Source organism: Diadema setosum, chromosome 22 (genome assembly GCF_964275005.1).
Source record: "Diadema setosum chromosome 22, eeDiaSeto1, whole genome shotgun sequence".
Lineage (NCBI taxonomy): Eukaryota > Metazoa > Echinodermata > Echinoidea > Diadematoida > Diadematidae > Diadema > Diadema setosum.
In genome coordinates, this window is record NC_092706.1 from 25827294 (window position 1) to 25899382 (window position 72089).

The 72089-nt window shown below is 36.0% G+C and overlaps 2 protein-coding genes across 2 annotated transcripts; both read right to left on the bottom strand.

The window, feature by feature from the left end:
* Positions 1-2557: 2557 nt before the first annotated feature.
* On the bottom strand, positions 2558-15862 carry LOC140245253 (uncharacterized). Its single transcript, XM_072324836.1, has 7 exons — positions 15808-15862; positions 14450-14554; positions 9234-9461; positions 7808-8146; positions 6391-6505; positions 3457-3880; positions 2558-2572 (listed from the first exon to the last, which is right to left on the bottom strand). The coding sequence occupies exons 1-7, from the start codon at positions 15860-15862 to the stop codon at positions 2558-2560; spliced, it is 1281 nt and encodes a 426-aa protein (XP_072180937.1).
* Positions 15863-24126: 8264 nt separating this feature from the next.
* Positions 24127-54785, bottom strand: LOC140245254 (uncharacterized). Its single transcript, XM_072324837.1, has 8 exons — positions 54683-54785; positions 43236-43475; positions 31827-31913; positions 30922-31212; positions 29310-29498; positions 27570-27638; positions 25603-25699; positions 24127-24652 (listed from the first exon to the last, which is right to left on the bottom strand). Exons 1-8 carry the CDS (start codon positions 54783-54785, stop codon positions 24127-24129), a joined length of 1602 nt encoding a protein of 533 aa, XP_072180938.1.
* Between the last annotated feature and the right edge of the window lie 17304 nt (positions 54786-72089).

Sequence of the window (72089 nt, forward strand, 5' to 3'; positions counted from 1 at the left end):
CCGATGATCCTACGATTGCAAAAGAAATTGCAATATTCTCAACACAAGAAGAACAAAAAACAAACAAACAAACAAACAAAACGGACTCAGGCAATCTGCCTGTCGCATAATAAGCTATCTCATTTACTTATAGAATGATTTCATGAACGAACCAGCTTTAATCTGTATGTTGGTATGAATTCGTTAAAGAGCCCTATATACTTGCAGATGAAGGCCTTACTTCCGCGTTGGTATATGTAGCCTAAGAATGTAATTATTTTGGCTTTTTTTTTTCCAATCTTTCAAGCATGCGTCTTGCGTCGTACAATAAATCACGTCTTGCCACTCCTTCTGATGATAATTCTATACCGATAGTCCTTGTGTTGGCTTGAATAACATTCTCCGATATTGCTTCACTGGGTTATTTGTCAGCTGAGTTGAGATGGAATCTATTTCAAGATTGGAACCGAGAACAACCTACCACCATGAATATTGTCATGACTATATGCATATATATATATATATATATATATATATATATATACATGTATATATATTATTATGTTGATTAGGATTTCCACGTGTTGGCAAGATAAAAAGATAAGTAACAAAACTGGAACAAAGTTCATGCTGTATTCACCAACGGTTTATTTCTGCACACAAATTTTCGAGCGTCTCGCCGCCCTTTCTCAAGTGTTGATACTGAGAGAACAATAACAAAATTAAGCCATAACAATATATTGCAACCGTAACACGGTTGCAATATACACGGTTGCAATATATTGTTATGGCTTAATTTTGTAATTGTTCTCTCGGTATCAACACTTGAGAAAGGGCGGCGAGACGCTCGAAAATTTGTGTGCAGAAATAAACCGTTGGTGAATACAGCATGAACTTTGTTCCAGTTTTGTTACTTATAAATATGCATATAGTCATGACAATGTCCAGTATCAGAGAAATGACGCGTGGACGGTTGTTCATCGCCATTTTCCCCTCAAAGCTGTAGCAACATCATGTCCAGAAAGGCAATTCTTAAACGGCTTCTCATTTTTCGCACAGCGTTAAATGGGGGAAACCAGTTTCGCCACGACATGTACCCTATCAATTTTCTTTTTGTTTCTGCCTTTGTCTTAAAAAGAGCACAATAGGTAGTACAAGCATGGTACTTAAGCATAATACGTTTTAGACAAAGAGAAAGGTAAGAAGGGGGAGAGCTACAGAGAGGACAATTTCGATGGCTAGATACAAATAGGAGTAAGCATGGACGGTTCTACACGCAGCCTTTTTGAGTATAGTCTCACTCTCCAAGGTCGTCATTGTGCGCAGCTATCTGCGCATCTAAACAATCTCAGAGACGTTTATAGTCGATATCCCGTACCATGGCATGTCTGTTCTACCATCAAGATGTTTGAGCACTTCATGCGAGGGTGTTTAAAATATGATTTGTATAGTAGTGCTTGACACTTAAGAGACAAAGTACACCTTCATAGACATGTGGGTTGAGTGAATGCAGCAATATTGGTAGAACACATCAATGAGAGTTTGAGGAAAATCAGACAATCCGTTCAAAAATTAGGAATTTGTAAAGTTTCTGCTCAGTCACTGCTGGATGAGAAGACTTCTATAGCTTGTGACGTCACATGTGTACAACGATGCAAAGAAAATATAAAGAAAATTCAACATATTTTCTCTTTTCTCACATAAAAAATGAACATGTTGTTGTTGTTTTATAGAAAGAAAGAAGAGAGAGACAAGAAGAAAGAAGAAAAGAAGAGAAAACATGTGACTTCCTCTTTCAGAAGGTAGGGGGAATAATATCACCTTTGCCATAATATTATGTCAAGGACAAGTCAAAGAAACGTGCAAAAATCTCTTTATATTTTCCTTGTATCGTTCTACGCATGTAACTTCATACACTTAAAGTAGTCTTTTCATCCAGCGGGGACTGCGCAAATACTTTAAAATTGATAACTTTTGAAATGATTGTGCGATTTTTCCCAAACTTTCACTGATCACATGTGATCTACTGATATTGCTGCATTCACTCAATTCAAACGTGCACGAAGGCGAACTTGTCCTTTAAGTTTGTACTCTTGCTTTCGATCCAGTACACGCGTAAGAGTCTGCACGCAGACTTTATGAGTAATTGAGGTCGTCATTATTTTCTGCGCAGCTGTCTGCGCATTGAAGGGAATCTTAATGACGTTTCCTGGATATCCCCAAACAATGTGTAGGTTCTACCAAAACTTTTTAACGCTTTATGCGAGGCTCTTTAAAATTTGATATGTACAGTGCTTGATACTCAAGTTTATACTCTCGCTTCCGATATATTTCTGTGTTTATCTTGTAGTAGTTTCCCATGTAAGGCTCGGTTCTATGTACGTATATGTTCGGTTGACTAAACAACAAAAAGAAAATGTAAAGAAATTACACAGCATAATAAAACAATACAATGTGACTGATAAAACGTAGATCTAAATTGATACGAGAATTTGGAATGCAAGGAAGCCTTTTTTATACCAAACCAGGGAAAAGTAAACTCAGAGTTGCTATTTGTTGGCCCCACATAATACCGTCATTATCCTTCTAATACCTAAAAGTAAGAATTCACACATATCAGCAAATACGCACTATGTTTCGTGTTGTTTTTTCTTTCAAGCTTTTATAGGTACAAAAGTCCAAATTTGCCGGTGTAGGTTAAAAAAAAAGAAGGAAATCTGTCTCCAAGAGGATACTATAGTACTTAGAGGAAATAAAAATTTAGGCATTTCTTGCACCTTAATTGTGAGTTACACTGTTCAATTTGTCATAAGCGAGTATTCATAGAGGCAAGGGTTTATTATAGCCTAAAAGCATAATGTGCTGCACTTACTAAATACTTGTATAACAACTTCATTTTACACTCAGTTACAGTGGGCACAAAAAAGAATTTGAATCTTAATATTATAATTCATCGACAGGCAAAAAAAAAAAGGAGTAGTGTAATGTCCATTCATTTTCTTTTCTTTTTTCTTCTTCAAAAATACAAGCAAAATTGAAAGTTATAGGAGAAGTAATGGAAGGGAGGGGACACCAGCCAAAATGAATTCATGTTTTCGGACTTCACACTCATATTCCTTGAAATATCCCTCAATGACTATACACGCACGGCAAAGTTCCTTAGCTGGTTTCGAATCAGTCAAAATATCCAATGTGGTCATTCTTTTTAATGTGTGTAAAGAATATGACGCCTTGATTAGAGCTTATTTCAATTCAAAAAAGGAGGCAATAATGACTCACTAGGCTCTTGTATTTAAATCACCTGGGGGGGCATTTCATGAAGCATTTTGTCGGATTTTTTTTTTCTGATGAACTGAAATCCTTTCATCTGATTGGCTGAGAGCAAATTTGTTCGACAAGTTTGTCAGACAAAAGGCTTCATGAGTAATGTCCCCCTGATTTGACCCCCCCCCCCCCCCCCCCCAATGTTGTCCATACCTGCATACTCATATAGTCAGTTTCGTGTTCAACATCTATGACAGAACATGATTCGGCTCGACAATTCGGGCCGGGTCGTTCGGCCGCCGCGGCTGCAGTCAGGTCATCCGAACTCTCGTACCGCCGCCGGTCCTCAGCACCCATTCTTTCCTGAGCGTCCGTGGGCTCGCCTTCTTGCGCCTTGCCCCGCTTCGTCGCGCAACGCGGACAGTGTAGACGGCGCCGGCAACACGGCCAGCTGAGAAACCAATCGGTAGGCAGCAGCTGAGCTTCTCGTCGATTTGGCGGGCAGCAGGAATCCGTCATCCGCCGACAGAGCTGATTCAGAAGCACGCCTGTGACTACCATGGCCCATAGAACTCCCACAACTTTCATCAAGTCCTGGGCGGAAAGAGCCTGTTGATCCTCGGTATCAGGTTTAGGACTGTCAACAAATGATTGTCATAGCTGTATTAGCTTTACATCCGGCAAACATTAAAAGAAAATCCACAACTGACCACCACATTCCATACCGGATTTAAAATACGAATTGATATCAATTATTATGACAGGATGCCTCAGAAAACAATAACGATGAAAATCGTAAAATACAACGAACAAAAATAGCAACAAACCCCGATACTTGAACTCCCAGACGGCCCTATGCTCTTAGCATTATGATAGTAATAGTCGATACAACGTTGTCAGTCATTATTTCTCTGTATAATGTGTAATAGGGTGTGTGTGCTGTTGTTGGTGGTGGTGGTGGTGTTGTTGTTGTTGTTTTTCAAATTGTTGATTAACCCTTCTGTGCAGGTTTGGACTTAGGACTGAGTTTGCAATTTGGATGTTTCGGCACTCTTAAAGGACAAGTCCACCTTCATATACATTAGGATTGAGAGAATGCAGCAATATTAGTAGAACACATCAGTGAAAGTTTGAGGAAAATCGGACAATCCGTTCAAAAGTTATGAATATTTTAAGTATTTGCGAAGTCACTGCTGGATGAGAAGACTACTACAGTGTATGATGTCACATGCGTACAACTATATAAGGAAAATAAAAAGAGAATTTCACAAAACTTTACTTTTTGAATAAAGTGCACATTTCTTCGACTTGCTACTGACGTATGTTAAGGGTAGTATTATTCCCCCTGCCTTCTGAAAGAGAGAAGTCGAGTGTTGTTTTGTTATGCGAGAAAAATGGAAATATGTTGAATTTTCTATATTATTTCTTTATATCGTTGTACTCATGTGACATCACAAGCTTACTTAGTCTTTTCATCCAGCCGTGACTGAGCAGAAACTTCAAAAATTCATAACTTTTGAACGGATTGTCCGATTTTCCTCAAACTCTCACTGATGTGTTCTACTAATATTGCTGCATTCAACCCACAATGTCTATGAAGGTGAACTTGTCCTTTAAGCATAATGAGGGTTAAACGAAACTAATCGCGTGGCTATGTCGCACTCAGCCAGTCTAAATAGCACAAAGCATAATAGACTGAAGCTTGCCTCTACCCCCGCATGCAAATAAGAAAATATATGAAGAGTTTGTTTGCAAAAACCGATAAGTCCATATTTGCCAAATGGAGATATTTGCGATTAAAGGTCAAGAAAAATAAAGAGAATAATAAGAAAATTTTTGCTTCTTTTGACCATAACTTCAAAAATATACCATTATATGTAGTGACCAATATATCATTTAAAAGGTATTATTTTGTACTTTATGACAAAGATCGTACTTCAAAATCTTCAAAAATGGACTTATCGGTTTTTGCAAACAAACCCTTCATATGATCTTGTATAAAGCAACATACTAGGTATAATACGAAAAAAAAAAGGAACATGGCAACTCTGGAAATCGACTGGTATCAAAGGATCTATAATGCAATGTAAATGCAAGTTGATTCACTCATACCCATGACACCACTTATGTGACCAAACAAGTACCAACATCTGTTATGAAATAGGTTTTTTCTACTAGTTTTCTTCAGGTTGCTTGGATTGGCGAATATGTGTTTCGTGTTATACCTTTTATAAACTCCTCAAAACAAGTTCTGCAATTAAAGTTTAATATATCATATTTCTCTTATACCCGCATTATCTTCATTGAGTATGACATCACAAAAATGCCTGATTAATTACCTTTAAAGTGGCACCTCACTTCCTATGATTGAGTGTTCTTTGAATGTGCAAAACAGCTGAGTACGGGGACAGATCAAAAAAGAAAAGTCGCAACAATTCTGCTATTGATAATGTACAGTTTTGATGAGAAAAAGGACACTGGAATATGCAATGCCGAAATGAGAGCACTTTCAAAAACTCTCATTTCCTAGACATTAGATGACTGTTTGGTCAATCTTTTATGTTTGATTTTTATCTGCAGATACTACTGCAGTTTTTAATTCATGGATGAAGCCTGGAATCTAATGATAATCTCACAATGCATTCTTTTCAAACACATTCCTTCCCTGAAACGACAAAGCAAATGGGAATTATACTGTTTGACATAACACGTTTGCTCTATTTTGCAACATTTCACATTTGACCTTTCCTCATACTGTGCATTCCAGGAATGCATAATGTAAACTGCAAGTGAGTTGTCATTGTAAAGAAAATTAATCAGGCTTTCTTATGATGTCACATTTGATTTGAATGAAATGATGTAGTTTGAAGAGAAATATAATACATCAAATCGGAATTGCAGGACTTTTTTGAGGAGTTCAGTTCTCCTTTATGATCAACCAGAGTGAAATATTGCATTAACCCTTTCTGTGCCACGTTTGTTTCCTACCCATAGAGTTGTGTGTGAAGTTTGTACACATTTGACTCATTGGCATAGGAATTAACACCAATCTGAGAAGAGGAGTCATTGAATGCGAAAATGCGGATCACTCAACAAGCTCAAATGCAATCCGCGGCAAAGGATTTTCTCTAAGAACAAGTGACTTACGTCGTCGCAAACGTTGCGCCATCCTCTCTGGGATGTCTCGGGTGCTTCCCATCAGAGATTGGGAAACTGGGCATGCTGGATGAGGCGTATCTGGTGGAGGTGCAGGGAGAATCGTCTGCGTAGTGGAGATAAGGAAATCAAGCTGCGATGAATGAAATCGCAACCCGGAGCAGGTACAAAAGGTGACACAGAGTGTTTGCCGGAAGGCAGACCGTAAACTATAACGGCATCCATCATACTTAAAGGCATAATTTACCATTTGCAGATGAAGCAAAAACCCAGCATTAGTGCTTTAAAATAGTTCTAAAATGTGAGTTAGGGATAGAAACAACCACTGTAAAAATTTGAATCAGTATAATCGATGTTAAGTATTGTTAAATATACAAAATGTGAACAATAGTTATAATAAAAATGTTTCCAGACTAAACCATCTACAGCAGGGGCGGATCCAGGGAGGACCGCAACCGGCGCACGCCCCCCCCCCCTTTATTTTTTGTTGAAACAAAAGAAATAAAAAGAAAAAATGGGGGGAGGGGTACGTGCGCCCCCCTTTAATTTTGTAAACACGCCCCCTCTTTACGGAATTCCTGGATCCGCCTCTGTACAGTTATGGTTTATTGAGAAAAATACAGATATCTCCTTATATTTTAGGCTATATCGCGAAAATGTTATATGATGGGATGTTTTGTGGTACAACAGACCTACACATATGCATTAAAATAATGTCACATCCTGAAAATTTTTTAAATCACTGCTCCCAAAGGTAAACGGGACCTTAAACACCTCTTTTGGAAATCGATACACTAAGGTGATAATCTGTATTTGCGCTGTGCATGGTTACTCTACTTGGCATCTATGACATGAGCTAGATCCTTGTATATAAATCTGCTATTTATCATATGGTTTGCTCCATCACTTTGGTTGGTTATTAACATGATTAAGGATTATAGTGGACAGAATTGTGGGGGTTGTTTCAGTATGCGCTAAAAGGATTCGTAAGTTCAGTTCAACTGATCTTATAGGGATAATTTTAGGATCAATCGGTCCTCAAAAGTTAGGAACTGTTTCACTTTACCGTCTGGGAACAATGAACACCTTGCACGTTATGGAATACATCGTGAATGTGTATGTATCCATCCCCATTAGATCCCATCTGAATCTGTACAAAATTTGGATTCATTGTTTAGTTCGATAGTGCCCATATGTGACACCATTCATATATCAAAACTTTATATCAGCAACGTGAGGCTAAACCACACCACTGCCATATTTTATGAAGAGTTGATGTATATAATTGATTTCTATGATAAGTCTATGGCAGCCTGTGTGTTAAGGAAAAATATAATCGATCTTTTGATAAAACGGGCTCCAGAGTTCTTTTCGATTAAAGAGAAGCAGACTTCTGCGATAGTCTTACCATCTGCACTGACCGACGTGATCTTCACGCTAAAACTCCCCAATCCTTTGGAGTCAAACCACAGGTAGGCTTTTGATCCGGAGCTCGTGGCGTTGGTTCCCACTCCGCGCTCGGGCTCAAGCAAACACTGGTGCCGGTCGAAAGCGACAATGTGCCTTTCTGTCACGCAGACAGTATCTCCTTCACCGACATCGATGACGATGAACTCGAAGCGAACTCGACATCCGAGTGGTGCTTCGATGACGTAGAAGGCGAAGGAGAACTTCGGGTAGTGGTTTGGGTAGTTGGGAGACGATACATTCGTATGAGAATCACCAGGTGGGACCATTATGTTGTATTCTGCAATGAGAAACGCCCTATTTGTAGTTATGTTGTCACGCTCATGATCTGCATGTTGTGATGTATGATATAAAGATATACATAGAACGAGGTATGATATATATATATATATATATATATATATATATATATATATATAAGAGAGAGAGAGGGAGAGAGAGAGAATGACAACAAGAAAGCGACACAGAATTAGGAGGGAAATAATAGTAAATAAATAGATATTAAACAGTCATAAAAAACTTTCGTCTTGTAATATAAGGAGGTGTTTCAAGAGTGGGATCGCACATAAAAGACATATACACAAACACACGCACAAACATACATAATTATACATACATTAGTATGAAGACACACGAATGTTGCCTTTGATAGCACATTCTCCGTTGTGCGTATATGCATATAACATGTGCACGATTACATAATTGTATTTTGGGTATTTCTCGATATTTCTTAAAATTTCTTCCTAAAGGATTGCTGCGTGTATGCAGACATCACGATTTTATGCATTTGAGGGTTTTTATTATTATCATTATTTTTATTATTATCATTATCATTATTATTATTATTGTCCATGAATTGGAAGTATGACTATCATTGAGATATTTGAAAAATTGAATTCAATCCAAACTTCAATTGAAAATATCTGACGCTCAACAACACGCATACTACACACATGGACACACAAAATAATATCCATCATGCTGGTATGTAATCATAATTATCTAACGGGGCATAGTACATGCATGTATGTACATGTCTATATTACATAATCTGACATACTCTTTATTCTATTTTATGCATACGACAAGTGTAATATTATAAGTTCCGATACAGAAATTGCATTAAGACTATCTATGCTCAAGTTTATATAGGGCACAGTATAGAACTGTGGATTACGAAGCACATACCTCTATGTGTAGATACCTCATGTAGTTCTTCCAGTTACTCACCACTCAAGAATTCATCATGGTTATATTGCATGACCGGGCAACCGCAGGTAATGTGGAACCCAGCTCGACACATATAACATAATTATCATGCTATGAATGCACGTCGTGTATAAATATGATATTATACAATTATTTACCGTCTCCTTCCGTTGCGCAGGCCATTAAACTGAAAGAATTTTCTCTTGCCAGATCTCTCCTCAAATAGATTTTAAGTTTCTGGTCGGGAGACACCAAGTCTGGTGGTATAAGCCGTCCTCGCACCGTCATCAGACGGACAGGGGTTGAAGGGGTGTAAGATGTGTCTTGGTGGTAAAGCTCCAGGTATTCGCTGCCCTCCAATATGACGTTTTCAAAATGTAATAACACTGAAGGTAGATCAAAGAAACAAAGAAGAGAAATATAAGAGGAAAGGAGATAAAGGGAGGTGGATAAGCTAAATATCCAGTGGAAAAAAAAATGTATTTTATGTTAGAAGATAATTATGTTTTCATTTGACGTTTGTATTACCTATGTATATTGATTGGAAAATAAAAGCATGAATGAATGAATGAATGAATGAATGAATGAATGAATGAATGAATGAATGAATGAATGAAAATACAATGATGATGGTATTGATAATAAGTGTACTAATAATACAGATGACATAATTCACAATCATCAACATACACATGGAACAGTGTGGAAAAACTGAATATATCCACCAACAAATATAGCAGTATAAGTATCATAAGAAGATATTTCAATTGTTAAGTACGTGTATAGATAAGTATTGATTGCATCATTATCTCTTTATTCTATTAAGATAAGAGTATAAAGATACAAGATAACATACATTAAAGATGTAACATATTTGATTTTTATATACGCATACTAGGGTGTCTTTGTATTTGATGTTCGCTGTATTATTATTATTATTATTAGTAGTAGTAGTAGTAGTAGTAGTAGTAGTAGTAGTAGTAGTAGTATCATTATTGTTACCATAATCATGTATAATATATGTACTACACCTCATATTTTAAGACAAATCACAGTAGCTGGCACAATACAAAAGTCCAGATTTTCGGCACAAGTTACTTCCTATGAATGATATATGGGTATATGTGCGCAATACATTTGAACACATAGACCTATACAATACGTCATTAAATCATCATTTGTTAATAGTCAAATCATGTTCGCTGACAGGTCTACATAGCGTAATGTGACAAAATAAAACATTGCTATATTGAAAAACACAATGCCCAGTGAGAAAAGTATTTATCATAAGTCCGGTGACGTCTTATTCACGGTGTACTGCACTACTCTCATGACGTCCTGTTATGTTCATCAAATCGGCATTGGTACCAGCCTCTTAAACTATGTTGTGCATATTATCACGTCCACTGCATGGATGGTGAGTGCTGCAATGCATAAGCAATCATTAAAACAGGAGTAACTTTTTTGTTGTTGTTGTTGTTTTGTTTTGTTTTTGATCAGTGAAAACGTCCTGTAATACTTGTAAAATACTCACTGAAGATTATAAAACAAATGTATATTGTACTATATCGAGCCTGTAGTAAACTCGGTGCTATGCCAGAAAGTGCACTATTTTTTTTTTTCGGGACTGCTCCACTATCTAACAGAAAATAGCGCTATTCCTGCTACCTTGGAATCCATAACTTCAACTAGAGGCTCTCAGTACTATTTGTTTGATATTTACTTTACACTTTCATATTATTACATGACTGGAAAAAGTGAGGGAAGGTGAGATCATAGATTGACAGGACAATGACATTTAATCAGCGCGACAATTGCTCCGAAAATTGCAGCAAATGCTTCGCGACAGTGTTCCGCGACTTTTTGTTCGCCTGACATTTGCTCCGGTCGACGGACCGCCGACAATCGCTCCATCGACTTGTTGTTCCGCAGAAATTTTCTTCGAAGATACATTTGTCTCCCTTGCAAGTGCTCCGCTGACTCTGCCGAAGATTAATTTCTAAATTGAATTCTCAAGCGCATTTTGATATTTGATAATGTTCGCTTTTTATGTATGAAATTACGAAATCTGACGACAATGAAATGTTATTCAGAAACTAGTTTGTGCAATTTTTGTTTTCTTTCCAAATCAATACTTTGAAATAGATGAAATCGATGTACAACAAATCGGTAATCATCAATTCACTCAAATGTTTTATACGTTATAGTATTCGAAATGATATGAATGTTTGGTATAGTTAGTCGTTCCATTGTCAAGCCAATGTAAACGACACTGGCGTGAATGATCCCGAGTTTAAAAAGGGGGAGGGGTCAAACGTGTCATATCGTCCCCCAATCATTTTGATAGTAAACAATGATTATTATTGTTTTTGGCATTATCTTTGTTTTCGTAATTACATTATGTGTCTCACTACCACTGAAGTCTTAGTATTTTGTGATTTGTGGGCTGCTTGATTAGCTCGTACGATGATGACAGATAGAGATTATGCATAGGAATGTTTCGCAAAGGATAATTTCAATGATTTAATATGCGATAGTAATGATAATCAATAATGTTGGTGTCAAAGACGGTTTGCTTAGCACACGTTTCCTTCTTTCATTTCTCCTCTCGCCTGCCACTCTATCTTTTTTCCTGGTGAATAACGAACATCAACAACAACAGCAAAACCGCCCTCATACTGTCACAAACCATGGACTACGCAGGGGCTGATCCAGGAATTCCGTAAAAGGGGCACAATTACGAAATTAAGGGGGTGGAAGAATCCCCATTTTTCTTTTTATTTCTTTTGTTTTAACAAAAAATTAAGAGGGCGAGCGCCCGATGATATCCCCCGATTGGATCCCCCCCCCCCTGCTACGTGCTATAGTAAGCAATAAATATGTACGTCACTTGAGGAAACGTGTTAATTGTGATTAATAAGAAGGAAATAAATTCGTTTTTCTTTTTCACTAATTCTCAGTGAACACAAACTTGGCAATAATTTTCACGAGACACGAAGTGCCAGACTTGGCACGAGAAATATGGAGTAAATGATAAACAGAAGGATGCACCTAATGCGGATGAGCATCCCTCAAGTTTAAAAGAGAATATAAACAAGAAGCGTGACTCCTTCAGGAACTCTCTTTGTGTGGAGTAGCGATGACATTTAAAATGCGAACTATATCTTGGGAATTTCATTAACTTTGTGAATATGAGTTGTTGTAGCAAATGCTGAAAGTCATGCGGAACAATTCCCGGTGAACCAAGGAGATGAATATAACTTTTAAAAAAAAAGTCTTAGTAGATCTTATTATAGTGGCCATCTTATGATGCTATTGCAATTAAGCATTGAAGGAGTACTATACAAATATAATATGTATGTATATGTATATATATATATATATATATATATATATATATATATATACATGTATGTTATAAACAATAAAGGGGAACACTTGAGGATTTCTTTCTTGACCCGGCCGGGATCAATGTTAGCACTGTCGTGCCCCTGGCTTAGTAATTTTATCATAGGAGGAAATTATTTCAACTTTTTGATAGACAAACTGGAACACTTGAGGATTATTTTCTTAACTGGGAATCATGTTAACACTGTCGTACCTTTGACTTTATAATTACTTGAACTAACAACTATGATTATTAAATATTTATTATTTTCTAATGATATAACCAGTAAAATATTGGTTTTCAATGAATCGATAGTTAATGACTAGACCCATTTTCATCTCTTTCAAAGAATTGATAAAGGAGAAAAAATGAATATTTGCACAAAATAACTCATGAACAATATCTACATGTCGCAAGACTATCACAGCTTCACACAGAGTTCATGAAAAACTAACATTGTTATATCAAAAGAATTTTAGAATTCAATCTTCTGCAGAGCACTATGGATCGCGGGAGGAGCAAGCGCAGTATATTCACAATATATACTGTCTGAGCAATTGACGTTGGAATAATTTTCGGCAAAGCAAATGTTGTATCTTTGGAGCAAATTTCGGAGGAGGAATAATTGTCGGCGGAATTATTAAATGTCGCGGATCATTTATTGAAATTTGAGGAGCAATTGTCAGCTGATCATGTTTCCAATCATCGGATCGACAGCCTGCAAACAACTTGGCAAAGATTGTGCTATATGAATACAACAAGATATCTTAGGCATCTAATTCCAGACTTAAGTGGCGTGAATCTATTTTTCCGAAGTCTCGATGATCAGAAAATGAAAGAAGGTTCGTTATTATTAAGGCTCGTCAAGCCAATAATGTAAAGACGGTATACGTACTAACGAAACCACAGAATAGCAAACCTCATTTTATTTATTTATTTTTATCTACTTTTTTTCCTTCAGTAGGGCAGCTCTGCTATAGGCTACAAACGATGATGTAATTCTCAGAAGCCCCATACACATACATAGACCCAAAGAGACAAAAGAAAAAGTATCATAATACATGATACAGTAAAATATACGATAAACTAACAGCATGGCTATGATTTCGTTTTCGGATCAACGAACCATCCAAATAACAAACTGTAACCCATAGGTTGATCTTAATTCCACTTCCTACCTCTGAACTCTCTAGAAAGGAATCGTTGAACTGATAATGCGATGAACTCCGTTCAAAATAGTATATTCGCCGAAAGCGTTTAACACTGCAAAAAGAATAACACCATTTATATCGTTTACTTTTCTTGCAAGATTTCCTAGACGTTATTTCAAACCTCTGCGCTGTGATGAGAAAACAATTCTGTGTGACGCCAATACGTTTATTTATCAATGATTAATCACAAAAGTATGAAATAATTTTTTGATCACGTTTTATCAGTATCAGGCATTTTCATAAATATGACACTTACATAGATCTTCAAAATCAGTTGTTATGAGTACAATCGTTTCTTTTTTTGGCATAAATGAAAAAAAAAAAAACACAAATGCATGTGTTTCTTTCTAACACTTATGTGCATGCAAAAAGGAAGAATCAACACGCTGTGTAAAAACAATATTGTTTATGTTCATTTAAAAATGTGAAAAATTATAGACAGTGGGGGCATCGGAAAACAAAGTATGCTGTATTTCTGATAGATGACGGAAGCCAAGTTCTTGGAAACGGTACTCCCTGTTCATTATTTATGTTAATGTCGACGGACAAAAATCAGGAAGAATCGGTGATAGGAAGCAACTAAAAAAAGAAACTACAGGCAGTGACAGGTTTCGTAGACACAAGCCCACTATCAAATCTAGACTGAAATACTGTGCAAAGTGCATGAGGCAAAGTTGTTGTTTTTTTTACTTTTTCCTAAATTATTCGAACATTTCTCTAACTCGTATTCCTAGGCTTCTTCCATTTTTAGCAGAACGTCTTGTTTCTTTATTACCTCGGCGATTTCCTGGAGCGATAAGCAACACAGGTTTACCAGTAGAGAAAGTTGAACGAGTGATCTCAACCTGGCTTGGGCAATCCTGCAGAAAGACGTCTTTACCTGCAAAAATGCGATCATCGCAAAATGTACACTCTAAAAATTGAAATGGTAAATCAACATTTCAGATGATTTTACTGCTCCAATTTAACCTCTCGTTAAATATTAAATTTAACATTCAAAATATTAACCTTTACACTTTACAGAAGAAGAGTGAAAACATTCACTCTTGAAGGAGTGAATAACAGGAAAGAGTGAGTTTCGAGTGAAATTGACGTGAATTTGGAGTGAAATTTTTCATTTTATTCTCGAAGATTTTTTAGTGATCTTTGAAGTCACTCAAAAATGAGTAAAAATGAACATTTTCACTCAAAATTCACTCCAATTTTACTCAAATCTCACTCTTCTGTTATTCACTCCTTCAAGAGTGAACATATTCACTCTTCATTTTTAGAGAGTACACTCAAAATATGGTACTCTCATTTAGAAGAGGTTAATGATAAATCTAACATTTTTAATATCAAATTTAATAATATACAAAATGTTGGAGGAGTGACAATATTCAAAATGCTTATTTACTATTTCAGTTTTTACAATGTACGTGGTATGATGCCTGTTTTGGGCAAGCGTTATCAATGTGGTTATAGGCAACAGGCATTCACATATTTCCTTTTTCGTGTGTGTGTGTGTGTGTGTGTGTGTGTGTGTGTGTTTGTGTTTTAATTAAGAACTTTATGGAATTGATTTCTCATATCTTCACAACGAAACACAATTCATGTCACTAGACAGAAACATAAAATACAATGTTTGAAAATGTTTATGAGCTGGACAAAATACCGACGATACGGCCTATGAATCATATAGTTATAGAATTGACATAATATTATGTGTTTATATTTAACGTATAAGCAATGTATTCTTGTTTCTGAGAGTATGCATGGTAATAGCTTCAGGCTCATAGATTATAGGCGTCATGAAGACAAGAAGAAATCCAACATTTTCAAGAAAAGGATAATCGTTTCATTCTTCTTTTCATTTTTTTTTTCTGTTTCAGCGCTGGAAGATCCATTCAGTATGAGCAGTTTTTCAAAGGGTCGGGCAGAAAATCCATACTAATTTATAATTTAACAGGACGATGGAAGACAACAAATCACAGAAAGGTCAAAAAAGAAATACAAATTATACAAAAAAATATATATATATATAAAAATCCAAGCAGAAAATATATGCATACAAGATAAGATAATAAAATAATGCTGATGACTTCAATTTTCAGTAAAGGATGACATCCAAGGACCGGATGTAGGCCTACTTACCGAAGATCGAAGGTAGAGTTAAGTAAAGAAAGAAGACGGTCACCAGCGAAGCCATATTCGTAGTCCAGCGTGATAACAAGCAAACAAACAAACGGTAACACAAACATACACCATCCGTCAGGAATCTGTCCTCTTTTCAAGAGGGAAAAATCTGCTTGTCTTCAAGCGCCAACAGTCTTGATAGCCTCTGGCTGAAGGAAAAGATGGGAAAGTTTTATCAACCTTTGCGATACTTGCAAGACCTCACCACTTTCAATACCGAGGTACTTCGAAAGAGAAAGTAGAAAAGTGAATGAGTGCATGTTAAAGTGAACCATCACCCTTTATAGACTACTTTGATGAGTGGGAAAGGAAGTAAACACTACAATGGAATGACAGAAATCTGAAGAAGATAGCACATAGCATAAGAAAGTAATGCTTCACAGTTGATTTTTTTTCCCACGGTGCTATCGGTCATGATATTAGGTGTAATTTATCATGCAAAATTGTGGCAGCAATGACGTCATCACTGTATCGAATGAATTATGCATAAGTCACATTTTGAGTCTATGATTGAGCTACTACAATAATTTCTCGATGTTCAAACAAAGCAAGTGCAACAAAACAACTCTCATTGAAACTTTTATATTTGTTTTGCTTTTATTTGTCTGATTTTACTCTGTTTACCGATGTTGAATGTCGAGTGCCTTGAATTTTTATAAGCCTATCATTTTGAGTACTTTACGCCTTTTGTTTGTTTTTCTTATTTATTATTTCTTGTTTGATTCTGTATTGCAGTACATCAAAAGACCACCTATCACGAGATGAATAATTGGAAGAACCTTAGCACATCCAGGGAGGTTTCGCCTCCCCTCCCTGGCAGATCCAAGAAACTGCATTCAATACAAGCCGATCAAATTTCGAATTTGTAGGTCATCACACAACAATGATAAAAAGATCCTCTTCCTTGTTTATTGGTTTTGTTTGTTCGTTTGTTTTGTGTGTGTTTTGCTTTTGTTTTTGTTTTTTGTTGTTGTTGTTTTGTTGTCGGAGTGCATGTGATAGAGAGGAAAAAGATCATTCTGCTTATTGGTAATGTGGTTATTTGTTGTACCATATTCTTGTCATAGGGACAAGACAATGTACGTCATTAGCCTTTTATTGATTTCGAAAGTGAACATTCCCTCGCCCGCACGATAAATCATTATAGATGGACGTGTATCGAAAGAGAACTTCGGTGATGCACTATAAAGGTTAACAATGAGATGGCTAGCAGTTCTTGCAGTACCCACATAAAATGAACATTTCTAATCACTATAGGAAGGAGAACGAGAGAGAGAGAAAGGTTGAAGAAATGGAAGAAGTAAGAGATAATAATTCATTTTCAGTTCCTAGGGGAAATGTTGTATAAAGCTGTAGCACAACCCTTCATCCTGGGACGAAAATCCCTAACATCATCGTGATTTCTGACTTCCATGATGCTCAAACAGAAATAGGGTGTCCTTTTCCTGTAATGTATGTGTGTGTGTGTGTGCGCGCGCGCGCGGGCGCCCGTGTGTGTGTGATAAAAACCTAAATCGCATAGAAACGCTTCAACCTCATATATACATATATATATATATATATATATATATATATATATATATATATATATATATATATGTATATATGAATATATATATATATATATATATATATATATATATATATATATATATATATATATATATGTGTGTGTGTGTGTGTGTGTGTGTGTCCTCCTTTCAAAGACTTAGCATGCAATCATATTAAAATATCATAGGCATGTCGACTTATTTCTCCTCCACTCTTCCACATGCTTTGTATTTGTTATGTGTTTAAAAAAAAAAAAGTTCTGTTCAAAATACGTTCATGCAAATCATGCTCATTCCATTATTCATAAATACCCAAGGTTATGATTTCATATTATGTGACATTTGATTGAACTATAGAATGAACCTGATGAAAACATAAGTATTCAGAGATTCTGAAAATTCGTGTAATGGGAAGTAGATGAGAACTTGAAAGAGAAATTAGACAGCGAAGATGTCTATAGAATGTACTATAGAATGAAGCTGATGAGGACATATTATTTAGAGATTCTAAAAATACGTGTAACGGGAAGTAGATATGAGGACTTCAAAGAGAAATAAGACATCAAACACTTGAGTTCATGACTACTCAGTCAGAGTACTTTCTACTTCTTTCATGTAACACTAAGCAAGTTCTTGAGATGGTTTAGGGCCGCATAAAGTGATCAAGACGAGATGAATAAGCTAAATAAAAATGAGAAACGAATCTTGATTTATGAGACACAATGACAGCATTCCACAATATTCTTTCATCTATTGTCATATCGATAGTCTGGCACAAGGAAATAGCTTGTAATTCTGACATTACGCAAGACTCACGAAATGCTTTCGCTTATAATATTGCCACGAGGGTGAAGTGGCGTGCGAGAATAAGTTGTTTTGCGCACTCGTGAATAGGATGTCATTTTTATTGCTTTGAACGTAACTGAACCAACAGAGGTTTGATGTTCGTTACTAACCTATCAAATTGGCCAGCTGATGAAGGTACTACATGAGAGAAATTACCTTCATTTGAAACTTAATGCATTTTCCTCATGTAATTGAATAAAAGCAGTGAACATACATACATATCTGTAAACATGGTAAAGCTTTTGATAAATACATGCATATATGTATACGTAAATTATATGTAAATATTATATCACAAAATGTTGATCTGTACCATATTAGCAATTTGTATAAAGAGAAAAAGCAGTCATTCATTTTTGACAATAAGTTGTTTTTAAACAATTTAGATAATAAGTTATTTCTCAATAATGTATCAGAAACAACTTATTCTCATGGTCGGACATCCGGGTATTTATGTTACACGTAGTCATGGAGAGGGACCGCTTTTAATAAGTGAAAATAAAACCCACAGTAGCCTAGGAGTTGATCGAACTTTCATTACTTTTTTTTAAACGAAATTATCTACTTTTCTTCCTTAATTAGCTTTTATGTGTATATATCTCATATAGGGGCAGGAGGGGGCATTAACTCATAAACACGGCCGGGAGGTGTATTGACTCTATGTATCCAACAACAAGAGGACACCAGTACACGTAGCTATGTAGCAATATGCCTTTAATAAGCTATCGGGCTTCGCCCTTCGACATTTAACAATAAACATAATTTACAACGACACCATTATGGCTATTCAACAGTATCAAGAAAGGATAAGTAAAATACGTATGGGTATATATCCTCAATCATTTGGAATCGGAGGCTGTCTTCATCTTGTTGTGATAGCCATTATATATGTGGTCTATTTAAACATTTCTGACAACCAAAAGAATATTTATTGATAAGTTAGGGGATGGTAGATCGCTGGTTCTGCAGACGGTACTATGTTGTCTGTATCACCACGTAGATTCGTACACTGCTAGTAGTGTGCACTGCGTTCGCGCTGAAGAGCCGCACATTATGGTTTGTATAAGCAGGGAGGTGAAAGAAAGTCTCACCTCCCTGGTATAAGCTACCGGAAGTGACATGTACCGGACCGCAAGATTTGGCAAAAATTAATTCACTGTTTTCTCTTTACTATCAATATCTTTATCTTATGATATTATGTTTATATATACATATATATGAAGAGTTTGTTCGCAAAAACCGATAAGTCCATATTTGCCAAATGGAGATGTTTGCGATTAAAGATCAAGAAAAATAAAGAGAATAATAAGAAAATTTTTGCTTCTTTTGACCATAACTTCAAAAGTGAACCTTTATATGTAGTGACCAATATATCATTTAAAAGGTATTATTTTGTACTTTATGACAGAGACCGTACTTCAAAATATTCAAAAATGGACTTATCGGTTTTTGCAAACAAACACTTCATATATATATATATATATATATATATATATATATATATATATATATATATACATTTATATATACATATTTAAATCACACAAAATAAAACATTTTCATATACATATATATATAATAATTATATGAAAATATTATATTCTATGTGATTATTATCATCATGCTAGTTGTGGGAGCATTTTAGATTTTAGGTTTAGTAATCTTAAATTGCCTATCAAAGTTGTTAATAATCAAGGAAATTCTTGCAAACAATAAAGAGTCTCAAGTTTTATTTTTGAAAAATATCTGAATTGCAATGACTGGAGAAATGAAGAGACACAGTAACTCTGAATAATTTCGTGTACAACGAACAAAGTAATGTGACATTTTCTTTAATAGGGTCAAATTTCTGTACAGCAATATGTTTATGTAACACGTGAGCTATTATCATAGCATATAGAATGGCAGAGTATCATCAATTACAGTTTCTTTAATAGCGACATTTCAAAACTATAGTAAAATACACGAGTGTTTTAATGCAAACAACTTCGACAAGCCTCAAAACAAGCCTCAATGACAATTGAAATATGATGACTTTTTTGTCACACACACAATGTGTATTACTTACATTGGTTCATATACGTCAAACAAGCGCACCAATCAGACATGAAATGCGATATTTAGAAGAGTATAGTCTACCCACAGAAGGAAATAAGGTGTACCCATACTCTAGAGCGATGCTACTTTAGAGACACTCGGATACAGAAAGACCAAAACAGAAAACAACAAACTCATATCAAATTTCTTATGGTGTTGGCGCAGATCTAAAGTGATAAATGCATGCAGTAGCACCACATGCAAACACGCATGGCTGAAATACCGAACACTTAGAGCACTAACGACACATACATACACGCACACGCACACACACACACATACGCAGGTTGTTTCGTATGGAAACGCATGATTCTTCCAGTTTCACAAGCTGAATCATCTTTACCAAGAGAGAGTATTTACACCATTGCGATGAAATAAGTGTTCCATCATGTCCATTGAGCACAACTCCAGAGACTTTATGAGGACTCACAGTAAGAAGAATAACAACAACAACAAACAAAACATGGTAATGTGCAACTATATGCGCCGAAAATCTCATAATTTCAGAACAACTTCTAACTTCTACCTTTAATATCATTCCAATGAAATGGAGAGAAGAGGAGAAAGAGAGAGAGGGTGAGAGAGAGAGAGAGAGGGAGTGTGACGAAAGGAAACTACATTATCTTATGTTCTTCCACACCTCTTGACAAGGGCATTAATAATTTTGCTGCGAGAGCTTAGTTTTGATCACGGGACCCCTTTGAGATAAACTGCAAACAATGCTCACCACTGCATTTTATTGTGGTGTCGAAGAATGAATGACCTTCTCTTTCAACTCACCGAGAGTTGAAACAAAGAATCTACGAATTTTGTAGCAAATACCAGAAAGCGGAAATTCATTGTAGGACCTCAATAAGAGGCTCCACACTTTACCTCAACGATTTGTTAACATTAAAATTACGGCAACCACGATTAAGAAAACAATAGAGAAAACAACAGAGAATCAATCTTTTCTATCTCCCTCTCCCTCTTTTTCTATCACTCTCTGTCTACTATTATATATAGAGTATATTATATATATATGTATATATATATATATATATGTATATATATATAATATATATATACATATATATATGCATAAAATATATATATATATATATATATATATATATATATATATATATATATATATATATATATATAATATACATATATATATATATATATATATATATAACTGTATAATATATATATTTACATAATATAGATAGATAATATGTTCTGCTTTCAATGCCCTTACAACACAACGTGGTATCCACAACTAGATTTTGAAATCAGCTGTTAAACAAAAAAGTTTAGATAAAAGAACAGGGAGGATCCTGAACATTGGTATAAAAAGCATATCAGTTTGCTCCTCGTTCTCAGGAATGATACTGTAAACTGGGGGTGATATGTAGGGGGTACAGGGTTAATACGTATACAGGGGGGACACCTTGTTCAAGCACATGTCCGGGATTCAAAGAGTAAAGAGTCACAACAATCCTATCAAGTGTTTACCAGCCAATGGCAAACGGCAGTTTGCCAATACAGTACAGTTATTTTTCTCATCCTCTTAACTCACCCTCTCCCTCCCCCAACAAAAAAAAGTATACACGCATTGTACAAGGGTATACACATTGCTTCATACATGTATAATATAATAACATATCATATCATATTGCATACCCACTATATGTAACACAAGAGACAATAAAACAATGAATGCTTTCAAACAAGCAGTCACGCCACCGCGAACATTAAGTAGGCTCTTCCGGAGAACTGCAGGCAATTAGCCTGATTACAGAGTACCTTGCTTTATAAAGAGACAACCATCGATACCGTGTGATGAGAACGTGGAATCGCACGTGTATTCCCCTTTACTCTCATTCGCATTATATCTTTTTGCGTGTGTTTTTGCTTGTATGTGTATGTGTGTGTCTGTTTCTGTCTGTCTGTCTGTCTGTTTGTTTGTTTTTGTTTGTCTGTCTGTGTTTGTGCATATATTTTCCACTTTCTCCATTTATATTATTCATCCGTCTTTCCATGCGTAGGTGCCTAGGCATTTCTTTCTCGAGAGATAGATCTATAAGCGATAAAAGCCAGCAGGCCTGTTTTATACCATTGGTTCCTTACAAACGAAATAGCAAACCTTGTGTAACAATAATTGAAACATTTTTTGTTTCTCTCCCGTTCATGTTTCTCGAACAGCATAGCTTTCCAAGCTTTACCAACTATCCTGTACAAATCATGCTTCTTATACTTAATCATAATCTTTAAAGGGAAGGTAAACCCAAAGAGCAATGTGGATTGAGTGAAAGCAGCAACATTAGTAGAACACATCAGTGAAAGTTTGAGAAAAATCGGACAATCGATGCAAAAGTTATGAATTTTTAAAGTTTTGGTGTTGGAACCGCTGGATGAGGAGACTACTAGAGGATATGACGTATGAGTGGACAACAATACAAAGAAAATATAAAGGATATTCAACAAAAATTCACTTTTCTAGAATTATGAAAGAGCAGTGGACCAACCGCTTTCAGAAAGCAGGGGGAATAATTGCTACCTTTAACATTATGTCAATATCAAGTTGATGGAATATGTAATTTTCATGAAAAATGGATTTTTGTAGTATTTTCTTTATATTTTCTTGATATTGTAGTCCACTCATACGTCATAACCTCTAGTAGTCTCCTCATCCAGCGGTTCCAACACCAAAACTTTAAAAATTCATAACTTTTGCATCGATTGGCCGATTTTCTTCAAACTTTCACTGGTGTGTTCTAATAATGTTGCTGCTTTCACTCAATCCACATTGTTCTCGGGGTTTATCTTCCCTTTAATACTATCTACAAACAATTTATTGTTCCTCTTGTTTGAAGCTGCATTCCGTCTGTCACCCTTTGCCTGTTATTTGAAAGACCCTGTATCGTGGGGATACCATAGAATGGGAAGGCTGGCCAGGTTCGAATATACTCGAGAATCCCGCCCGTAACGAATTGCTTTATCACTGATATCTGTGTACGTAGGCCCTACACACACAACCGAAGGATCTCGATTGGAGTCGACCGTTACCGATGAGGGTATTATACGCCTCGATGCAAGTATCCGCTGACCGGTGAGGGCAGGTGCTTTTCGTGGTTCTCGTATTTACCCCGACGGGCAGAGAATGGAGTTTACTACCCATGAATCGCCACTTTAATAGGTCTTTAACAACTGTCACGTGTTCAGTTTTTGTCTTGTTACGATGAGAAATGTAAAAGGGGGTAGCTAACAATGTGCGTTACCAATGTTTGTTTGTTTGTTTGCTTGTTTGTTTTTTTGCTTGTTTGTTTGGTTGTTTGATTGTTTGTTTCATTTTATCCATCTGAGAACATGGCTGGATAGCCCACATTCACCTGCACTAGCTCGTCTTCCTTGGGGTCAGGTTGGATGGTGAGGCAGACCACTTCAACAGGTCATGCACCGTGCGCTTTGCCATGAATGAATGAAGCGGAATCTTCTACGCGCATGCGTTGTGACACCCTCTCTCTCATACACGTTACCTTCAACTCGTATCCCATCCGAAGGATAATCACTCTTGAAAGATTCCTCTGGTTGCCAAAATCTTTCTGTTTATCTTTTAATGAGAGTTAAACGAAATTCATACATTCCCCAAAATCTTAAGAGATTGGAAGATTCGCAAAACTATAAAGGCTTGAGCTCATGATATTTTGTCAGTTTCACGCAGTTGCAGAAATCGGATGGTTTTGTACCTGAACGCCTGAAAACAGATAACACTCTGAAGTTATGCCGTCTTTTGGTTTCAATCTCGCAAAAGAATGTCCGACGCGCTGTCGTTGCCTTTCCCGCGAAGGAAGAACACATTCTTCTGCGCTCCGGCCCGGCCGCGCTTTGAGTTCTTTCGATCGTCCGTCTCGATAAAGTTGAATTTGGCCGGCTTGCTGCTGGACATGGGACGGCCCTGGCCACGCGCCGACGGAAGCGGTTTGTTCTTGCCCCTGCTGCTCTGGTCGGCATCCATCTGGTAGTAGCTGTGATCGGCCACGGCGATGGGGCCAACATCCAACTTGGAGTTCGCTTTGTTCTCGCTGGCAACGATGTCCTCCTCCTCCTCCGACTTGTCGTCGTCATCCTTCTTGTCGTTCTCGTCGTCGTCGGTGGCGAACTCGAGCTCCATTTCGTCTCGCTCCTTCTCGTCCTCGTCGACTTCCTTGTGTTTCTTCTTCACCTTCTTGGATTTGTTCTTCCGACTTCTCTTCTTCTTCTTGCTCCTCTTGAGTTCGCCCATCTGTTCTCCGTCTTCACCCTCTTCGATCAGTTTCTTTGGTCTGAAAGAGAATGCGGGAATTGGAAAGAAAGATATAGAGAAGCCAATGGATGAAAAGAAAATATTGTGTAACTTTGCAGGTTACCGTGTAGAGGGGGGGGGGGGGGCAGTCATGATTGTATTACCCTGTTCAGTTCCCTCTTCAAAAACAAATGCTGGGGTGTGTTACAAACATTCCTCTAATTTGTTGATTGTTTCTGAACGTCTTTTAATAAGAGTTACAGAAAATCCACTTACAATTATCATATCCAGTTGATGATGGTTTCACAGCAGAAACCACGTTATTTAACCAACGTTGTCCTAGCCATGTGTCTAATGCTTTATCTTTATCATATCCTTTCTGTACATTTCATTGCTAGTTTGTCAATTGGAAGGTTTTCAAAATCCTCAGGATCTCTAAAGCTATCAGAGATTTTTTCATTAAAAAACACATTTTAGAAGATAATGCTAGAGCTTAAGGTGGAATTTCTCCCATTTCATCACTTTCCAATAGATTATGCAGTGAAAGAAAAATGCACATCTGCCAAGTTGATTATGTCAAGAATATCATTTTTGCAACAAAGTTCATTCAGGTCGTGATAGTTTAATTAAACATTCAGCAGAAGAAAACAAAACAACAACATTCCTTGCGTTTTTCTGGTACGTGCCATCCGTTCAGCAGGAAAACGGAAAATACATATATACACAGGTATACACATGCATATGGGCGATGTCGTATTTTGCCGTATGTCTACCAAAAAATGCGCACTAAACAACATCGTGATATCACAAATGAAAGGATGAATCATAACAAAAGGAACAAAATAATCTCAAATTGTCTTCAGATGAGCACGTGTGTGGACTTCGCGTGTTGACATGTAGCGTACCAGGGGCACGGTGCACTCATGCCTGTATCCCCCACTGTGTACAGATAACTACACCTAGAAAATTAATGGTGACTTCGAGACTTACTTCTTTTTTCTCGTCTTACAGCAGGCGATTGTGAAAGCGATGAAAACGATGAGAAAAAGCAGAGAAACGCCCCCTACGACCATTCCCACGGAGAGCGCTGCATGGAACAAGCAAGATGTCATGATTGTTAAAAAAAAAAAAAAAGGATAGATGACAGAACTGGGCATGAATACTGAGATACTGAGGTAAGAAGGTGAAGAAATTCTGAAAGTTGCGCCGATTACGTTCTGCTGTGATGCATTATCGCTTTTCTTGCAGTCTTCTAGTTTGATAAGTCGGCTGAGTAGCGCAATATTTCATTTGGTCATTGAACATTATCTATCTCCTCAAGAAAACATTGATATCGATTAGAATGGTAGGATTAAAACGGTTGGGAGAACGTTCATAAAAAAAAAAAATCAGGTTGCATGTCCGTGTCAAACATGAGCATGAGCATGTATATAGGCAAAATAGGCCTGTTGACAAGTAGACACGTAAATGATACTATGCTCCACGATTTATTCTTTAAGGTTTCCATGAAAGCACTTCAAAATCGACTTACGAAACCTATCCCACAAAATGAAACAAGAATTATGATACTCATTAATAATGAAAGCCATTACTTTCATATATTGGCTTTCCTTGAAATTCCTCAACAATAGTGTTCATATGTCTGTCAAATTACGGTCCATAAATTTCAGACACATATACCCACATCCCACAAAAGAATCACAAGAGTCTCCGAGATGTCATTTATAGGAGATTCTTAAAGTACAAGTTTACCTTCATAGACATGTGGATTGAACGATTGAAGCAATGTCAATAAAACACGACAACAAGAGTTTGAGGAAAATCGGACAATCCGTATAAAGGTTATGAATTTTTAAAGTTTCTACTCAGTCACTGCTAGATGAGAAGACTACTACAGCTTGTGATGTCACATGTGTACAACGATATAAAGAAAATATTATAAAGAAAACTCAACATATTTTCACTTTTCTTGCATAATAAAAGAACACTTGATTTCCCTCTTTCAGAAGGCATGGGGAATTATATTACCCTTAACGAACGTCAGAGACGAGTCGAGGAAATGTGCACTTTTTTCAAAGAGTAAAATTTTGTGAAATTCTCTTTATATTTTCCTTGTAGCGTTATACGCATGTGACATCATACAGCACAGTAGACTTCTCATCCAGCAGTGACTGTGCAGATACTTTAAAAAGTCATAACTTTTGAACGGATTGTCCGATTCCCCCCCAAACTTTCACTGATGTGTTCTACTAATACTGCTGCATTCACTCAATAAATATGTTAATGAAGGTGAACTTGTCCTTTAAACTAACGCAAACTCTCACAGAAAGAAGGTTGAAGGAGGAGGGTTGGAAGACGAGAAGGGAAAGAAAAAGAACAAGATGACTCATAAAATGGAGGAGGAGAAGGAGGAGGAGAAGGGAAGAAAATGAAGAAGATGACGCATAGAAAGGAGGAGTAGGAGGAGGAGGAGGAGGAACAGAAGGGAGAGAAAAAGAAGATGACGCATAAAAAAGAAGGTCGAGGAGAGGAAGTGGGAGGGTAGGAAGATTAGAAAGGGAAGAAAATGAAGATGAAGCATAATAAGGAGGATGATACGAAGAAGAGCTGCATTGTTCTTGTTCTTGTGGAAAAAAAAATCGACACAGAAACACTATTATTATTATTATTATTATTATTATTATTATTATTATTATTATTATTATTATTATTATTATTTCAATTATTCTCATTGTTATTGTTATTATTATTATCATTATTTGGCTTTTAGTCTCAAAAATCAATATTGCAATATTCAAAATCAGAACACACAATGAGACATGAAATTAATTATGATTTGATGTTGTTTACCAATGACGGCAGCCATATGTTCAACAGCCTCGCAGCTCCTAGGAGAGGTAATAATTATCCCCTCCTCTCCTTCGAGTATCAGCACTGGTCGTCTGCTATTCACTTACCCTCTAGCTTCTGCTCGCCACCCATACTCGCTTCCTCTGTTGTTGACGCCACTGTTGTGGTGGGCACGGCTGTTGGTCAGCAGTCAAAAGAGAGAAATAGCTTAGTTTGTTTATAGCTTGGCAAACAACGTTACATTCAAAACGCAATCAAAGATTTCATAACACCCATCCGGATTATGAGGATATCGGCGGGGGGGGGGGGGGGGGGCGTCTACCTGGGAGCACAGTTGTATAGTCGATTGTTTGTTTGTTTGTTTGTTTGTTCATTTCCATCTGAGAAGATGGCCCATATTCAGCTACGTTAATCTGGTCTTCCATGGGGTGCAGCTGGATGTGGATGTGGATAACACTCTTGGACTTTTTAATGGAGGTCACGAGTTCGGGTCCTGCCGAGTGCTTACGTCCTTGAACGATATGTTCGTTTGTTTTGTTTTTGTTTTTTTTTAACCCATGATGTCCCTCTTGACCCTACAAGGGGTGCCTTCAATGCTGGGGTAATGATAATGGCAGAACCCTTCTTGTCGAGCTCAGTGTTAACACACTGAAGACGCTACCCTCTTCAAACAAGACCATAAATATCTCATTGTAGCTTTATGTGCTTACATTACACGCATGTTATGTTCTGTACGGGAGGATGTGTGTGTAAGTGTGTAGTGATAGAGATCAGTTTATCACTGTTACAGCCTTCTCGAGAAATTGACGGGAAGGGAACGAGGGGAAACCACTTAACAAAATCTTTACTAGGTCCGACTTCCGAAATCAGGAAGTCTTTAGTCTGAAGCTTACGTGGTTCTAAGCACGTGGGACTGGCAAGCGGAGACGCTAAATTAGGAATGGAGAGAGAGAGTATTGCCTCAAATAGATGTCTGGAAACGATTAATCCTTTGCCTGCTCTGAGAGTCAATTGGTACAGCAAATCTCATAGCATTGTACACACTGTTCAAAGTCCCTGGCACGTAAAGGGTTAAGGTACAGTCGTACCCATAGAATGATAGAGAAGACCATTACAGGTGAATAGTCAGTCCTTCTCGGGTAAAAGTCCTTTCAGATCTATCAGCATGACAGACGATTAGCCTTTACGTGAAAGCATTGAAAAATTATAACCACAGTATTCTTTTTGATATCTTCGCCCCTGGCATACTAAAGTGGTGGCGCCTGGCCAAATATCATCCCACGCTTAAAGGAAAGAAGAAATATCATCTGCTGAAGACATAAAAAGGGTACTATCTATCAAAATAAGGTGCGTCTGCAAAGTTTTCAACACAATACTATTTTTTCTTCCTGTCCACAACTTTTGAAGGGACCTGGTAAAATGAATTCAAGCAAAATGTACAATATATTTCCCGCAATATATTTATCAATACATTAAACATTGCTATACAATGATAAAACGGATATTCATCCTATAAAGCTTGCATGCTATTTGCTTTATCATTATACTTATTACTGTTATTTCAAAAATGTCTGAGAACTCCATCAATTGTATTATAAATACACATTTCGTTTTCTGTTATGTTTTGGTTTGAAAAATAAATGCAGAAATGAATTGAAATTAAATCAAATCAAAATACTGGACATTATATAGTGCCAGGGTTCACCCGTCGGTAACATACTATTATTTCCATATCTGCGTAGCATTTTTCAAATCGTCTGTTACAGCCTTTTGACACAACGCGTAGAATATAGTTGTTATCAAGATGTAAGATCACTTTTTTTTCCGTGCTACAAAGGAATACATACGGACACATATCGGTGAGGCGTCGTTCCAATCGTAGCCGGGCCCTGATTGGACACAAGTGAGCGTCTTGGTACCCAGCATCTGGTAATCCTCGTCACACTTGTACGTCACCGAGGCGCCGAACTGGAACCAGTCGTTGTCCCGGGAGCCGTGGGCGATGCCACCAGGGTCACCGCAGAACCCCTCTTGGGCTGAGAGCAGAAGAAGGGGGGGGGGGGGGGGAGATGAGAAGAAGGTGTAGTATATTATGAGGAAGTAAACGAATACACGCGTTATCAAAATTAAATAAAATGTCAAAACGATATGGAGTCTGACGAACACATAGAATATTATAATGTGTAACTTTGCTGAATGAACATTTTGTTGTCTGTGAGGATGTTCACATATGGATGAAAAAAACACTGACAACAATAGTATTGAAATTATCATACTGTCAATATCAAATAATCCGCAAGCAATTGTCATGATTATACTCTCTAAAGTAGACATAAATGACATAAATGTATTGTAAAGGAGAAAATTACATCAGTAAAAAAAATAATAATAATTAAAAAAATGAAGGGAGACACAAAGGAATCAAGGGGAAATGATTGAGATTTAACGCAGGTGAACTAATAATTATGTAAGCTATTGACGCCAGAATGTAATTTGATGTGTCTCACCTAATGTCTGTTTATTTATTTTGTATTATCGAGAAAAAAAAAATGTGCTATACATTAAAGTCAATCATTCATCTGTTCATGTATTTCCCCTGCCCCAATGTTACCGTTGTTTGTTCTATTGGCTTTCTGTTATATTCTTGTATGAAAAAGGAATGCAGAAATGAATTTAAATTAATTCAAATTAAAAAATGGACATTATAAACAGGTAATATACATCCATATCTGGGTAGCATTTTCTGTAATAGTCTGACCCCACCGGTTTGTGTGTGTGTGTGTGTGTGTGTGTTTTGGGGTGTTGTTATTGTTGTTGTTGTTGTTGTTGTTATTGTTATTGTTGTTTTAACATGTGATTATCGCTAAATTTTGTATCGTTTATTTGGCTTCAAGATTATCTTTTTCATATTGTCATTGATATCATTTTGCTGTTATAGGTTTAGTAATTACTTCACTTGGCAAATTTTGTGAAGTAGTCTTACAAGCCCAAACAGCAACGATGCACAAGAAGAAATCGATGATGATGATATCGACAATGATGTGTAATGACAACGATGATGATTATTGATCATGAGAATAATGACGATGTGATTACGATGACGATTATGGTGACGGTTATAAAGTTGATGCTAATGGTCAAAATGGCGATGATGGTGATATATTAATGATAATAACATTTACTGATAATGATGATGATGATAATGATGATGATGATGATGATGATGATGATGAGGACGAGGAGGAGGAGGAGGATGATTGACAAAGTTGATGCTGACAACGATGAAGTTGAGGAAGATATAGATCATAAGTGATGGTACGTAAGGCGATACGATGATGATGATGATGATGATGATGATGATGATGATGATGATGATGATGATAATGATGATAATGAGGGGGTGATGGTAAATATGATGACGATCATGATCATGAATATGATGAAATACAAAGGACGTACTATCATAGATGGCAAACGTTTTCAGCAGCCTCTTGGTCCCGCCGCAAAGCTGTAAGTAGTTGCCTGGGCAGTGCCAGAGGCAGTGCTCGTGACCGACCAAGGTCATCTCCGTGGTCGTATTGGGCATGTTGAGCCAGCAGTGGCAGTGGTCAATGGACACTCCGGCCAGGGACATGGACTCGTTGATGCAGAAGGCCAAGCAGGAGTCAACAGTCAAGTTCTTGTCGATCATGTTGATATCGCTCTTTATAGATACCGTCGCCATCTTGTAACAGCCTTTATACCCCGGCACTATGTAAATAAAAGATGACAAACAGACAGGTAATACACAAAAAGTTTTTCAAATAGTCATGAGATTAAGTGAGTAGTAAATTAATGATATACGTAAAACATGAATGCTAGATCATTCAATGATACACAAATAGTGATAAACTGATAAGAGTATCTACATGAAGACATAAAATAACGCTAATAGATTTTATAGGTGGCTATAATGGAAGAAAGAATGAAGGCTAGTTGCGTCAAAGTCATAACGACTTTCGATGACTCAAAATAGACTGAATGTGTATTACCTTGAAATGTATACTCTTTGTTAGAAAGAAGCAGTTACGGTAATCGTTCTGCGCTTCTCCACTTTGTTTGTTTCTGTTTCGGAAAACCTTATGCTCTGTTCTCCATCCTGACTATTTTGATACCCTCCAAACTCAATAAAAATACATGTACATAATAATACAAATTGATTACGTATTATGTACATAATATGTACATTTATATGATATATAATATTATCATATATACGACAGCAGAGAGGATGAAGTTCTTGACTAAAGTGTTTTGACTCTTTGCGAACACGTTCATGACTTATGTTATTCTGATGACGGATAATAGTGATGTCCGCCCCTTACGTTGACAGATGGCGCCTGCCTCTCTCTCGCTGCTGCACGGTCTGATGTTGGAGGTGGAGTTACTGCAGTGCATCAGATCTGGTGCATCTGGGAGGAAAAAGGGAATAAAGTGAAGGGAGAAAAGTTAATAGGGAAATGGTGCGTCTGATTTGTCTTGAGGAATAGTATTTAACCCTCTGTGCGCCATGTTTATTTTCTGTCCACTGGTATAATGTGAAATGTGTGCTCTTTTGAGTCATTGGCACAAAAACAGTTAAGGCTGTTATCAATCATGATGGTCTCTGTTCAAGTTTCCTGGCTGTAAAGGTTGTGTCTACCCCTGCCGGCAAGGCACTGTGTCCTCCTTGCCAACTCCTTCGATGAGCAATGGCTTGCTTACAGGTTTTCATTGCTGCCTTGGAAGCAGCGTACAACAGATCATGATATATCGGAGAAAATCAAAATGCAAATATCTTTTGTTCTTTCTTCTTTCCGATTTTAATTCTATTGTTTATCCGTAAAGAAAACAAAGTGACCATCTTTATTCTCATTGCAAATGTTGTCTTTCATTATGTATGTGAAACGCATTCAACCCTGGGAACCGACTCTGCATTGCAGTACTTACAAACATTGCCTCAAGTTGGTTCCATCACATTTCACACTTTTATTCGTAACGGACCTAAGCTTTTGTCCAGTCATTAACTTACAGACAACCTTCTGCTGTCGTTTCGATGTCTGATATCTCATAATAATCAAGGTTTTAAGTTCTGTAGCAGTACGTTTTTAATTGTAATCTCATTATTTTGACGTTTTTGTCCCCTCATAATTGTGTATTATATTTGGTTTTGTGTGAAATACGGAAATAAATTCAGTTTGATTCAATTCAATTCAAATATATCAACTAGTCCTGTCTTCTTCTTTTTTTTCTACTCAGATATTGTCTTTTTAATTTTAAGAAAGATATTTTGTGTTCGATATTATTCCCAATGCTTTTACCTCTATCAAGAAAGGTAAATTAATTGCAACAGATTACTTTGCAACGATTGAAATCTTTTAGAGGAACTAGAAAACTCAATTTGTTGTGCATCATAATTTCCATGTGATTTAATTCAATATCCAGAAGCATTTTGTCAACACATAGATGTTAATTTCAAGACTCCGGATATCCTGCTTCGTACAACTATACGCACTGAGAGTGAGAAAAGCTTCATGAATATATGATACATGGTCCTCAATGAGTATCATAAAAAAGATTTACAATCAGAGCATGACTGGATACTTTAGAAAATAGATCAAACGATTGCAGAATGCATGTCATGAACCCAACTACAAAGGGCGAATCACGGCAAATACCTATGGTAACTTAAGTAACTCTGATGAGAGGATGTAAGAGTGATACATGTATATCCATTATTTTTGGAATATATACAATATAACTATGATTGTAAATGAAATGCCAGATGCCTCAACAAGTAGACTCTTAATTTCCATGATTACTTGACGATAAGGGTGGGTTCGTACCAGATATAAACACGCGATATTTCTTACATGGACTACTTGCATTGTTATCTAACTTCAGCAAATGTCACGTCGAGCATTAGTATGTCAAAGTTTAATGATGGAATTGAAAGAGAAAAAAAAAGGAGTTCAACTTTCCTGGGAAATGTGCAAGCACGTACAATCGACAGCATGGCTTAATATCGTCTCTGACTGTATTCAAAAAGACTGTAAGGGCGGCCTACCCACTTTCATGAAACGAACCAAACATGCATATTGTAAAATCAAAGCTCGAAAATCACGTTTGTTAAAACGTTCCACTGTTATCAGAATTGAATATTTTCCAGCTTTTGTGTATTCAATGCTTTATTTTGCTCACAAAAACATCAAGATCCATTCCAAATTAAATTCTCACCATAGAACTTCACAAAAGAAAGTAATCATGCCGATGGGTTGCTCTAATTGTTTTGGAATGTGGTTCTTGATTTCTGACTTCGGGCTGACGTAATGCTCATCATTGAAGCATAACCTTTTTAATCTCGAAGGGTTAATACCTTATGATCTTAACACGTCAAACGGCGAAAGAGTGCGTATACACCCTTCAGACGTGAATGGAATGTCCCTTGATGCCGTAAGTAATTTACGTATGCTCTCTGCTAGTTACCCAATCACGGCCTCGATATTGCCAGTCACGTCGTTGGCTTCTCACCTTTTGACCCCGTTATCATTATCATGCGTTTGCTGACGTCACTGACGCCTTATCCTAAGAATAGAAAGTGCGCTTGATCGGTGGCTCTGATAACGAACACGAGACAGACATTGGGCATTTGACTACCTCATGTTCATGTCACTGACCCATAAAATGTAGCTACTATCTTACTGCTTTTTATAGGAAACAACAGCAATAACAGTTTAGACAACATCTATTTGGCTGGCTTCTTTCTGTCGATGTTAGTTTTTCCCTTTCCCTCCTATTTTCTTTTTTTTTATTAAGGAGTAGACATTTTCTTATTTATGGATTAAAAAAATCATTTGCCAAAAATCATGTTGCATTGCCAAATTCAATTTCAATTCATTTCTGCAACTTTGTTTTTCACGAATGTAATGTACAAACGGAAATACACAAGCATCGATTTTTGGTAAAATAACAATTTCTAGGGAAAATCAAGTGTTCTAACAAATTAGATATATCATTTAGAAAAAGAATATAATATATTGTTGCATTTTCACTTTCATGACATGTTCCACTTCAGCAAACACGTAACGTTTTCAGAACGTTTCCTAAACTTTTTTTTTTTGAGGTTCCGTACGTCTTCATATAAGATATAAGATACAACGTCAAAGTTGGGACCTGGCATTTACCGCAAAGCACAGGTTTTTTTTTTTTTTTGGGGGGGGGGGGGGTTGGAAAACGTTTTAAAAACGTCAGTGGACGTTACAAAACGTTTTTATTAGGTCTGCTTCGTCTACTTCGTCTTTATTGAACGTTTAAAAAAACGTTTTCATGACGTGTTCGTCATTGGTTTCTTTATCATGTATATTCATGCCTATTTATGAATATTCAAATAAGAAAATATAAGATCTGAAAACTAGTGGAAATAGGTAAAAGACATTGAAATCTGAAGATTTATGATGGGTTCAAACTTTCTGTGATGAAAATTGTACCTACGTTATCCAATTACAAACTGTGTTATGAAGAGGTATTTTCATATGTTAATAGGCCTAATTAAGGTGTGTGATATTTAATTTTAGTAACAATGTCTTCGTGCATTACAACATTTGCTGGTATATAAAAGAATGTGATACAGATACATCAAATGGGAATAGGATGTAGTATAGGTATAGGTGGTAGGACATTAGGAACAGGTGTAGCATTAGGGTACATTAATCCCAGACTGTGCCTGTATAATCTCATAACTATACTTTTTTTTAATGCACAATAAAAAAAAATAAACAGACGTTCTAGACGGATATCGAAGGTTCTCTATAAAACGTTGTGGAACTAGTCATACGACTTTTTTTTTTTTTGAACGTTCTAGACGGTTTTCAAAGGTTTTCTGGACGTCCGCAGAACGTCCACAGAACGTTTGAATATTCTTTAAAGGTTTTACTGACGTCTATAACGTCCAAAAGGTTTTTTGCAGGTCCTTAAAAATTCTGAAAGGTTTAAATGTTTAAAAAACGTGTTTATAACGTCAATTTGAAAAGTTATAAATACGTCGAAAACATTCCACAAAAAGACCTTCTAAAAACGTTTTGACAAAACGTCCAAATAACGAACTTGGAAAGTTTCGAGAACGTTCACAAAACGTCCAAATGTTAGCAGGGGACGTTGTAGGGGCCGCCAAAATAGACAAACGAAATGATGTTTCACGAGGTGACAGCCCTTTCCTGGCAAAACGGCTAAAAAGTATTCCCAAGGATTTACTGACAAAAAAAAAGGAAAAGAAAAGGAAAAGGGTGGGTGGAAAGGAGAAGTGCAGGGGGAAGGAGGGAGTCACGAATGGTCTGACTTGGTTTCGATTTAATAAAAACCACATGAGTATGCTTAAAGGGACAATGAATTAACATAACTATACACATCTGGTTTAGTTGCCAATACTACACTTTGCTTCGGTATGATTCTTTTCTTATAAATGTATCTATTCATGTTTATTCAAGGATAATGTCAATCTATCATCACTAACTTTCATTTTTTTTAGGTTCTTCAATAAAAAGAAAAAAAAGTAAATTGCTTTAGATGATTAGGGTGAGCATTCCATGTCAAATCCATAATATTTTAAAGATTTATGAGCCATCAGGATTCATGAGTTATTTCAACGAATGTTATCGCAGGTACGGGTTGGATATGAATAATTTGTTGTTGTTTGAAAAAGATCACTGAAATTGTCAAAATTTAAAATACTTACACATAAATGTTGCTGTTTGAAAAGCATTGATATTATCTAATTTGAAAACTTTTAACTAATGAAATGCAGGATCAGTATGTGTAATTTAAGTGGAACTTGTATAAAGTTTTACAGCTTTAAAAAAAAAAAAAATCTTTTCAATAATTTTGATTTACCACAGTTTCCCCATATGAGATTGCGGTATGTTAGGAAACAGTGAAGTAGTATCAAAGCGTTAAAAGATTTTTTTCGGCATAAAAGAAAATACCTTGAACAGCATTTATGATTTTTAGCTACTTATGAAGATATAATCATGTACATTGTAACTCCAACTTAAATGATTACCACTTGTTACTCCTAAAATTAAGTATAATAAGTATAATCCAATTTATCTAATGATAAGCCATTAACCTGTATAATTATCAAGCAATATTGGTGGTTTAACTTTGGATAATGTAGTTTGAAATGTATGAAATTGGTTTTACCAATATTCATCAGTGCTGTAATGCATTATTAACCAAGATTATATTTTCTGCAACTCTGAATTTGATATCTGAATATGGTTATGAGGTTGTAATTATTCTTTTTGGAAAGTGAAACAGTAGTGTCATCTGCAGACAAAATGAAATGATAAATTGAAGCCGAGTTTATTATTTACTATATCAACAACAAAAGAGGGCCAAGTATCGAGCCCTGGCGGACTCCACATTGGATATTTGACATGGATGAATCATGCCCTTGTAAACATACAAATTGTCCCCTATCAGATGAATTGCTTTTAAACCACTAATAAGCAGGGCCTCGTTAAGTATAATTATCTAATTTATAAAGAAGTGAAGAGTTTGTTCGCAAAAACCGATAAGTCCATATTTGCCAAATGGAGATATTTGCGATTAAAGGTCAAGAAAAATAAAGAGAATAATAAAATGTTTGCTTCTTTTGACCATAACTTAAAAGATGTACCTTTATATGTAGTGACCAATACATCATTTAAAAGGTATTATTTTGTACTTTACGACAGAGACCGTACTTCAAAATCTTCAAACTCTTCAAGTGCTTTGTGATCAATGTTATCAAAGGCTTTACTTAAACCATGGACCTAGGTCCATGCTTAAACCCATGAATACGAAAATGATATGTCTTTTCATGACAGTTGTTTTGTAACCCTAACTATTAATCAATAACTGTCAAAAACGATTTTTTTTTTCTTTTGTATGATAGCAAAGCTCTTGCAATCTTTAACAAATTCGGGCATATTTCATACTATATTGAATGTATATTCTAAATGAGATGCACTTGACTTTGCTATCCGCTTGAGTAATTTCATACTAAATCCATCATATTCAATTAAATTTTAGATTAAAATGATTTATATAATATTGATAATTTCATTTCTGCTGTAGCATTACACATATTGCTTTTGTTGATGACGTGATAAAATATCTAGAAAATGTAAATTATCGCATTGTATCTGTGAAGCTCAATCAAGTCCAATATAGAGAAAAAACATATTTGGACGTATCAATAGCAACATTCTGGTCTTATTCAAAGTTATTATACCAAATTGATATTATATTGGACAAAGTTTGTATCAAGCTTTATACTGCATGGTTTTCTGACGGTGTCTACAAGTTCCACTGAGGAAAAAAAAATGGTAAGCAAACCCTCGAAGAAGAAAAGACTTGCAGAGACTATTCAATTAAAACATTGCTAACACGGATGTGGCTGTGTGGGACAGTATACTGACAATGACATCATTTATTTCTTTCCCAAAACGTTCTACAATTCATTGGATTTATCTAAATATTGAGTCTTTCAATATGATATTGTCGTGAGAAAAATTAAGATATATCTCCTGGAACGTATTCACCATATCATGTTCTCGAATGTTCTTTATCACTTTTCTAGTATTCAGTTGCGAGAGTGAGAAGGGGGAGGGAGGGGGGGAAGGAGGGAGGGGAACCGCATAAATCTATTTCTGGATTGATTGAAGGTTCAGCTGACATAAATTTCTTAGCCAACAAAACCACTTCCTTACACACACTACACTGGCCGAGCTAAAAGGGTAATCTCTCTTCCTCTGTACGCACACATTTGCACAGTGTAGAAGCAAACGCACATTCACTTATTCATAGTGTTATATACTATATATCATACATATTATGTATGTGTATTATATCTATACATATATGGATGTGTGTGTACGTATATGTATAGGCCTGCTAGATACTTATAACTTGAAAGAATGCAAAAAGTACTTAATTGAGATGATTTCATATTTCAAGCTTTAGCCTAACTGTCAGCACTTACGATCTGTGATTTATGTCATAAACTGAAATTATGTAATGATACTATACATTATATAGGCCTATACATATATATATATATATATATATATATATATATATATATATCATATCTTCCAAAACATCTTAAAGCTCACTTGTTTTATTGATGATCTCATTGTAAAGCGCATTGGAACATGTAAAAAGGAAATGTGCCATATAATGTATTGTTGTTATAATCATTGCATGTATATATTTGTTAGCCTATATTCATTAATTTCATGTGTATAATACACCTGGAAGCAAACAAGATGAAACAATATCAAATACACCAAAATAAACGAAGTGATTTTGAATTCAAACGAAACAAAATTGAAATGGAGATGTTATAGGGTATACGAACTTTATCATATATGATTTCTGGTGATGACGAGGAAGCTGTGACTCACAAAACTCTGAAGAATCAAACTCAGGGCGGGGGGGGGGGCAAAATGTGCTTCAAAGCCTTTTTTCTGTATCCTTCTGTCACGTGACTTTCTTCAAAGTAAACTCTCTGTGACCCCATCTCCAGCGTTCGTGAGGAAGAGTCTAACAAAATGCGACGACATGAATCAGAACGAAAAGCTTAAATCTCCCTCAAGCTCCTACACTTCTGAAAGGAATATACATCTCCTCAAATTCATTGCCTCGATGTACACTTGTTTCATAAAGCAAGGTAAGTTGTCCTTGTCCTCATCGGGTTAACGCAGGGTTTTGTGCCTTCCCACATCATGAACTTAATAATAACAGTAGGGCCTTAAAAGTTAATAGTTAGAGGACGTTAGGGCGTGAAGAACGTTTGCCCCTTAAAGATCCTAAAAGTGTGCCCCAAATAACTAACATGTGACCCTGCATCACATAACCAACAAAAGTCACCAGACATGATTTTTTTTTTTTTTTTTTTGGGGGGGGGAGGGTTCGTTAAGGGCAGATTCTGAAAGAGCAGACTGTAAGCTTAAAATGATGTATAACTCAATTCAAGTGGACTCTCCTAACCTATCTAATTATTAGAAAGAAAGCACACACTCTTGAAAAGTGTGTAGACTGGGAAAAGTGTCTCGGTAGTTTGGGTCTATTCATGCGCTTCAGCTTTACCAAGCCGTGCCAGTTCTGCAATGAATGGGACAAAAACAGGATGTAAAACAACTATAGCAACAGCAATGCAGGGATTATCAGATTAAATTGAAATTGAGCATGCTCTGTTTACACATTCTATCTATGAGTAATATCAACTTTCAAAGCAGAAGCATTATCCTGTCAAACGTTATTAGAGTTGAAAGTGAAGACTGTGTACAGGATTTTTAAGAAATTAAAAAGGGCCTCTTGCAGTCAAGGAAGTACCTAATCACACTATACTAAAAAAAAAAGTGTTCTAAAAAATGCTTAAACACAATTTTCTATTCGTCTTATGATCCCAAATTTCAGAATAATGTAGAAGAAGAATTGGTCTTGCAGAAAATGTGAAACATTCAAGATTGACAAGGTTGACCGTCTTCACCTATTTTGAGTCTTCATGTAAGATCAGAAAGTGCGCGGATTTTTTGTTCGTTTTGTCATGCAGGTTCACATTATAATGTCAATTTAGTCAAACTTGTATACGCTTGTTTAAAAGAAAATCTCCCCCGCTTTTAACAAGCTGAATAATTTAATACCCAGTGCATTTCTTATATAAAAACTAGTTTGAATGTATAACTAGATTACAATATTAGAGCAAGTATTGAACGAGAACGTTATTACAATGCTTTCGGTCATCCCTGGGCTAAATTCTGTAGACCTTGATACACACACAGACGCGTGAGCGCGCACACACACACACACACACACACACGTTATCGAATTTGATGAAGAACCATTGTTCTTGAGCTAAAGGACAAATTAGTTTGGTGGAATCTTGTAAGGGATGATGACTCAGAAACGTGTGTCCACTGTACCATTGCCTTCAGTGTCGATTTGATTTGATTTAATTTGATTTGATTTGATCTGAAGTCATTTCCACTTTGTGTTTACAATCTCGTAAGACATATTGTGTCCTGTGAATTGCCTTCAATGGCAATAAAGTGTTAAAGACCCATGAACATGATTAAAAATACCCGGTAGATATTACATTGCCCTTAGAAGATTGCAAAACATGAAAACTGAGGAAATGAAATGACTTGCATTAAATGTAGAACTCTAAATAATCTTCGAGACATTTGATATATTAACTACCTCCTCTTAGAAATGCACAGTCGAAGTACATTCTGAAATTCGAAACAATTTTTGTATTCTTTCTGGGGATTTTTTTTTCCTTGTTTGATCTGGAAGGTCAGTTAAACATGTTCTATGATATTTTGAATTGACTTAGTATGTTCATGTGTTGTGTCTTTGGCTGAATTGTTGTTGTTGTTTCAAAACAAAGTGGATAATGTGTTGGTAAATTGGAACGTTTTTTAAAAACCTGGATTATCGATGGAATAACAAAACTAGAAAGTATAATATCTGTATATTTCCTGAATAAATAAAATGTAAAATATTTGTGACCAACACGTCTGTACTGAAGAGCTCTTTTAATGTACAAGAAATGTAAATCTCTCTTAAAGCAAATGACAGCCTCCTTTTTTCAACACTCTCCAAAAGCACAAAATCCACTTTGTTAAATACAACCGGTAATTTCTAAAGTAAGATTTATTCCAGGTCATTCATTTTGTCAGTGATTAACTTTGTGACGAATTTGATACTTTAATCCCGAGTTGGAATAAGATCAGCTGGCGTTTCGGCGGCCTTAACCTGCGAGGCACTGTCGAGGTGTCAAGCATGGGGCTAAATTTATCGTGTGTGTGCTTCGCATGGGATTGTTTTATAATATGCGGTAATTTTCTGATCCACCGCCACCACAACCCCACAGATATAATGGCGCTGCTCTGTCGTTTCATTTCATTTATTTTTCAATTATTAAACAACATCATATACAATCATACACACAACATGATTACATAAATGCAAAATATTGCATATATTTACATATGTAAATGTATTGTTGTATGAACAGCAAGTCATGTGGAATTACATATTGTTGTATCATATCAATGTAGGTATTTAAAAGTAGCTACTAAAAGCTTGACTTGTATATTGCAGTCACCTATGGAAAATATAAGTTAAATCTTAGCAACCTATGATACTCCAAAAATATTGGGAGGGAGGGGGGCTTCCAATTTACACAACATATTGTTATCTTTTGTTTTCTCTGCAGCAGTAAGAGTAACTTTATAATAATTTTAAAGCACCCAAGCAGGATCCTCTGGAAGAGCAGAACCACAAGAAGTATAATCTAGAATAGTGCAACTAATTAGATAAAGAATATGTAAAATGATATGATTGAATGGGTGAATAAATACCGGTCAGAGAGGATCATAACTTAACTGATCTTTAGAAGGAGAGTTTGGAATATTTCTGATACTGCTGTTCACTAACGATATCGTAGATTCTGATATGTGAGCTGTTTTTGTACATAATGATGCATTCATTTTGTACATAATGGTAGCTAGTGAAGCTGGTATATCACTCTTGAATTATTGGTACATTTTTTTTCCCAATACTTCCCTTGTATCTTCTGAGGAAACCGTATAGTGTATAAAATCATTTTAATGAAGTCACACTATTACACTACTGTCAATATTGATATCATAAGAACCGCTATTTTTTCTGCAGCGTATGCTCGATTTGTTCTCCTGGAATTGCATTTGAAAATAATTTCTCGATACCCACGATTATTGTTGTCCGCTTTTCCTTGGTTTGGTCGCCCATGATACAGGCCCTATCTTGTTCTTCACAGTAGATTTGTATCGGGATCCACCATACGCTTAACAAGCTTGCTTTTGAGCAGGTTTCATCGTAGGCACCCCATTTCTCTATAGCATTCTACTAACCACTTATAGGCTTATGTTCTTTGTCCAGCTGTTGTCTGTGATATTTATTATACGTACATCCAAGCTCTACATCATGTATCATCTTATTCTGATGCATTTCATGTTTTTTTTTCTTTTTTTTTTCATTGAGAAATGCGAAATGATTTGGAATTGCAATTGTCATTGAAAATGAAAATGTCAATGCCTTGGTTAACAGGTGAAATCACTGACAAAAATAACTTCACCTTTTAACGGATATTATAAACGCGTGCTTCTCATTTGAGCGATTAAGAAATGATTTAGCGGGTTGAAGGGAAAATGTCATTTTTTCATTCTTATCGCACACTTCTTCCGTGTGTCCTACTTCTGATTAACGTTTCTTCGTATAGAACCAGCATCTGTCTTGCACCGCCTAAAGCCAGTGGTTAGGATGAACTCACTGGGTAATTAGATCCACTTCCCCCTGCTAATTCGAGAAAACCAAGGATATGTGATAATGAGTGGACGGTGGAGTTCGTTGGCGGGATGAGTAAGGAAGACTATGTCTTGTCTGAACGCACTCAAATCCAAAGTCTTGGGAAGTAACAGAACAATATAATTTTCTTTCATATCTTTCATTCATGTAACAAAAGGAAGTGATTTACACTTGCAAAAGTAAAATAAAAATGGAGAGGATGTAACTAAAAAGATGGTCAACAATTCTGTTGATGATACAGGGTCCAACACACTCCATCAAGCAGTTTAACTACAGCTGTATTTTTCGTTATCTGACCAAATCTTTCATAGTTGTCGCTCTTTCAATGATATCACCATGCAGCAGAGAATAATATTACAAACCTGGTTCGCAATCCACATTGGTCAACAGCACGCTGAGGTAGCTTTCACCGTAGCGTTCCTTCGCATGTCGCACAGCCACCGCTGGTCCGGGGAAACCGGCCTCGTTGCATGCCACCATGGCGTTAATGTTCGTCCATCCATCTCCGCAGACCGAAGCCCACATCCCTGGCTGGATGTTGTTTTCATAGGCCACCTCTACCCGCCCCTCTCGGTTTGTCGGCCCGCCGCCCATTCGGAGCTCTGAGAAAGCCAAGGTTGTAAAAATGCAACTGGAATTAAACTTAAAGTTCGACAACACCAACAACACCAGGAACAGCAACTTCGACAACACTAACTTCTAACATCATCGCATCCAACTCTACCAACACCACCACCAATAACTGACATACATCATTCAGGAAACTTAAATGTTGGGTTGATATTTTCATATATACAGTTTTGTTTTGTTTTTTGACAGTAATTTAGCACGTATTTATAACAATATTTGGGTAAAATTACAGATACTCTGAAAGTTTTTTTTTTTTTAAGTGATCTTAACAGGCATATTATCATGATGAAGAGTGTGTTGTAACCACACTCAATGCACCATAAAAATGACAGCAACTGGAAAATACAAAATCATCCAAAGGTATGACGGGCGGGATTTTACGCAGTTTGGCTTTGCACACGCTGCGCAATAAGTGTCATCGCCTTGCATGCTAGACGTATACGGACGATTCGACAGTCCGTTCATACTGCAGCATTGTCTTATAGAGGTTAGGGTTTGTTTTTTACATGCTAACAATCACATCCCACTGAAACCATGGTAATTAGCGTAAGATTACGTTTGCTACAATCATGTTATCGGATGATAAATGAAGTGATCGTTTCAGCCTTAAAGCTTATTTCAGTTTTAACGAAAGTTGTACATGACCGTTGGGTCTGTATCACATTACGTTACTTTTCAAATACAGCTACAAGAAACGAAACTAATCATGTAGTGATATGGATATTATGCCGCGCCTAGTAGCGAGAATGGAAAAAAGAGCAATAATATCTCGTGCTTAAATTACAAGGGATTATTCTATTCTAGGGACTTGGAAATGTTCCAGAGGGTATGAGTGTTTTGTTTCGTAAGCAATAGTCATTCACATTAGTTGTTGGTGTAATATGTTTCTTGTTGTAATCAACTTTTTGCTTGTTACAGGAAAGTTCGGCGATTTTATGGGTGTATTTACTTGATAACATGGCAAACAAATCGCATTGCACTACACTGCAAAAAGTCCGGTGTTAAATATGAAACATCGAGCTGGTGTTCCATTTTCGGTGCTCATTTATGGTGTTAGATTAACACCTCCGGTTGTCATTTCAAAATATAAAATTGTTTTTTAGAATAATTTCTTAGTTACTGCACTTCTTGTTGATTTTGAACTTCAACAAGACGATCAAGAATTTTCCGATAAAGTACTTGATTTTTGAAGAAAAAAAAATGTGTAAACACATTTACACCAAAGTAACACCAGTTGGTGTGGTCTCCTATTGAAGCTGGACGGGTGTTATACCATTGACATTAACACCAGCAATATCAAATCAACACCGTGCGGTGTCATTATTGAATTAACACCAGCACAGTGTCAAAAATATCACCAGATACAGTGTCAAAAATTAACACCACGAAGTGCCAGGTGAACACTTTTCAACACCATTACAATACATTTTCTACACCTGTGGGTGTGGTTCTCTATTGACACTTGATCGGTGTTAGATTTAACACCCATGGTGTTAAATCTAACACCGATGTTTTTACAGTGTACCATCGGCATCCTTCTGAAATATCTTGTGGAAGTTTAACCCTTTGTTTACTCTGAGCACCGATGGGCACAGGAAACCCCCGCAGTGTTGTACACACTGTCCAGAGCCCTTGGCACACAGGGTTCAGAAAGAAACTTTAAAGTATTTTCTCCAGGAGTGTCTCTGGTTGTGTACTTCTTTTCATCTTTGTTAATTTTCACAGGACATCTCTCTCTTAAAGCCATTATTTACCATTTGCAGATGAAACAAAAACCCAGCTTTAGTGCTTCAAAATAGTTCTGAAATGTGAGTTTAATATTGAATTGAATTGAATTAAATAACTGAAACTGCACTGGTCTTGCACTCGAGACACAGTGAACAGTTCCAGCACGTTTATTTTCATATTTCACTTGACATCAAAGTACATCCAAAAAAGAATACAAATCAAGCAAGATACAAAATATGTTATAAGTCGGGTCATGAATAGAAAGAGTGTCAGCATACATAATGTACATAAGACAGTTCTCTATAACTTGTGAAATATGATGGAACCGCAAAAGCAAAGCTTGTAAACGCAGGTTCCATGAAAAAATACCGGTATGAATTTGCTATGCAATCAATGGAGATAGGACACAAAGTAATAATGACGAAACGATATGAAAGCTAAAATATCAAAGTACAAAAGGAGAAAGAAATAAAAGAGAAGAAAAAGAAAGAGTGAAAAAAAAACAAGAACCCAAAGAATAAGAACTGAGTGAAAATATTGCATAAAGACATACAAGTATATACGTGCACATTATCTATAATCGACTTCATAATGAGTTCAAAATGTTAATACAAGTACGGATGCAGTGATTATATAATGGGAGCATAAACCAGAAATATACATTGAACAAGGATACTGCGCATATAACATATTGAAAAATTCTAATCAGGCTGGTTATATTCATTTATTAACATTGATTTCAATTTTTGTTTAAATGTAAACATACTAGAACAATTGATTAAATCGGCGGGAAGATCATTCCAGAATTTAGGTCCGGTAAAAACAATTGTTTTTTGAGCAAGGAGTGTGCGAGTACGTGTAATAGGGATAGACACAACCAAGTAATAGGGATAGATACAACCAATGTAAAAATCTGAATCAGGATAATCAATGTCAAGTATTGTTACATATACAAAGTGTGAACAGTGGTTGTAATAAGAGTGTTTTAAGAGTGTTCTAGACGCTAAAGTTATGGCTTAGTGAGAAAAATTGATATCTCCTTATATTTTAGGTTTTATTGCAAAATATTTATATGGTAGGATGTTATGTAATACAACTGACCTACACATATTCATCAAAATTAAAGGTCTTGTTTATCTTTGGGAAAAGTGATTAAAAAGATTTTCAAGATATGACATTTAATGCATGTGTAGGTCTGTTATACCACAAAACATCCTATCATATAATATTTTCGCGATAAAGCCTAAAATATAAGGGGATATCTGTATTTTCCCAATAAACCTAACTGTTGACGGTTTAGACTGGATCATTTTTACTATAACTATTGTTCACATTTTGTATATTTTACAATACTTAACATCGATTTTACCAATTCAGATTTTTACGGTGGTTATTTCTATCCCTAACTCACATTTTAGAACTATTTTAAAGCACAAATGTAGGGTTTTTGTTTCATCTACAAATGGTAAATTATGCCTTTAATGTGATAACTTGAACATTTTCTAATTGCTGCTCCCATTGGTAAACTGTACCTTTAATCAATATCGCCAAAGAACATTTGTCCCCGTAGAAGAAATTTCTGTTTGTGTTTTGGTTTGTTTGTATGTGTGGTGTGTGTGTGTATATATATATATGTGTGTGAGAGAGAGAGTTTTAGGGAACTCCTATTTAGACGTTAGAGCCTAAACTTCTGTCCTTATCAATTTTGCATGCAAGTATCTTGCATCCGCAGAGATTTGCAAAGACCATCCTAAGTTAACATAATAACTTTAACCTAAAGGTCATACAATAAATACTGGACTGAACTTATCTCAAAAAGAATAAACAAAACATTGCACTCTTTTTTTTTCGGGAAAGAAGCTCTTTGATAGTTTCATTTTGATTCGACCTGACGGAGAAAACAACTTTACAGACCGAGTTGTCATGAGTTAGTTGGTTATTGTTAGTTTAATAGTAGATAGTTAGTTAGTTAGTTAGTTAGTTAGTTAGATAGTTAGTGAGTTAATTAGTTAGTTTATTTGTTTGTTTGTTTGTTTGTTTGTCTGTTTGTTCGTTTGTTCGTATTCATTTATTTCTTCGAAATAAAGTTTCCTGCATGGTGGCAGCAAACCTAAGATTTATAAGTGCTGGTGTCTTTCCTCCGAGTCAGAGTCAGAGACTGAGAATGGAATATCATTACAACTTAAGCATCTTTGATATAAACGCAAATATTACATCGTGCAGGGAGGAATATGACTTTTATTTCAATTCTTTGGCTTGTGATACCCTACCATGGCAGTCATGGCTATTGCTGATGGTCATCAATCTCAAAATGAATCACACGGTTCAATACTCTTGACGCACATAGAGCCCGCAGAGAGTATTGCACCCCTCGACACAAAATGGAATGGTCCAGCCATTGTTATTCTTTATTTGACAACTTTCCCTTCCTCCCTCCCTCTTCCCTCCTCGTTACTCCCCCCCCCCCCCCCCCCCCCTCGATCGTCTCGTGAATTATTTTGAAGTTCCGTTGTCACGAATACCACTGCATGACAAATCTCAATCAGGAAAGCTAGAGAGAAGTCACTTTGTTGTGAGTGAGTGTGTATGTGTGCGTGTGTGTGCGTGCGTGCGTGTGTGTGCGAGTGTGTGTGTGTGTGTGTGATAGAGTGAGAGAGAAAGATAGAGAGGGGGAGAAAGAGAGAGATTGTAAAAAGTAGAATGAACAAGCAATTATAGCTCAATTGTGCTCTAATGTTGACCAGTCAGATTTAATTCGGCAGACATGTGCTGCAGCTGTCACACAAATCTGCATTGTTTATTAATCATCACATATTAAGGCCTTTCAACTATAGTCAAGGAGGGAAAAACGTCCCCTCGAAGTTAAGACACGTCAGATCTACGAGGTCGGCAACCCAAGGGTTCTTTTGGATATTTCAATAACGCATTGACTGTTGACATGTTTTACGTTCGTGTTTCTTCTTAGAGCGTTTGGTCTATAGGGGAGCTTACAATCTAGATAAAGTGAAATTTCAGTGTCCCTTTATGAGTAGGTAGTAGCAACAACTGACAAATACGTCTTTGGTCGTGTTGGTTTATCACTCTATAACTGCAGCGACTTTCCCTCCCCAAAATTTTTTTTTTTTCGAAATTCCTCGCTTGTGACAAGACTACAAGAGTTTGATGCGAATAATAAAAAAAAATGATACATCTTATTCTGATTGGTCCAAAGGAAGGAAAATTCAGTCAAGTTACTAATGTGTACAGTACAAAAGGAGACTTGCGAGGAATCTGAAATTATGTGTCGTTCGAATCTGAAAGTATACATAACTTTCCTATATTAGGTCCGATTTTGCTACATCTCTATCCATTCGTCCGACTAAATTTACTTTATCTGTCAGTGTCTGCAGGGAAAGCAAATTTGAACACTGTTTGGAATTGCGTTTGAAAGTGTTTATGAAAATTTGGCCATTGCATCTGATTAGGAACGCTTATTTTCTTCAGTTCAGATGTTGTTACGTATTCTAACGTGAGACTGTCTCCGCAATATTCATAATCCCGGGCCCAGATATCATCTCATCCGTAATCTTAACGTTCTAGTCGACATCGCGTTTAGTTTGCATTTGATTGATACAATAATATCAGAGGAACACAATGGTTTAGGTTTCCATCAAATTCTGAGGTAAAATTAGTTATTTCAATGTTGTGCTATTGTCATACGACTATATTCAATTCATTTCAATTCAATTCAAGTGATTTTATTTCCACATAAAGCAATACAACGCAATATACAAGTGTACATAACGCTTACTTGAGTATATAATATTTCAAGAAACTTTGACTCACATAAATTCTGTTCAGTGTTTACATTATTTGTAAACAAAATAATGAATTGTATGTTATTGTAGTTTGTCGAGAATGAGAATTATTTTCAACTGAACTTGAATTGAATTAAAAATAAGAAAGATAATAAAATTCAAACCTTCCCCTGTTTTCACTGATCATTGATATTGAGTGGAACCACATACGCTACATTGCGCAATGACAAATAACATTGGTATGTTTTGTTGTTGTTGTTGCTGTTGTTCTCTGCTGTTGTTTTTTTTTTTTGTTTTACAATACTGCAGAGATTTCTCCATGAATATTTCAGTTTGGTTGTTGTTGGTTTTGTGGGGGGGGGGGTTGCCCTTTAGTGGAGACGAAAAACGTTACATAAAAAATTTTAAGAATACAAAAACAAACGATCCTTGCAATTCTTGTCTGAAGGCAAGTGCTGATAAAAAAGACTATGTGAATAAAGTTGAAAACTTGGGATGCTTGCTATTTCTTTTTATCATCACAATCATGTAACATTCATTATCCCTGGTGTTCACCTCTTAATGAATGTTACATTTTGGTACTTTCACATGATGCAAGTAATTCATACAAATAACTGTTGTTTTAATGTTTATTTTTTGAAAGGACTCCGTTGAAACAAAAATTTAATTCAGAAAGAAGGTTGAAAAGTAATACTTAAAGTGCGCAGGAAACATTTGAATTTCTAAAATTTCTTCGGTGTCCATCCGTAATGAATGTGATGTCGTAATTCCAGAGGCATTTTTGTGTTAGGAAAACCGCATTTGAAATATTTTAATAGTAATAATAATTCTTCACTAGAGGAGATTTTTTGCAATGTGTATCCAAATTGATTTTGAAATTGAAAACAGTATTTCACTAAATGATATGAACAACTTCAGAATCTTTTGTGCCCACACAAAGGTAGAGTGATGAATGTTACAATAATGACTTCATGAATTCTCATTGAAAAATATATAAATTGTGAAAAGTTAATAATTGCAGTTCTACGTTGTTTTCTTTCTTTTAATAATTATGCAGTATCGATCACTTTATTAAAGTAACCACATAGATGTATTCATTTGTAAAGATCGTATAACATCGTATGGTGGACACTAAGCGTTTTGAGCTAAAAAGTCCATGAAAATGCATGTGTCTCTCAAATTTTTCATCACAAAACTAGCATTTACTCAAATCTGAAATATGTTGTCCCTTCACTCTAGATACTCATTAAATGCCAATCTATAAAGAATAAGCCAGTTGTGTGCACAGCAGTATTCTATAGAAAGTATGCTCGGTTGGGGATGTACACGTTGTAGCAATCACAAACCCTTTTATATGAATATAAATAAAATTGAATTAGATTAAATCAAAATGTCACTATATGACACCAGAATAATGTGATATGAAAGATGAATTCGTTTCTTGTTCGATTTTATAATAAAAAAATCCTACAAATCCCACAAGCAAAAACCAAAGCTTTCGAACGTACATTTTCATATGCTGGATCTGTTGTCTGGAACAATCTACCAAAACAACTCCGTCTATGTGATTCAGAAGAAATGTTTAGAAGGAAACTCAAGACTGAACTATTTCAATTGTAACTATGTTGTTTCTATACTTTGTAAATGTAGTTTGTTGATGTATGTACAGCGCTTTGATCAGGTCCTGTAAAAGCGCTCAATAAGAGCGCTTTTACTACAAGCCACTACAATCTACGTAATCATGAAAATATTCTTAACCTCCCTAAGCCCAAATCAACTATTCTTAAAAATAGCACTTTGTATTCGGTATCGAGATTATTCAATACATTACCAACAGAAACAAGATCCTTAACTTCAATTACTGCATTTTCAAGAGCAATTTCGCACATCTCCTTTGCTAATCATTCTACCTGATTATATCGAATTTATCAAAGTACTCAATGCTTTTGTAATTACTATCTCCCAATAACTTGTCACATGTTTGATTTTTCCTTTTTTGTGTGTGTCTGTACTTACACAATGTATACTCTGTGACTTTTTTTTTTCTCTTTCATTTTTTTTTTCTGGCCTTCGTTTGTAATGATTATTTTGTGTTTTTTATGTGAATTCTCTTCACTGTATGATTTCTATGTTTTGTTATCATTTCACGGCCTTGCTGAAAAACAGCTTATAGCTGATAGCAGGCTTTTTACTGTGGTTAAATAAATAAATTCAATTCAATTCAAAGAAATAGTTATTATTATTGTTATTATTATTATTATTATTATTATTATTATTATTATTATTATTATTAAAAAGAAGGAACTTTCATGAAAACTTTGTGTGTGGGTCCATTTTAGACCTGTGAGGTGATCCGTGATGTCATCCCCTCATGTAATCTGCATATGAGATTACCATCAGTATCATTGTTTCGTGAAGACAATCATGCAAAACTGCAAAATTAAGATAACTTTCCTTCAGGTGCGATTTGATGCAACCTCTTAACATTCTTTGTTAAGTGTTTTAATATCATTATTATAAATAACATCATCATCATTATTATCTTAATGGCAGGGGTAGTAGTAGTATTCTAGTAGTAGTAGTAGAAGTAGTATTTCATGTTCTACTTTAATAGGAAAGTTAATTTCATGATGGTGTAGAAGTTATTTCGCATCCTGCTGGAAACGGCACTTACCCAAAATGGTGGTTTGAGTATCTAATCTTACTTCATTTTTACCTTAATTAATGTTTTTAGGCTATCGACTTGGTTTTTTTTTTCGACCAAGGCATTCCGAGGGATTTAACCAAGATGTTATATTTATGTACACTCTAAAAGAATAAAAAGACCAGTTTTTATCACTCGAGTCTAAATATCTCTATTATTCAACATCTGGCAAATGTGTAGATCTATGTGTGTATGTTATTTGTCCATCTGAATCTCTTTTGTCAAGTCAATGTCAGTGTGAAAGAAATCAAGGCTTTGGGTATATTATTTTTTATCATCATGACGATTGGCATTGATTAAATGATAAAATTAATTGAATTCAAATCAAAATTAAAAAACAACGTTGTTGCATGGATTAAGAGCATTTTCAATCATCAGCTTGTGTCTTGATAAAGATTTGGCTTTTTTGTACATTTACATATTTCAAATTGAGCAGATGAACATGGCAATACATCTCTCCATAATAACTATGACAAGAAGATGAAATGAAGAGTTTGTTCGCAAAAACCGATAAGTCCATATTTGCCAAATGGAGATATTTGCGATTAAAGGTCAAGAAAAAAAAGAAATTAATAAGAAAATATTTGCTTCTTTTGACCATAACTTCAAAAATGTACCTTTATATCTAGTGAACAATATATCATTTAAAAGGTATTATTTTGTACTTTATTACAGAGACCGTACTTCAAAATCTTCAAAAATGGACTTATCGGTTTTTGCAAACAAACTATTCAAATCATCTATCTACGATGCCCTTCTTTAAGAATTGGAATATGCGCATGGGACGAGTGGTGTCATCCCAAATAAAGCTCAGCTTGTCAAAAAGATTTTTTTTTTCTTTTCGTTGTTTGTCAGATAAATATAATGAGGCTGTGTTGATGACTACATCATTATTGTGATACGTTCTTTATTACGCCTTGTAGTGACGCAATATCTTATAATTGACATCATGCACATACAGATAATCCGGGAGGTATATAAGAAGAAGAATACCAAAGCATCAGCGTATTCCCTTTCAACCTCTGACAACTGTTGTGTGATGATAGTATCCAAGGATAAACAATTTGGACAGGCCCAGCTTTATACTCGACAGGTTTAAAACGTCACGAAGGCACGATCAGTATCGTTGCCAAGTTTGCAGTGCTTTAAATAGCTTTTCGGTTAAAGTGGGTTTTTTTTTCAATCCAGTGTTGCTTCTTCGTTTTCTCCTCCTCACCTAATCATTTTAACATTGCTGCTCTTACTCTAATGTGGAAATTGCTACTTTATTTGTCACCATTCTTTATTCATTCTTCACTGTCCCTCTTTCCAGCCCCAACTTTTTTTCACTGTCGTTACCCCTTCTTCATTCTGTGTTTTTCTCCGTTTTCTGCACTTTCCTGCACTTAATATTTTCCAAAATATTTCACGTCATAATGTAACTCTTCCTGTCAACGCTTGGTACTGAAATTAACACCGGAAACTGCAATTTGTCTTCAACATAAAGCTACCTCCAGTAATTGCCTTTATCACGGTATAGCTCACTACACAGTTAAGTCTTTTAACATGTCTAAGCGCAATATCCGTGTCGCGTGCTATCCTACCTAAGAATGCTTAACTCAAGTCTCATCAAATTTTCGCTCCATCTTAGACACATCAAGTAAAAACTTTAAAGGGATGATATATTATTGTTGGAAATGAGGATTGGGCTTTTAACTTTTTTGTGAGATACCAAGAAACCGCTTATGAAATAGTACAAAGCATACCATTTTAAGAGGAATTAAAATTCTATTCGATGAAAATCGGTTTTGGAATGGCTAAGATATCCAAAAACAAAGTAAAACAAAGTGATTGTAATATAAGGTGGGTCCCGCCTTTTTATAGGATCGCTTTGTTTTGGATATTTCAGCCATTTCAAAACCAATTATTATCAAATAAACGTTGATTTCCTCTTGGAAATACATGTTTTCAGATTTCATAAGATGTTTCTCATTATCTAATCAAAACATTTTAGAAATATAAAGTTAGGTCTCAACCAAAACTATACGATCCCTTTAAGTACACTGGAATGAAAAGCTCGTTTTGCTTGGAATTGTTGTTATTCAATGTTAATGAAAGTGGAAAAATAACTAAATATTTCTGTTTCTCTCTGGACTCGAGACTATACAGCTTTATGAGATGTAAGACGGTGATCTTGTTATCCATTCTGTGGAACTGATTTAACCTCCGGCAGTTTTCACAAGGCTTACGTCATGCATTTAATCCTTATCGAGTAGCGTTGCCAATTTATGCAACAAAATCACGCGTGCAAATTAAGTTGTTGCACTATGAAAACCATGCTCCTCTGGTTTTAGATTGTTTACATTTTTGTTGTTTAAAATTTGTCGCTTGGCAGTTACTATTACAGTGACATTAAATCTTGTTCGAGAAATTCGAGGTTGTAAATGATATTTGGGAAGTTGCCTGCATTTTCTGTACGGAGGAATGAAGACATGACAAAGAAAACAATGCAATGCAAAACTTGTGACTATCTAATCATGGTTACATTACTTTCAAACAAGACGAACAATTAAACACAATTGTATCAGGGCGACACATTATACCAGCAGTAACCTAATCCTTAACAGTCTGTGGAATCTCCATTTTATCTTTGCTGTGGTTATGGTAAACGTTCAATGTGTGATTACTAAGACATGAGAGCATTTTGGGGCAAGTAAGTCTCATAGTGTTAGTAATATGGAAAGCATACTTTAACTTGAAACACAGACTAAGAAGATGCAAACTGACGGGAACTTCGTTTAAAACTTCATAGTATCTTTAACCATTTGTATCCTTTACTCCATAGCATTGTGCACACTGTCCAAAGTTCCTGACACAAAAGAGGTTAACTTAAAAAAAAAAAGCAGTCTTTTCTAAATCGTTCATTACACAAAAATGTGGTATAGGACTTAATACGGTATAGGTTACTCACCTCCGCATATTGCATATTCTGTGTGCACAAGAATAAGGTAGACGGCGATCATTAGAGTCCAAAAGTTCCTGCAGACGGCAGTGGGAATGTCCCTTATCTCCATTATTTTCCTTTGCAAGTTCTTCTAACTGCGATTCCAAGAAGAGTACGTAGTTTATCCCCCTAAACTGTCGAAAACAGGCTCCGGGGAAAATAAAAAAAGACCACCAATATTCAAATGTACTCACGAGACTGGCGAACGGATTTCTCTCTCCACCAAGAGAAAATTATATCACTGGTTGACATTAAAGTTCACGCCCACAAAGTTGACCTTTCTTTCATGTCTTGTCTCTTTTACATATAAATGTACACGTTCTGATGGGACTAGGCCGGGTATTGATGGCGGTCCTTGCCAAAAAGAACAACTTCACTGTCGAAGAACAAGGAACAATGATGATTTTCCCCGAGATTATGGCTCAGTCCAAATCTGTGATCCAGTCTGTCACATGGTGAAAAATCCTCAGCTTTAATACTTAGAATATCACAAGAAGAAACATGAGACCAAAGCACGAAGGCGCTTTCGGAAGGAGAATAAGAAAGGGTAGTTGAACTCCCCCGAAATGTTCAGGTACTAGGGTAGTTATGCGGTCTGAAGACAGTCCATCCCTCTATGACGTAACGATATGCTCACGATGACTGTGTGTACTGCGGTCATCTGAACTTTTCCTTGCTGTAAGAAACGTTGGTTCTTATAAAAAGTCTCACTTACACAGAAATGAAAATTCTAAATGTTTGAACAAAACAAAACAAGACGAGATGTTGATCTTACACTTTGCGCACAATCCTCTGACAGGCATGGAACCTCTGTGAAAATTTGATGTTGGATCGTTACCTTTTTACGTTCCTTTCATTCGTCAACTTTACTGTGCACTTGCGTTGGCTCCGACAACTTCTCGTTTTACGCTCAATCCAGCACAATGGCCTATGACCGACGATTTTCACAGCTCTAACGAAGTTCAAATATGTTATTTTCAGAGACCAACATCACATCAGTTATGTATCGCGAAATATTCATGTAATTCCCTTGTAAAAGTGAGAGTTTGGAGGAGTGTACATGCTGAACTTTTCACTTGGTTGTTGCCAGCGTTTAAAGTTTCGCAAAGTTCTCGCAGTGCTATAAGCGAACACTCGCGTAGACCAAGTGGCCTTTATTTCTGTTCTTTTTTCCCCCGCACCCTGAAGCTCGCAGTTCTTGCTATGGATTTCCTTCCTGCCCCACAGACACGCGCCCCTGTCCCCGAGAGAACGGGGCAAGACGAGGGGTGACGATGCGTCAGAGTGACATCACCAGTCACGAAGAGTCACAAGCATATAGCAGCCCGTTCGTCCCTGACTCCTTGTCTGTGTTGTATTCATTATTACATCTCCTTATCTCTCTATTCATCTGCGTATCTATCTATCTATCTATCTATCTATCTATCTATCTATCTATCTATATATATATATATATCTATCTATTATTTGTCTATCTAGCTATCTAGCTATCTATCTATATACCTATCTATCTGTCTATGTGTTTATCTGTTGTCTGTTTTAGTCTCTGTTTTTCTATTTATCGGTCTGTCCTTCTGTCTGTCTTTTATTTGTCTTTCTTTCTGTTATAACCTATATACATATACCTATATATATATATATATATATATATATATATATATATATATATATCATTGTTCTCTTTGTCTATCAATTGTCTTTCTCTTTTTCTGTTTATCTGTCTTTCTGTCTGTCTATCTATCTGTCCTATAAATTCTGTTCTATGAATACTTATATCTCTTGAATTATGCATCCATCTTTCATTTATTAAGAAGAGATCATCTATCTATATACAATGATGTCGTTTTTATTTCCTTGGCCTGTCCACATATGTTCGATGATACCATAATCCCTACTCTAAATTGTCTCTATCTGTCCTGCTATTTCTCTGCTTAGCTACCTCGTGATCTCGCTTGTTTCCGTTACACTATTTACAATTATATCTGCTATACTTTCCTGCTATGTTGACAACTATACCATCTCATCTCTCTTTATCTATCTATCTATCTATCTATCTATCTATCTATCTATCTATCTATTTATCTATTTATCTATTTATCTATCTCTTCCTCTCTATAATAGTTGTCAATTCAAAGGCAAATTTTTTCTTATCTATCACCAAGATACTCTATTAATTCAAAGCGTTGCATGATTCACGAGCTGAAGTTGTGAGCCAATGTTAGTTCAATTCAATTCAATTCATTTTTTATTTCATACTTCTCGTATATGAATATCACATCAGAAATGATAATACAGGTTCTTTTACCTTGTAAACAATGTGCAAAAAAAAAAAAACCAACCGAACAATAATTATACATGGTAATAACACATCAATTGTAATGATAACTGGTCGAAATCGAATGGGGTTGAACAAAGAGAAGTATGACCGGGGCCTACATGAGAGCAAGCTTGTTTGGCTGTAAACCTCGAGTGGTCAGTGTTTGTGAAAAAGAAACGGAGAACGGATATAAGAAGATAAGACCAGGCGAGTTAATGGTGCCAAATAAGAAGAGCGGGGTATACCTATGTGATTAAAAAAGAAGAAGAAAAAAAGACTACAATAAAATGTGAACCATTATTGTGGCCGAGCTATATGGCTATACAAAATTTGTACTTAAGAACCATTATTGTGGCCGAGTTTATATCAACAATATATCTCCAAAAAAAAATTATCATGAACTCCTCAGAAGGAAATAAAAATCAACAAGACAGACAGAGCAAAACAAAAACAAAAATCTTCATGTTTGATACATAATGTTCTTTTTAGCATTTTAACAGAAATTCAGATTCTTACTAGATTAAGATGATGCATTCTTTTTTTTAGTTTAAACCCATGTTTGTAATAGAAAATCACTGTTATATCTTTCTTCAGTTTAAATTAATTTATGTTTCTATGAAATACATAAACACTCATTTCCTCTTTCAGATCTAATTAATGTTTTCATTAAAACCCTTATTGGACCTTGGAATGCTCGCCACTGTCATTTGATTAAGACCTAGATTCCATTGCTCTTGAATGGATTATATTCCTCTACACTGGGGGATGTGTTACATGAAGTATCCCTTCGTTTCTCGTAATCCAGACAGTAATATTATATCTGTTCCTCCCTAGGACTGTATCTTATTTCACAAACAGATGAACCATTCATTTGTATGACATGTAAACTCATTTCTCCCTTCGTCGGAACATATTCAAAGCTGATTTATATCAGGGAGTTCATCTCTCTGTTTATATGTAGCAAAATATAGCGGTATCATAATTTGTGCTTAGCGTGCAACAATGTTTTAGTGAAAATTACACGTAGGCCCTGTTTTGTTTTACAAAAAGTGAAAAACAACCATTAATGCAATGCAATACAGAGCAGTAAGTTGAATAGAAATCAAATTAAATTGATTAAAATGAAACAGAATGAGGAGAAAGGAAATGAATTTAAAAGAGAAGCAGCATAGATGTGATATTTGATGGTACAAAGTTAAGTTGGGTACAATTTGCCAACATTAGTGAAGACATTTAAAAAGACATGTGTTTTATCCTGGTGTGTAACGGAATGCAATATAGAAACGTTATCTATATAATGATTATACTTTCCTAGTTATTTGTCCAGTGTTGCTCTTCAAAATTCTTAGAATAAGGTTCTTTTAGTCCAACGTCTTTCATACAATGTGTGCAAAGAAAGCATTACAATACCAAATTCTCTGGTTATGCTTACTCATGAAGTCTTGTGTAATGAAATTTGAATTAATTAAAATGGGGAGAGGCAGAGGGTTAAGGAATATAAAGTGCAATGTTAATCTCTTTAATCCTTTTAAGTCTTATGAGTAATCTGGAACAGGTGTCCACAAAAAGAACAGGCAATGCGTAGAGCTACTTTCAAGCTGCAGCAATATGCACATAATCATGACAGTACTGTGGCTGCGGTAGTAGCACATAGTTTCACGCACACACACACACACACACACACACACACACACACACACACACACACATATTCGCACACATATATGCCTACAGTACTGTGATTTCCGTTCGTTCTGTTGTAAAACTAGAAAACGTACTCCTGTTTCTATTACACACGCTCACACAAACACAAACATAATCATAAACTATCCTTCACAAGAATAGTTATTCATTCATGACACCAATATTGATTGATTGATTGATTTGGATTTATTTCCACTTTGTGTTCACAGAAGTATGGAACAAATATTACTGACTTTTTCAATTCAATTTGAATGAATTTATTGGGAATTTTCTGCATTGAATGTATATTACAAATGAAATACAGTCATTTTTTTTTTGTTTTCAAGACAATAAAACATACAGTGTGTACATCCGAACATAACTGAATATACGTGTGCAAATTGAAGAAAGGAATAGGAGAACACGTCAATTGGGAATCATTCGGGATAAAATGAATCAAATGATCTGACTGAATTATGGCACATGTATTGGGAGTTTGAATGCAGAAGACTGTCGTCAAATAAGCATATAGCTTGAAGATACGACAGCCTTGAAAGAGAAGAAAAAAGAAAATGTGAAAACATACATCATGTATACTTATCGAAAACAAAAGAAAAGAAAAAAACAGAGTCATTCTGGCATTCTGGCATCACATTGCGATAACAAAAACTGTATAGACACTATTATGTACAGAGAATGAGGTGAGTGAGGTGAGTGCTGGTGCAGTGTCCGGTAAGGTTCGTAGTACACACTTTTCTCTCTTTTTATTATTTGAAGGGGTCGGTGCATTATAGTGTTAACCCACACTTTGGTGAAAAATGAGTTACATGCATTTACACCATCCTGAATCACTGCTCTTTAATCCCTAAAAATGTCATCTTGAAATTTAAGCAATAAATGGGTTTTTAATGCAGGCATCTTTTTGCCCCGAAAATTAATCAAATCTTATAGGCAATAATATAATGCTAAGCCACACTTTTCAAGATGGCGACCTCCATGGTAGCAGACAGAAGGGTGTCATAAAAATATCTAAATCTGAACAGTGAGGAAACTTTTTCATCTACAAAAATGATTGATTCTGATTCATAACATAACTTGTACTCTTCTGCCAGTTATGAAAATGGAGATGAGATAAACATTAATGAAATTTTAAGCATTTAATGAGTATTTTTTGTTAATTTTTGTACTGTTGGGGTTAGCACTATTTTCATGCTAATTCTACTGATCATGACATTTTTCGCCAGTTTTTTATTTTTGTTGAACTTATCAGGAAAATACCACAATCACTGGTTTTAGGAGTATTTTAGCATTGTGCATTATGACCTATAAGAAAATTAATCAACAGTCATGGTCTGTCCCAGCACCTTAAAGTTTCATTAGTGGGTTAGCACTTTATTCATGCTGACATTTCGCTTCAAAAGGAAAGCTTCCTCAAAATTAATCAGTAGATAAATAACTGATGAAATATATTCAAAATATAAATCTTAATTTGTTATGTGTGTTTTTTCATCGAAATGGCTCATTGTAATAAGTGTATTGTCTCTAAATTTATGATTTTTTTTTCCCGATGCAAGTGTGATCTGAAAACTTTCATATGGGTAAAAAAAAAAAAAATGTGCGGATAGCTGGATGTTTGGACATGTGCCTTATATGTTAGTAATTCTTACAGAGTTAGATCACTAGTGAAACAACACTTGAAATTGTCATTGATTAATTTGTAACTTCTTTTGAATAAAATGCAATTTTGCTATGCTTTCACAGCCATATTTAGGGGGATTAGCTATAGACAGTAGAAAACGGATGAAAACAAAATGCATTTTTAATATTAATTTACCTCAAATTTTCCAAAAAAAAATAAAAATCCTGCCGCTGTCAATACAGCTGTGCTTCCCTGTAGTTTCTTACATAACCGAGACACGATACTTACATGTTTAACATCCTTTGAAAGGATGTTACATTTATGATATAACTGCAAACTTTATTTTTCAAATAGATAACGCTGTCGTATAAAATTCATAGTTCTACGTTGTTGATACCTCTATACGGTTTCTCAATTTAAATTAATAAACGTTGAAAGCAATCAAAGCGGTATTTAAAGTATCAATGCTGATAGTATAGTGTTTTTTTAACGTAATTTAATTGTGAGTCAATAGCTCCCTTTTTTCCACTACTGAATTTACCCTTTAAACTCGGTATTTATCATGCATTTTTATGAAGAAGTCTCCATGTTGGAAAGAAAATGTATTTGCTGTATTCTGTTACAAATTTCAGAGCTATTTCTTTTTTTCACAGGGTTGTTTTCAAGATTAATTTACAAAAAAAAAAGTTTCCTTCAAATTAATTTGGAGATTTGAGATTGATAAAACTATTGAAAGCATATAGATTTTTCACTTTTTCGTGTATGTTTTTGTCACCGTAACAGCTTTGACATGAGAACATTTTTTTCTTGTTCCTAAAATTAATGATCTTCATGATCCAAATGTAGTCTGAAAACGTGCATATGGGGTAAAATGTATGTGCATAAACACACCAACTTGGTATAATACGTAGACTATTTTGGTCTTATTCGGCACATTGTATTTTAGCATGTATGGTCTGTTCGAATATACGAAATCTATAAGTGTTCAGACTTCCAAAGAGTTTTTTTTTCCCAATTTGTAATTTTTTTTTTCATGGATTTTTGGCCATTAAGAGTTAGTCGTTCATTTTGTGATAAGAACTTTCCTGCCTAATTTCACACAGCCTGCATTTACCAACGAACATGGAGGAGGAGGATTCAGTGAGGCATGTACAGTCATAATTCTCATGCAACACTATTTTTTTTTTTTGGTAAATTCGTTGTCACACAACGGAGGATTTTACAGTACTATTGGTGATTTTGATACCCTAAACAAGAAAACCAATATAGCTAAACAAGGCCTTAATGTCTACTTTATGGTATTTTATTCCCTTTAACAAAAGACATGATAATCTCTGGAATAATATTGATATATACCATTTTACTTTATTTTCTCTGATCTAGATACTCTAAATTTAAAATGCGTTATATGCGTAATGCTGAAGAAGGGACTCTTTCCCTGCTTTTAGGTACACGAAAGATGTAAAATCCTCAATGAGATATAACAACTCATATTATTATTTTGTATGACACTGAATGCTTTCTCTTTTTAAAACTTGAGTTGTTGAAATTGTTTAATATCCACATTTCAAGATGTCTTTATGCGTATATGATTGATTCTGTGCGCGTGTGTGCGTCTGAAATATATGCAAAGTTTGTCTTCATAATTCACACAGATTATACAATACAGACAGTTAAAAACAAATATATCTTATTTCAATTTCACGTCACAAAGGAGAGAAACTCAAATATTACATTAATTTTCCATTTTTAGCGAAGAGATATTGATATTTTGTGAGTTTTCAAAAAATAAAGAGTATTTTGTATACACGACGGATTTGGCTGCAATAAAGTGCTAAGCCACAAATTCAAAATGTGACTTGAAAAATCCTCTTGAATCCACAAAAATATCAGTGTAGTAAATTTCCCCAAGACACTATTCAATCTTGAGTATGTAAAGGTTCATATACGAAAAAAATGGCCTTCTCGAGTCATTAACCTGATTTATGGATTTTTTCAAACTTTCAAAAGCGATTATCTCAAAATGAACATTGTGTGGGTTAGCACTATAATGCACCGACCCCTTCATTTGTTTGTTTGTTTGTTTGTTTTCCGTATTTGGAAAAACGAACCTTCGGAATAAGCAATACTTATTTCATTTTCGGTTTAACGAACATACGGAATAAAGAACTTTATTTCCTTTTCGAAATAACGAACTTCCGGCGTAACGAACCTTGTTTCATTTTTGGTTTAACGGACCTACGGATCGAATAGACAACTTTATTTCATTTTCGGACTAATGAACCTTCGGCCTAATGAACCTTCGGCCTAATGAACCTTATTTCATTTTCGGATTACGGAACCTTAGGAATAAAAAACTTAATTTCACTTTCGGGCGAACGAATCTTCGAAATGACGACGCTTATTTCATTCTCGGATTAACGAACATACGAAACAGAGAATGTTATTTATATTTTCTGACTAACGAAACTTAGCAATAACAAACTTTCAGAAAAACCCTGCAAAATGTTCGGATTAACGAACCTTAATTCATTTTTGGATGAACTAATTTCTAGGTATACGAAATAACGATCCTCATCTTAAGTGCGGATAGGCCGAACCTTTGGAATAACGAACATCACTTCAGTCTATCGGAGGGAATTCAAAAACCTTCTGTACCGTGATTGGATAAATTGTTTCTTATAGCATTTTGATGGCGGTTTCTAAATTGATCATAACGATGCGAATACTGTATGCAAAGTTTAGTACTCTAAAAATATGAGAAAATCGAACCATGAAAACTATGACTCGATCTGCAGATAATCATCACTGGAAGGCACAAACAAAAAACAAAAAAACAAACAAAAAACAAAACTATTTAGAAAGATTCCGAACAGCAGGCCACTGCAAAATTTTAAACCAAATGTTGGTGAGGGGGTTGGCGGCTAACCCTGATGTATGTCTGGTTTCCATGACAACAGTTAGCCAGAGAAAAGTCATGATCACGGATGTTTTTTTGACCGGACTCCTCGCTTAGTATCCCGATCGCATCAACCTAAATCCTCTTTTAAAAAAAGGGGGGAGTCGGTATAGTGATGGAAGTTGATACCAGTAGAAACGGAAGTGCCTTATCAAGTCAGGGAAGAAGAGAAGAGTTGTCACCATGGCATCCTGACAGTTCAATTAAGCATTAAACATCGTTATTCTTGGACCGGAAATTAGGGTCTAAAGTTCAGGGACGGTCAGTTTTAGCCAAAACGTATCACTCTTGGTTTTTTTTTTTTTCTTTTTCTTTCACTGATGAATCGTTCTTTTTTGAAGTATAGTGTTTACAGTAAACGGTGCAAATGCTGGCAACGGATGGGTAGTATTTTGATTGCGTGTTGGGTTTTTTTTTTCTCTACAGAAAGTAGGAAGTATAAGCAGTAGTAGTAAGTAAACTGGATATTTATGTTTTCACTCACCCGGCGTCAGTTGGCAGTCATATCAACGTACACGGATTCCGTGATTATATGCTAGGACGTGCTAATCACGCATTGATCTTGATCTTATAAATGATCTAATGCTATATTACTTTGGTCAGGGGTCAACTGAGGCACAGTTCGTCTTATGTTCGAGTTGATGGTCACCCCACCCTCATTTGGCTACTGCCACGATCACTGACCCTCGCTCTGAACTCTCATCACTTTAAAGCGATGTTACAGTTTTGGTTGAGAAGGGACTTGAGGTTTTTCAACATTTTTTTTTTTTTTTTTTTGATGATGACTGTTTGAGATAATGAGAAACATTCTATGAAATATGAAAGAGCATAATATAATTCTAAGAGGAATTCAGGTTTATTTGATGAAAAATTGGTTTTGAAACGGCTGAGATATCCAAAACAAAGGTAAAAGGTGGGTTATAGGGTCGGGTTTTTTTTTTACTTTTTTTATATATATATCTGACATTTCAAAACTGATTTTCATCAAATAAACTTTGAATTCCTCTTAGAACTGTATATGCTTTTTAACATTTCATAAAGTGGTCTTTAAGTATCTCAAATATCTAAGTATCTCATCTTCAACGCTGAATTCTCACCTCATCCAATACTGTACCATCACTTTAACGACGTATCATAGATATTGTGTAGATTCCAAGTACTGTGTAAGCTTTTATTTTCGCGTACAGATTATTTTCGCGAATTGGGAGGTAGCGGACATTTCAATCGACGAGATGTTGCTTTCGCGATTTGACACCGAGGCTTATCGCAAGTGCACTGATTAGTCTAGCGTGGGGCAACATTTTAAGCGTGTTGTTAAATTCGCGGTCCACCAGTGATTCGCGTAAATCACGAAAATTACACCCTTGCGAAAACAACAGTTTATACAGTATAACAAGATCCACTGGCTATGCTGCCTTTCTGTAATGATGTGTAAAATAGCACATAAAATGAGGACCTCCACCCCCATGGAGGCCTTGTGGTCACAACAGGTAGGTACATTAAAGCTGTCAGAGCATGGACCTACGAAGGTCCATGGTCAGAGGTGCAAACAGCAGAGGTAAAATCGTCAGTAGCTGATTTCATGGGACTCATTTAGTCTCACGACTTCACACGGATAACAAACTGTGTTGCATCTAATAGACCGCCGTCCCTCCTTCGAAGTGAATAAACACCGTTGATCAGTGTTTGAGCCATGATAAAAGTCATGGGCCCACTAGTCGTACTCGAATGGGATTCGAACCCGCAACCTCCTGACTGCTATAGTGGGAGGCGTCATACAGTTTTTCCACTAGACTACGATCTTCCGTCCGATAGGTAGAATACTTAGGTATTCTGGCAATATTCTAGCAGGTAAACCTACAGGGATATCATCTTAAAACATCACTAACGCAGTGGAAAGTCGCATTCATAAAAACATAACTATCAATTTAATGCGATGGTGTAATGTATACTTTGTATTTTGTCGTACCTTTTTTTTTTTTGGATGTCGGATGGAAAATTAATGAAACTGAACTGAACTGAACTATCTAAACTACGATTCCATAGACAATACCTTCTTATAATAGGAGTCCTACGTACTAGATCCTCTTCTAACTTAAGTTTGTCTGTTTTCTACAACATTTTTAAATTTTCGATCTTGGAAATAGATTTCAGTCCAATTTCGTGATAATTCCCTTCTAATTTATTCATTTTTGTTTTATACTTCTTTGAAACACCCTCCTTCTCTCCCCGCCCTTTCCTCTTCACGTTCTCCATCCCATTTTGGGACAGTTCTCTCCGACTTCCTTCTCTCCTCGACAGTACGGTACCTAAAAAACCACAAAGTTCTGAGTCACAGAAAGTGTAGCACATAATTATAGGATCGAAAGAAGTGGAAGCAAGGAACACGTATGACACCGCACATGGCGGGTCACGTGATGACTCATCGGGAGACCTGATACGGCGCAAGGCGATAACACAATGAGCCGTTCGAGCCAATTGGGAGCGGCGGAGGAGGAGCTAAAATTAGCTCCCGCTCCTGTCGCCTTGGAGACGAAAGTGAAGAACTTATACATGATGCGGAACGGATGTTCCGCCTAGCCAGACTATGATCGCGGTAGCTCCTTTCGTTTACACGCATGTTCACCGTCCATACACACAAACAACAATCAACCAAACAAAGAACAAACAAAAACATACTAATGAACATTTAAGAAACAAAGGATCAAATTCAAGAGCAGAAAAACTCGCAGGGTATCTCATCATCTTAAATGGATACGTGTTTCGTCAATGAGTCCAGGACAGGGAGTAATCCCTAAATTCAGAAACACGAACCCTAGCTGAACTCTGATATTTTGGACACTTCAGACGTGTTTCCGTTTGGGGGAGGGGTTGATAACTGTGGTCAACCCCCCCCCCCCCCAGCTCAACCATCACACTACAAGACTGAGCATGTTTAATGAAAACACACAAGCAACAGGGCTTCATTCTCATTTCAATGATTGGACTGATATAACAAGATGACAAGACAATCATTTCGCAGTTTGTCAACTTCAGAGGTGAGGTTGATAACTATGGTCCTCCCCTCACCATCTCCCAAGCACAGCCATAACACTATAAAACTGGCCACATTTAATGAAAGCACAGGGTTTCATTCTCATTTTAATGAGTGGATTGATATAACAAGATGACAAGACTTTCAATTACTTTCATTCCAAGTTTTGGTTTTATAAAATGCATAAACCTCACAAGGGAATCTTATACATCCTCACAAAACAAAGAAGCACCCACCCCTCCCCCCCCCCCCCGCCCGCTCCAAACTGGCGTAAGTTTTGACCAAAATGATTTTTTTTTTAAGCAAAATGATTTCTCACGTACATGTTTCTAAACTTGTGTATAAGAATGAGAGTGATCTACTGAGTCATACATTAGTGAGCACACATTAAGACAAATATCTTCACTTCTAACAATTCACGAGTGGAGGTCTGTAAAACATTTTGTGTATAATGTTTGAATGCATGTTGCTGTTGTTGTACTCATCCAATGTTTGATGCGCCATATATCAAAGCATTTTTTGTTGTTTTTTGCTCTGTCTATAAAGTGTACTCGCTCAACCACAACGCAAATGATATTATTACTATTACTATTATTATTATTATTATTATTATTATTATTATTATTATTATTATAAGTATTATTATTATTATTATTATTATTATTATCATTATTATTATTATTACTATTATTATTATTATTATCGTTATTATTATCATTATCATTATCATTATCATCATTACTATAATACAGCATCTGTAAAATAAGTACATGTTCAAATGCGCTTTACTATTGGATCATTAATGAAACAAGAGGGTTTTTATGTTTCTTGAAGATGATGTGAGATTGCTGGTTGCGGAATGATTGTTAGGGTACTAGTAGTTGATTCCACAGTTTGGGAGCAGCAGATGAAAATGCTTCATCACCAAAATTTAATGTAGCCAGCATCCTGGCAGTTGGATGATTCAGTGCGATACCCTGTGAGGAGCGGAGGGTGTACCGGGATGGATGACGGATGGTTATGAGTTCGGATAAGTAAGGAGCAGCGAGACCGTGGATACATTTGAAAGTGAGCAGAAGTATGTTGTGTAGTGGATCCTGGACCTCATGCATGGGAAGCCAGTCTAGTTGGGTGCACGTCACGAGACCGAGACCCACGAGTTATACAGCCCATGAGTTCGAGACTAAGCAAACAAGGCCCACGAGACCGACACATTAAACCCCATGTTGTATCAGTCGAACTCGTGGGCTGTTTTTACCTAGTGTCGGTCTCTTGGGCTTTATTTGCCTACTGTCGAACTCGTGCGCTGTAGGACTCGTGGGCCGTATGACTCATGGGTGTCTTGTGGGATGACCCCGTTTAGTTGGCGGAGGTTGTATGTGGGAGAATTTGGGTGTGCGTAAATTGGAGCTCGACTCGCAACCCACGTTTTGGCTCAGTACCGATCTAACATTACAAGGGGTGGGGTATAAAAATGGCAGCCCTGGTGGAAAGAACGCACTGTCCCACAGTGTGTTTGCAAAGTGTTACAGTCGTCAATGCATGTGAAAACGCTCGAATTTAACAGTTTGAAGAGATTTCAAACTGTGTTTCAGTTTGTGTTTTACACTTATGGCACACTGTGTTCTTTCCAGCAGGGTATGCACGGTGCAACAAAGTGAAATCATCTGCATGCAAAGGGTAAAGGTCAGACCTCAATTTAAGAAGAAGATGATGTGCTAACCTTCAAACAACACATAAGATGATGTGCTCTGTCATTTCTTTTCTATCAAGCCATTAACTGCCCGCATTCTAGATTGTACAAACATGTATGTGCTTGCTTGTATATTACTCCATATTTAAACACAAAGTTTGTCTTTTATAGACTAGGCACGTTTCTATGTGTCATTATTCTCACTTTTGGTGAATACTGAACATATTTCATGTGGTATATCAACAGTACACTAATAGTTTTTGTCTAACATGACGGTTCTTTGAACATCATTCGTAAATGTCTTCGTATAGACTCTATACAAGGACATTCAGCGTATATCACTAAGATCTAAGATCTTTAAATGTTATTCCATACGTCACACCAACACGTCCACTCTGTTATCTGTGCAGTAAGTGCGCCGCACATGTCATCTGTCATTGACGTCTGTTATACACTACACTTTAACGACGTTAAACTCAATGGCACACGAGACCTTGCCTTTGAGGACTGGGGATTAACTATGATAAATCAGTGTAGTATTAAAACAGCCAAGTGTGGAGCAGCTGCTGTTTAATTTCTTAGTGGGAAGAAAAAAAATAAAGACAAGGAAAAAGAAAGAACCCCGAGACAAGTCCTTGTTTCGAACGGCAGACTTAACCCCGGTCTTTCCGGGGGAAAGTAGGACTCAGAGGGGGCCCATAATTGGCGGGAAAGGGTAAGAGGAAAAAGTTCAGGGGCTACAATAATTGAACGATCAACGTGATTCTTTCACAGTACTTTAAGTATTCTTGTTATGCCACCATTACAATCAAGTTTATTAGCGTTGACTACATAGAGACAAGCCTACGGTGTTGACTATTCTTAGGCAGATGTTTGTAAAAGATGTTACAAAGATAGATAAAGAGAATCTCAGAAAAGTTTTTTCCCCCGAACCGTTTGATTGGTCCAGCCATTGATTCAAACGATGTGCTCAGTCATTGTTGGTCCCCCCCCCCGCGCTCTTTTTTTTTTAACCCTTGAGCTCGCTCTTCTGCAATCCTTTAATCCAAACTCACTGATGTTTTTGACAGTTCCTACCCAAGGCAGCCTCTTCGTTTTCGTCCTGTAAATTGTACTACACTTTCAGAGAGCCATAATTTCCGCGATTTTCTATTCAATTTGATTTCATTTTATTTATTTGTTTCCATATCCAAATAATATAGAATACATGTAATTGCAAAGTAGTATAATCAATTTGCACAAGAAGGTGAAATGTCATGAAGCACTGCTAGTACCTGGAAATATTTTTCACAAGCATTGCTTGGTAATTATCTGAACACGTATCGTGATGGCTGAAAAAGGAATATCATAAATGAAACAATGATACTTGTCCAGGAGTCGCACCCATAGAAACTGCTGGACGTATAAGACCACAGTCTTTTCACCCTGTGTTTTGAGCAACATAATACATTCAGGCACAAAGATTTGCCTTTAGTGTGTATAGTTCATCCACACAATGTGCATGCTGGGTATACAGTATTAACTGAGATTAAAAAGCAGATTACTGAACCATCTCGCATGATATTCACTGATTGACATACACACACACACACACACACACTCGTTTTAAACCTCAACAGACAATCACTTCTGTAGAAAAATCAATGCGTTTTTCTTTTCACATTCAACCACATCTATAAGGACTATTACACCAAAATACAACCGCTGCCGCCATCTTGCTGGTTGTTTCTTGACTTGAAAGAAAATCAGGCTCTTTGCATTTATGCCTAATACAGGATGAATTCAAGGTTATGACCTACACGATCATTTTGTTTTAGGTTAGTTCCGCTATATCATTGACAAAAAGTAACTCGCTGCGAGAGAAAAGGACACGTGTTCCGTAAATCGGGAACGGGTCATGATTAAGGTAATTTTACAGCCCTGCCCCTATAGTCCTTTACATAGTTACAGCCAATCAAAAGCGCGTGGGAGTTTACTGACAGATGTTTAATCAGGACGAGGTAAACCTTTAGATCGGTTGATGGAATATTCATATATATTATACGCTGTAGCAGTTTGATTCTGCTTGTGTTTGCGCAAATGTAAATGAATGTGCCCGTGCGTTTGCACAGGATCACCACGAACTGCGTTAAAGTCAGTATGTTAGTATACTTGATCACAACAAAAAATGAATGGATATGAATGAAGGCAAATAAGTAGATGAATGAACACAGAATGAATAGATTAAAGAATACATGTACATATAAACAAAAATAAATGAATGTAAAAATAAATCAATAAAAAGGTAATACGGATGATAGTCTTTTAATCATTTATGAATACGTCAGTGATATATTCCACTGAGCGGACATAGGTGTGTATGGTATGAAATCATTGATGCAGTCGTAGGCACTTTGCGTCCCTCCTACCGTTTCTGGCTTTCGAACAAGTCAATAATTTGAAGGCAGTATTACATTAAATCAGTGTCTGCATTGACAGCATGCGTGTGATAATTTCTTTGTTTGTCTGTTTGTTTTTACTTGATTTTCTAGGAAGTATACGCAAGCGCTGAATTTCTTGTATGAATGCATGTCGTTGTGTGTGGCGTAATTATAAACGTGGTGGCTTGATTATAAGGAGTGTGTTTATGCATTATGTGAGCGCGCGTGTGTTATTGTTGGCTTTGTAAATGACATTTCGTGTAAACTACAAGTCTATAAGGACTTGTAAAGATCATTTTCTGTACAGAAATTTCCCCCTTTTTTTTAATTGAAGTGCAAAAGTTTATTCTTTATTTGAAAACAAAATAACGAAGCAAAATAAATTCGCGAATATAATTTTTCTAACTTAACATGAGAACCTCAACTTGTTAGTTGTCGGGTAATTATATTGGGTGTTTTATCAGACCTATTGATCGGGTATAAAAAAAAAACAAAAAAAAAACCACTATCTTCAACTCTGAGGGCGTCTTGTCACATGCCATAGCCTGAACGAAGATTCTCTGTTGTATTGTTTGAACATGTTTTGTTCTTGTCTATCTTATACAAGCAATATATTGTCTAATGCAAGTTCTGTTGGAACCTATCCAGCTTAACCAGTTCATTGCAAAATATTATTTGGTAGTCGAAGAGAAGGAGTTAAATTCAGATGAATAAACTCTGCACAGCCCAAACAGCGATTAATAAAATCAGACTTTTCTTATAAGACGACCTGTCAAGCTATCAGGGACCTGGGAAAATTATTGTTTTTATAGGATAGATTTCACATCCTACCAGGAAAGTGATAGTAACGTCATCATCAGAAAAGAGTGTGACATTCCGTGACAATATTGATTGCGCATGTAAATAGTTCAAAAAGACTATGACTGTTAAGTATCTGTTTGTTTAGAAGAGAATGAGACCTAAATAACCCTTGACTGAATGACAGATTTGGAGAGAAAAGAAAGTTATATCGTGAATAGACAATACCATGACAGATAATAGGATGCACATGAATCAAGCAGCACAAAGAGTATCAGTGTCTGAAGAGGTGCAAATGAAAAATTTATGAATTTATTAATGTGCGACACGGTATATATCAAATTGGCTTACTGCATGTATCAACCTTCCAGTACGTCTATACCTAGTACCTTCCAAGTTGACTTTGTAGAGAAACCAGGAAAACGTTTTGCGATGATGATGCGCATTCCTACGCCAAGTTTCAATGACTCTAGTTTCAACAGCGATACTGCGCATGCTCAGTGACTTACCGTTTGTTGCCAAGCAACAGCCTTACTTTCAAAGTAATACCAGACCCTACAGAATTGAAGCTGTGTCTGACAATTTAGTATTGAGCTTCACTTGGGTATAAATCTTTCGTCTTTGAGGGGGTTGGGGGAGATGAAGACAATGGAAAAGAAGGGGAAAATAAAGAAAAACAGAAAGAAAAGTTATGACAACATGAGATGGGGATTTGAAGCTAATGCGTACCCTTCATTCAATGCGCTGAAGAAACTTTATCAGTTCCGATTTGTCATCAATAATAAATGATATCAAGATTGTAGATGTCAGAGCGCCATCTCTTGTTGAGTG

Bases quoted from the DNA above. Each gene is read 5' to 3' on its own strand.
- LOC140245253 (XM_072324836.1), bottom strand. From the start codon at position 15,862: ATGGCTTCGCTGGTGACCGTCTTCTTTCTTTACTTAACTCTACCTTCG. The intron at 9,462-14,449 runs GTAATAAAGAAA...ATCTACCTTCAG, and splicing joins CGCTCCAGGAAATCGCCGAG to TGTTATTACATTTTGAAAAC. The intron at 6,506-7,807 runs GTAAGACTATCG...TCCACTACGCAG, and splicing joins CACGTCGGTCAGTGCAGATG to ACGATTCTCCCTGCACCTCC.
- LOC140245254 (XM_072324837.1), bottom strand. From the start codon at position 54,785: ATGGAGATAAGGGACATTCCCACTGCCGTCTGCAGGAACTTTTGGACT. The intron at 43,476-54,682 runs GTGAGTAACCTA...TGGCTTTCTCAG, and splicing joins AGAATATGCAATATGCGGAG to AGCTCCGAATGGGCGGCGGG. The intron at 29,499-30,921 runs GTACGTCCTTTG...TTCTGCTCTCAG, and splicing joins AACGTTTGCCATCTATGATA to CCCAAGAGGGGTTCTGCGGT.